Source organism: Salmo salar, chromosome ssa06 (genome assembly GCF_905237065.1).
Source record: "Salmo salar chromosome ssa06, Ssal_v3.1, whole genome shotgun sequence".
Classification (NCBI taxonomy): domain Eukaryota; kingdom Metazoa; phylum Chordata; class Actinopteri; order Salmoniformes; family Salmonidae; genus Salmo; species Salmo salar.
The window spans coordinates 30,120,752-30,181,699 of record NC_059447.1 but is presented as its reverse complement, the minus strand read 5'-3'; the positions used below and the strand labels follow the sequence as shown (position 1 = coordinate 30,181,699).

Below are 60,948 nucleotides of genomic sequence, written 5' to 3'. Positions count from 1 at the left end.
ATATGCCCCACCTGTCAGGTGGATGGATTATCTTGGCAAAGAAGAAACACCCACTAACAGGGATGTAAACAAATTTGTAAAAATAAAAATGTAGAACATTTTGAACTTTTCTGGGATCTTTTATTTCAACTCATGAAACATGGGACCAACACTTTATATGTTGTGTATATATTTTTGTTCAGTATATATCTAAGATATTTATGATAATAATAATAAGAAGAAGAAGGTGCTGTATTACATTTGTAAAGCGCATTTCATTATACAGAATAAATATAAAATGGACAGGGAAACTGACACAAAGAACACAGCTGACGCTACAAGGGACAATGAAACCAATGAGCACCGCTAACAACATAAAGCCTTCCTGAAGAGAAAGGTCTTCAGTCCCGCTTTTTAGGCCCGTTTGATGTAATTATAATCTGCTACTATCTGTCATCTGTTCTGAAAGAACTACACACATATTTAGAATAAAATATATATGCATTATTTATTATTTATTCAACATTATTAAGGCATGTATACAGACATGTGTATTATCACTGGCTGTGCTTTAAAGGCAATGTGCAAAATAACTTTCTATTATAATACAGTATTTACAAAATACGTATGTTATGAGCTGAAAAATAAATCCATACATATTTCAAAAAAGATTTATACAATGCCTCTAAGATAATGAAAGAACATCACAACACTGAATCAGTGTTGAAGATTTGTGTACACGTAACAGGAATTCTATAGGCTTGGGAGAGGAAAAAGGCTAGTAGTACAGAGGCTTATTAGGAACTGAAATCACTGAGTCTGGTGCAAGGTGAAAAGGTGGTGCATTTCCGTAATGTTTACCTGATATTTCCTTTGTTCTATGCTTATGGTACAGAATCAACTATAACTATATACAACTACATTTGTGTAACTTTGCATTGTACATTACATGTTCAAATCTGTCCTTATAGAATGATGCATTATTCTTACAGTGCTACACACTTATTTTGGTTTGCAACTCTCTCACGTACTTTTAAATTCTTATTTCTAAGAAATATTGACAGAAATCACTTTCTATTAGTAATTGAACAGACGGAGCGACTGTAACTTCAACCATAAAATTAGACCTACAGTATGAGGTATGGGAGTTTCTGGTTTGACAGCTTTAAACCACACACAGTCCACAATTATCTTCTTTCATTCTGAGCTCCGGTATTGCACTAATGCTGTACTGTACAGCGTTGTAACGTTAAGCACCATGTCTATTTACTTGGACCAGTCCATCATTTCCAAGCATTTCAAAACACTGGCTGTTACGGAGCGGGACCTCTACAGATCATTACCGGGCTCAATTCCCATGATGCTTTATATCATGTCTGATGTCTCAGTCCTGTGAAGCATTGTTGTTGTTGATGACCTTCCTCTTGCGCAATGACACCAGGTCGTAGAAGGGATCCTTGGTGATACTTGCTCTGAGGGAAAGACCGAGAGAAAAATAAGCCACGTGTCCAAATGATCATCATCATCAAGTTCACTTTATCCTATTGATTGCCAGTTGTGTCCTGGTGCCAGGACACAACTGTCATTTGGGATGTCATTTGTGAAGTGTATGGCGTGTAGTACAGGTATGTGTTAAGCCTGGGTTGAGGTGTCTGACCTGATGGAGCCTATCCAGTCATCTCTCTCATCTGCAGTGGCGGCACTCATCCTGTAGGACTGGTGTTTCCCCTCCACCACCCTGCCTCTGTTCTCTGTCTTGCACGCCTTGATCTTCTGCCCTCTGGGGTTGTAGATCTCTAGACAATACTGCTCACAAAGAAGCACACACATGCATACAAATGTTCACAAAACACATACCCAAGCCAAATTATCCCATGGTATATTGGTCTAATTACTCCTAATCTTCCAGTTAAACCCTTCCTTTCTCATACGGAGGCTATGAGTCATACAGTGCCGTGACAGCTAAGAGGGTAGCTTCTGTAAATGTGACTTCTGCACAGACTATGAGACTGAAACACCATAGAACAGGTGGCACTGCCATCAACCTTAGAAAGAAGTATGCAGTCAGTGGAATACACTGTACCTGTTTGATAGAGTCTTCTATCTCTCTTACACAGAGATTCTCAAGGGGAATGATCCCTATGGGGTCTTTATCCTGAGGGAGGAGGGGAGAGAGATGCTTTGGTCAAGAAATATAATTTAGCAGTAACTACTACCATCTTTTATCCTAAATTCCATTACTGGCAAACCCTATGACAAAGTTGTGGGTATAGCATACTCACTGTGGTATACTCAAAGTAGTACAGACAGCTGTCTGTCAAAATAAACCACCGCCTCTTCCATGTTTTCACCCTTCCTCCTGCAGAGAGGAAAAGTTAACATTTCATTACACAAATAAAATGTTTAAACATAAAATTCTCCATCCAACACGCTCCATAAAGGAAATCAGATCATTCTGTGGTAAGCTTATTTTTAATGCTTGGTAATGGCACAATTATAAGACAATTCTCTCAGCTAATGATATTGCTAATCATCTCACCCATTTTGAGCAGCCAACCCTCTCTGTCCGGGTTGAAGAAGGTGTGTGTGAGGTCGTTCCCATCATCCTCTGGAATTTTGAACGGCTCGTTCCGAATGCTCTCATAGAGTTTCTGGATTTAATGAGGTAGTAGATGAGAGTTAACTACAGCTACAGACAACAACAACCAAATAGGGGTCACATTCTGAGAGTGGAGTTAACTCCTGACCTCTCACCCCTGAGGCCTCACCATGAGCAGGTCGTTGGGCAGGTCACCCCCGTTGTTGATGCCTCTGTTCATACTGAAGAAGCGCTCCAGAGTGGGCTTGTCCTTCACGTTGGGGTTATGGAGACTGGTGTTCAGCATGATGACGGCAAAGGACAGGATGTAGCAGGTGTCTGTTTGAAACACCCACACATTTCATTACTGTTGGGTCAATGATACAGTGAGGAAAAAAAGTATTTGATCCCCTGCTGATTTTGTACGTTTGCACACTGACAAGGAAATGATCAGTCTATAATTTTAATGGTAGGTTTATTTGAACAGTGAGAGACAGAATAACAACAAAAAAATCCAGAAAGACGCATGTCAAAAATGTTATAAATTGATTAGCATTTTAATGAGGAAAATAATTATTTAACCGCTCTGCAAAACATGACTTAGTACTTGGTGGCAAAACTCCTGTTGGCAATCACAGAGGTCAGACGTTTCTTGTAGTTGGCCACCAGGTTTGCACACATCTCAGGAGGGATTTTGTCCCACTCCTCTTTGCAGTTCTCCAAGTCATTATGGTTTCGAGGCTGACGTTTGGCAACTCAAACCTTCAGCTCTCTCCACAGATCTTCTATGGGATTAAGGTCTGGAGACTGGCTAGGCCACTCCAGGACCTTAATGTGCTTCTTTTTGAGCCACTCCTTTTTTGCCTTGGCTGTGTGTTTTGGGTCATTGTCATGCTGGAATACCCATCCACGACCCATTTTCAATGCCCTGGCTGAGGGAAGGAGGTTCTCACCCAAGATTTGACGGTACATGGCCCCGTGCATCGTCCCTTTGATGCGGTGAAGTTGTCCTGTCCCCTTAGCAGAAAAACACCCCCAAAGCATAATGTTTTCACCTCCAAGTTTGACGGTGGGGATGGTGTTCTTGGGGTCATAGGCAGCATTCCTCCTCCTCCAAACACGGCGAGTTGAGTTGATTCCAAAGAGCTCCATTTTGGTCTCATCTGACCACAACACTTCCACCCAGTTGTCCTCTGAATCATTCAGATGTTCATTGGCAAACTTCAGACGGGCATGTATATGTGCTTTCTTGAGCAGGGGGACCTTGCGGGCGCTGTAGGATTTCAGTCCTTCACGGCGTAGTGTGTTACCAATTGTTTTCTTGGTGACTATGGTCCCAGCTGACTTGAGATCATTGACAAGATCCCCCCGTGTAGTTCTGGGCTGATTCCTCACCGTTCTCATGATCATTGCAACTCCACGAGGTGAGATCTTGCATGGAGCCCCAGGCCGAGGGAAATTGACAGTTCTTTTGTGTTTCTTCCATTTGCGAATAATCACACCAACTGTTGTCACCTTCTCACCAAGCTGCTTGGCGATGGTCTTGTAGCCCATTCCAGCCTTGTGTAGGTCTACAATCTTGTCCCTGACATCCTTGGAGAGCTCTTTGGTCTTGGCCATGGTGGAGAGTTTGGAATCTGATTGATTGATTGATTGCTTCTGTGGACAGGTGTTTTTTTATAAGAGTGTGCTTTTTTAAGAGTGTGCTCCTAATCTCAGCTCATTACCTGTATAAAAGACACCTGGGAGCCAGAAATCTTTCTGATTGAGAGGGGGTCAAATACTTATTTCCTTCATTAAAATGCAAATCAATTTATAACATTTTTGACATGCGTTTTTCTGGATTTTTTTTGTTGTTATTCTGTCTCTCACTGTTCAAATAAACCTACCATTAAAATGATAGACTGATCATTTCTTTGTCAGTGGGCAAACATACAAAATCAGCAGGGGATCAAATACTTTTTTCCCTTACTGTTTGTATTTGCATCCTTAATCAGCATCACCTTTGTGAAATGTTTTGAATATGCCTCAAAATGTACTCCTCAACCCCCTCCCCATCTGTCTTGCTGATCTGTCAGTGTAGGGAGTCAGCAGCATGGTTGAGGAGGCTGGTTCCTGTGCACTACAGTACCTGTTGACTGGAAGACCCCTGCATTACAGTCACAGTAGCGTTTAGCGAATGCCTCCATCATCCTGTCAATCTTCTGGGCTTCTCCAGGGAGACGGAAACTCCACAGGAACTGCCTACAGGGATGAGCCAGGGAACAGACAGGGATCAGACAGGATTTACTGTGGAAATTAATATAATAATGAGAATATATTCATGTATGAGTGTAAGAGATACACCATTGTAGTGCAGCACTAACCTCAGTGCCTGCACCAGATTCAGGTCGGAGAACTCGTGTAGTTCTACAAAGGCTTTCAGAGTTTGAAGGTGCATTTCCTCCCTGCATGAACACAAACAAGAGTCAAATCAGTGATATGGAGATTATTGAGATAATGAGTCGTTATGACAGTCATCGTTATCCCCATAAACAAAGCCATCATTATCCTGGTCATGTTCAGAAGCATTGTGTACCTCTCTCCTAAAAAGTTCCCAATGGCTGTCTTGTTCAGTCCTTCCTCTTTGTATAGGAACTCAGCCACTGCCTCTGCTGTCCACTCCAACAGGTCATTGTCAACCAGGTACTGAATACCCTGGGGGAAGAGGCCATGACAAGTCAATGAACATGTATGAACTTGGAAGATATGAATGCATTAAGGCATACTTGTATGTGGAATAAAAAAAAATCTGAAATCATAATGAGGTCCAAAGTACTGTGATGTGCAGTAGTGGTCATGCACATATGAAATATTCTGTATGCATTGTCTGCCATTCTGAGAGAGCCACTGGAAGCAATATATCTTCACATATCTAAACAATGCAGAGCTTCCAGCTAAAAAAAACAATGATCTGCTTGACTAGCCTCTGCACACACCCAAACACAAGCTTTTCTCCAGGGTGGTCATACAGGCCAGGCTTTTCTCCAGGGTGGTCATACAGGCCAGGCTTTTCTCCAGGGTGGTCATACATGCCAGGCTTTTCTCCAGGGTGGTCATACAGGCCAGGCTTTTCTCCAGGGTGGTCATACATGCCAGGCTTTTCTCCAGGGTGGTCATACAGGCCAGGCTTTTCTCCAGGGTGGTCATACAGGCCAGGCTTTTCTCCAGGGTGGTCATACAGGCCAGGCTTTTCTCCAGGGTGGTCATACAGGCCAGGCTTTTCTCCAGGGTGGTAATACAGGCCAGGCTTTTCTCCAGGGTAGTCATACAGGCCAGGCTTTTCTCCAGGGTGGTCATACAGGCCAGGCTTTTCTCCAGGGTGGTCATACAGGCTAGGCTTTTCTCCAGGGTGGTCATACAGGCCAGACTTTTCTCCAGGGTGGTCATACAGGCTAGGCTTTTCTCCAGGGTGGTCATACAGGCTAGGCTTTTCTTCAGGGTGGTAATACAGGCCAGGCTTTTCTCCAGGGTGGTCATACAGGCCAGGCTTTTCTCCAGGGTGGTCATACAGGCTAGGCTTTTCTCCAGGGTGGTCATACAGGCCAGGCTTTTCTCCAGGGTGGTCATACAGGCTTTTCTCCAGGGTGGTCATACAGGCTAGGCTTTTCTCCAGGGTGGTAATACAGGCCAGGCTTTTCTCCAGGGTGGTCATACAGGCCAGGCTTTTCTCCAGGGTGGTAATACAGGCCAGGCTTTTCTCCAGAGTGGTCATACAGGCCAGGCTTTTCTCCAGGGTGGTAATACAGGCCAGGCTTTTCTCCAGGGTGGTCATACAGGCCAGGCTTTTCTCCAGGGTGGTCATACAGGCTAGGCTTTTCTCCAGGGTGGTCATACAGGCCAGGCTTTTCTCCAGGGTGGTCATACAGGCTAGGCTTTTCTTCAGGGTGGTAATACAGGCCAGGCTTTTCTCCAGAGTGGTCATACAGGCCAGGCTTTTCTCCAGGGTGGACATACAGGCCAGGCTTTTCTCCAGGGTGGTCATACAGGCCAGGCATGTCTCCAGGGTGATCATACAGGCCAGGCTTTTCTCCAGGGTGGTCATACAGGCCAGCCTTGTCTCCAGGGTGGTCATACAGGCCAGCCTTTTCTCCAGGGTGATCATACAGGCCAGGCTTTTCTCCAGGGTGGTCATACAGGCCAGCCTTGTCTCCAGGGTGGTCATACAGGCCAGGGGGACTTTATATTATGGCTTTGACCTCTCTTCAGTGGAGAGGAAAGGAGGGGTGTTTGTGGTTTGAGCAGGAGCGTGTGCCTCCGCTCCTCTTCACGGAACAGGATGTGGTTCTCTCTCATTTTCTCTCCCCCTCTCTCTGCCTCCGCACAGTTGCACTTCTGTACATAATTCACGTCCCTAGCTCAGCATTCATTCGTTTGTGTCAGATTATTTGTTCTGTCATCTTGCAGTTAACTATTTAAGCTTCTAGCTGTGGCAAGCCTCTGTCAGTAGAGATGTGATAACTATACAGATCTTTACTACTTAAATTCTATAATTGAAGCACTTCACATTTCGGTACATATCTGATCTGTATGTATTTGTGTTTAGTGTATTACATATTAATTAATGTTATGACTTTGTCTTACCAGAGAACCTCACCAGGAAAAACTAAGGGCTCTAATTGCAGTGTGTGACATGAGCTCACCTTTTTTGGGTCCATGTTGAATTTTTTTTTCCCAGATAAGAACCTCTTGTTTCTCACAACATTTTTGCTGAAGAGAGACAAAGACAAAACAGAATAAATATTGACAAAGGTTAATTACACCACTTTTACCCATGAGCGTTATACTAGCTACAGTATGTGTCCGCTGTATAAGAGATGACACACAGTGAGAGTGAGACAATTAAAGGAAGCTGGGGTTGTCCTGCCTGGAACATGTCTCAGTGTTTCATGCTGCTGACATATAAGAGTTTTACCACATTCCTGTAGCTGCTAGTGAAGAAACAGGAAACACACATATACAGAGGGGCCTTACAGATGGGGGGCAGAATCTGTTTTTGCTCTTGAAGACAACAGAGCCCACTTATGAGGACGAAGAGGTGACCACAGTGGGGGGGGGGGGGTTCAGGGGGTGCTGCAGCACCCTTTGCACCTCTACTTCCCGCGGCTATGCCTCCATACCTTTCTTAGTCTGAGTTAGGGAGGGATAGGACGTCAGAGATGTGAGAGGAGCCTCTTTGTCAAGATGGATGTCAGGGAGTATTGTTGATCTGGTGTTTGGGCTGTCATAGATTTAAAAGAAGCTACCACACACTGCAAAGTGTTACTGTAGCTAACTCTCCCTCAGAGGAAGAGGCCTACTGGTCAATGGTAACCTATCCGAATCAGCCATTGTGCAAGCTCTAACTTACTTCTCCTCGTCCGCCTCAATGTTGTGGATTTCCGTCATGACGCTGTCAATCTCCAACCTCAGCTTCTACACAAGGGGAAATTATGTCAAAGGGATGAGATGATAATATGTGGTATTTTAGCCATAGCTGACTCAAGCCCTTGGCACATACAGAGTTACAGAGTCAGTCTACTCATAAAACTGGATGTTTCTGAGATATAACTTTTGAAGGAGGCTTTTGTGAATGTAATAACTGCTGTAGGTAATGTCACAATACAGTTAGTTTTATTCTGGCAAAATGCAGTTTCATAAAGCATTTTGACTGTACAAAAAGAGCCCTGGTTGAGAGCATGATTTACTATACCTGAATGTCATCTAATAGGTCACTCTTATGAAACTTCCTGGTGTCTATCTCCTGCCTCTCCATTGAGCTAAGCATTGTGGAAGCTGTACAATTGATTATACACACAAACACAAACATACAGATGAAACCATCATTATCATCCAATGCATAAATGAAGCAGTCGGACAAAACCCCTGAGACCTAATTGAGACATCTTCCTGTATTCACTGAAAATATCAAAGGTGTCAGAAATGTGCCTTGACAACCCCCCTCACACCAACCCTAGCATACAGTAACTCAACATACTGCACTTCTCAGCACTAGCTAAATATAACTGCTGAACTTCAGCTTTTTATAGAATGAGCCCCAGTAATGTCCATTAGTAAGTGATCTGCTCTAGTCTTGTCCTCATAACAGCTTCTCACGGTTTTTAGATGAGGGTTATTCATTACTACAACATAGTAATACAACATTATAACTAGACAAAACAACACTATATATACACAATAAAACAATATAATTAGACAATACAACATTATAACTAGACAATACAACATTATAACTAGCCAATACAACATTATAATTACACAATACAACATTATAACTAGACAATACAACATTAACTAGACAGTACAACATTATAACTAGACAATACAACAATATATCTAGACAACACAACACTATATATACACAATAAAACAATATAATTAGACAATACAACATTATAACTAGACAATACAACATTATAATTACACAGTACAACATTATAACTAGACAATACAACATTAACTAGACAATACAACATTAACTAGACAGTACAACATTAACTAAATAATACAACATTAACTAGACAATACAACATTAACTAGACAGTACAACATTAACTAAATAATACAACATTAACTAGACAATACAACATTAACTAGACAGTACAACATTAACTAGACAGTACAACATTAACCAGACAGTACAACATTAACCAGACAGTACAACATTAACTAGATAATACAACATTAACTAGACAGTACAACATTAACTAGATAATACAACATTAACTAGACAGTACAACATGAACTAGATAATACAACATCACCAAACTCCATCTATCTTGGCAATTAGATTGTTGAACACTATACAGTGAGCAACAGCTCTGAATGTTACTTGATAGTCAGTAATGAGGTATATAAAGGCTATATGACAACAATATGTCTCTATAAAGTCAGGTGATGCTATAATAAAGTGAATAACATTCATCACTGTGGTAAAAGTGAACAAAACAAACCGTTGAACACTGCTGGCTTTATACCACAGTGTATATAGGTCAAGGTAAAGAGACTGAAAGCACAATAGTCACTGTAGACGGTACTGAATATCTATTGTGAAGACAGGTACTACATCAGTACACTTTCTTATTAGTGTATTTCATTTTCATTTCTCAAGTAAAATATTCATAGCAACAGCTCAAACCCCCATTGTCTACTGACACTTCAACACTTAATTATCTTACATAAAGACACTCATGTATTGTTCATGGTGTTAATCCCCAGATACTATAGCCTAATTAGAGATGTTAAATTGCAAAATGGAGTGTAAAACGTAAAAACCTTACCTTTTCCCCAGAGGAAGCTGTCTTTTCTTTGGCTGCCCATGTTGGAGATGTTGGAGAGAGAATGTGGCTGTACAGGAAACGTGTCAGTGTTGAAGTAATGTAGCCTACTGCAAGAAGGGCATAAGCTACAGTGTCAATAGCATCCTCAAAACATAATGAACTGACCACCTAAAGTCAGTGCTGTTACTGATATACTGTACAATATATATATACTGTACAAGTAAAGAAGATGTGTGTGTGTGTGTGTGTGTGTGTGTGTGTGTGTGTGTGTGTGTGTGTGTGTGTGTGTGTGTGTGTGTGTGTGTGTGTGTGTATTGACTGGTGATACCAATTCGAGATAGATCTAATGCACAATATCCATAATTATTCAGCAGTCAGTGTAAATATGTAGCCAACATAAGTGAGCTTAAGTCATTTGAAAATCACTTGTGCTGAACTCAAACAAACACAGATTGAAACTCTGGGGAGACTAATAGATCAACCAATTGCTTACCTTCATAAATAGATGTATGAGGTCATGAGAGCGTAATTACGTTCTGACAATACTCATGTAGACATGTACAGTAGATGGGAAGAGTGCTTCAGGCAGGGGTGGAAGCCACTTGTGACGCCTCAAGTCAAGTACCATGCCCAGACTTGCGCAACTCAAACTGAGTGTGTTTGTAAATTCACTCTGGAGTGCCAGAGTGCGCTCAGAGTGTGCTCTGAGCGTTCGTAAATTCAAAGTGTTTCGCTCTTGGGGGGGACGTGCAAAGCGCACACTGGACGCTCTGGCCAAGGAGTAGGGTTGATCCGAGTGTTTTGACCTCACAATGGCAGTCAAGCACCAGAGCTAATAGGCTAAAGTTGGCTAGCTTGCTAGCTACTTCCAGACATGAACGAGAGAACACCTCAATCTGTCCATTTTACTCGCCCTAGCAGAGCTGGTTAGGCTGTTTTCATGTTTTCTAGAGCGTTCGTGACTGTAACTGTGCTGATGGCAACAATTTAATTACGTTTTTTTTGCCGACACCGGTCATATTCAACGGGTGTTGCATGTTTGTAAATTCATCAGTTATTCTGCACTACTGCACACTCAGACGAGAGTGATCTGAAATCGGAATAGAGAGCAAGAGCACGTTTTACGAACGCACCCCTAGGCATCAAAAGTGGGGTTTTTTTATAAATCCACTACTTTTTGAAATGATATTATTCACTGACTACTTCTTAGCTAGGCCTAAAAGCAGCCTTTTCAGATTTTTCATGTTCATTTACAGATTTCTGCAACAATAAACATAGAACTTCTGTGAGTAAAGGCTAGTTGTCAGCCCAGTTTATATAACTTGTGTGAGTATAAGCTTCTTGTCAAACGCTGCGCCCAGTTTCTTGATATAGGGCACCATCTAGTGAAAATAAAACAGAAGTGCATAACAATGTCATAGCCTAGGTGAAAAAAGTGTGTTCGCGCTGGGACAATAAAGTCATAGCCTAGATATGCTTAAATGTCAGTTTGACTCATAATATCAGCTTCTGAAAGCTTCACTGAGCATTTTGTTAATCAAATTTGAAGGACATTAATATCACAGTTTCACATAGGCCAACTTCCTGCTATGAGAGATGTGCTTCAGTAGACCCAATGATAAACTTCGCCGCATTAAACTGCGCTGCGCAAGAGTGAACGCGAGAGTCGAGGCGGTGGGCAAGTTAAGATAGGCAAACGTATTTCCTGTACTGTGCCTGATTCTACATTGTTGTCTTGCCTACTAAGTGTAAACTCACAAGTTGTTAAATCAGCCCCTGGAAAATGCAAGCCATCAAGTGTGTGGTGGTTGGAGATGGGTAAGTTCTTTAAGTTATGTATGCGCGCAGTTCAACACCTGGTAGGCTACTTGGATATGGGTGTGTTAAAAAGTGGAACTTTAGAAAAACTCTATTTAGCCTTCTTTCAATTGTCTATTAATTGGGAGATGAATTTTTCTCTGTGTATTGTAATACACATTCTTGTGTCAAGAGCAGTGGCGGTTCTAGACCATTTCAACTGGGGGGGGGGCAAGCTGGGGCCAGTTGTACTGTTAGAGGGGCCAGTTACATTAGACGTTATTGTTGTCATATCGTTTTAGCAGGCAAAATACCATGTTCATAATCTTTAGTGTTCTGCGTTGCCACTGTCTAATAATGGATGTAAAAAAAGAACGATAGCAAAAATTTGTTATGTAAAAATTATTTCATACTCCACATTTAGGGGGGCCACAAGAGGGTCCAAAATTGTTGTCACAGGGGTACTGAACCCCCCCCCCCACAACCTCTACTGGTCAAGAGACAATTTTAGTTTTTTCTGAATTAATTTGTTTCATATTGCATATGGGAGCTGCAGTAACGTGGAATGTATGTACTTTTTATTTCAATTTGGTTGTCGTACTCTTTATGAGGTTATTGTATGCAGTTTGCACTTTTCATACCTTCCTCATAGCTGTGTTCTGTCAGCTTGATAGACATGAGGGCGGCAAAAATTGTAAAAGGTGCCACAGAACAGTCTAACCTTGTTCTAATCTGTATTAGCTAGATAAAGAAATAATACTTTTAAGTAACAGTCCTTTTGTGTACAGTATTAACCTTGATGTCCAGAAGCTCAATAGGTCTTTATCACATAGTCAATACAACAACATAATGACACCCTCAAGGCAGGAACTTCCCAGTAGAACAAACCTCTAACTGTAAAACAGGCCACACAATTAACACTTTAAATTCCTAATTTGCATGTGCAGTTTTAACATCAGGTTGAGGAATGTATGATGTCTTGATAATGACATTGTTCAACAGCCCTTAAATCAATAAGGAAGAGACAGTGTAGCAATACACACTGCATTCAGAAGACAGGAAGGAAGTGCCTACACTCTTAGAAAAAAGGTGCTATCAAGAACCTAAAACGGTTATACGCGTGTCCCCATAGGAGAACCCTTTGAATAACCCTTTTGGTTACTGATAGAACCCTTTTGGGTTCCATGTAAAAACCCTTTCCACAGAGGGTTCTACGTGGAACCCAAAAGCGTTCTCCTATGGGGACAGCCGAAGAACCCTTTTGGAGTGTATGCAAGATTGGTGACAAGTTGAATAAGACAAAATGGATGCTGAGATGCTAGCTGGAGATTGGGATCCGTGGGTGTAATGTCTGTAGGAGAGAGGAGATGGAGAGTAGTTGGTGATAATGAGGGCCTCAATTAAAGAGAACATTTACAAAGACACAGACAGACAGCAGTCAGTGAGGTCAATGCAGTCTTTTCCTGTTCTCCGTTCGTTAAACCTCTTCTCTTTTTGTAAAAGAGAAGTTCTGTTATGCTGCTTTTATCCTCCAGTTTTAGTTTTTAAGTTCCTCTTTAGTCTGTGGTGCACTCTGTCTGCACAGTCTCATGGTTAATAAGGAACAAAAGCACAGCTGCCACCTATAACACAGTCACCTTTAACACCCACAACACTATTCTCATACACGGTCGATGCAAAGACCAAAGACACATTTTTGCTTGTTCTTTGTATTTCGACAAAGTGCAGTTATACAGCAAATGGCCTGTATTCAACAGGAAACATCAACAGGAAGCTTTAGAAAAGTAAGTGAAGTGGATTTACACCCAGTAGCAGAATGGAATTTCATCATGGGTCCCTGATCTGTACTACACAGAAATGCATAATTATGGTTATGAATGTCATTTTCTTCATGGTGATGTATCCTAAACAGGTACACAAGTAGAAATATGCATATTTGGGTATTATTCTACACACTGGCTATTTTTTTAATGAGCTCCACCACCAAACAAAACAAAATGTTGTTGGTCTGGACTGGACCAAATCTGAACCAATTATAGAATTCTATGTTTCACAAGTTTGGGCATTAAAGTACAGCACAGTAGTTGTGATGGGGGGAAATCAATACAGTTACATATCGGGATATTATTTTTGGGTGTAGTCGTTTTGACAATATCGCAATATTATTTTTGGGCTAGTTGGCTGTATCACGATCTCTTTCAATAATGGCAGGAATGGAGGAGGTCTTTATTCTAGTGAGATTGCTAAGGCGAACACCGCCATGTTTAGTTTTGCCCAACCTAGGTTGAGGCACAGACATGGTCTCAATGGGGATAGCTGAGCTGACTACACTGACTGTGCTAGTGGCAGACTCCACTAAGCTGGCAGGCTGGCTAACAGCCTGCTGCCTGGCCTGCACCCTATTTCTTTGTGGAGTTAAGGGAGTTAGAGCCCTGTCTATGTTCGTAGATAAGATGAGAGCACCCCTCCAGCTAGGATGGAGTCCGTCACTCCTCAACAGGCCAGGCTTGGTCCTGTTTGTGGGTGAGTCCCAGAAGGAGGGCCAATTATCTACAAATTCTATCTTTTGGATGCGGCAGAAAACAATTTTCAACCAACGATTGAGTTGTGAGACTCTGCTGTAGAGCTCATCACTCCCCCTAACTGGGAGGGGGCCAGAGACAATTACTCGATGCCGACACATCTTTCTAGCTGATTTACACGCTGAAACTATGTTGCGCTTGGTGACCTCTGACTGTTTGATCCTAACATCGTTGGTGCCGACGTGGATAACAATATCCCTATACTCACTATACTCGCCAGTTTTAGCTTTAGCCAGCACCATCTTCAGATTAGCCTTAACGTCGGTAGCCCTGCCCCCTGGTAAACAGTGTATGATCGCTGGATGATTCATTTTAAGTCTAATACCACGGGTAATGGAGTCGCCAATGACTAGGGTTTTCAATTTGTCAGAGCTAATGGTGGGAGCCTTCGGCATCTCAGACCCCGTAACGGGAGGAGTAGAGACCAGAGAAGGCTCGGCCTCAGACTCCGACTCGCTGCTTAATGGGGAGAACCGGTTGAAAGTTTCTGTCGGCTGAATGAGCGACACCGGTTGAGCATTCCTACAGCATTTCCCTCCAAAAGCCATGAGAAAGTTGTCCGGCTGCGGGGACCGTGTGAGGGGATTTATACTACTATCTGTACTTACTGGTGGCACAGACGGTGTTTCATCCTTTCCTACACTGAAATTACCATTGCCTAACGATTGCGTCTGAAGCTGGGCTTGCAGCACTCGTTCTCGTTGCAGGGCTCGTTCTCCTGTGTATTATGAGTACAGCGACTGCAACTAGAAGGCATCATGTTAATGTTACTACTTAGCTTCGGCTGTTGGAGGTCATGATGTGTACTGAACTGTACTGAACTGTACTGAACTATACGCAACTATTATTTACTGTATTGTACTGTACTGACCTATACTCAACTATTATTTACTGTACTGTACTGAACTATACTGAACTATTATTTACTGTACTGTACTGAAATATACTGAACTATTCTTTACTGTAGTGTACTGAACTATACTCAACTATTATTTACTGTATTGTACTGTACTGACCTATACTCAACTATTATTTACTGTACTGTACTGAACTATACTGAACTATTATTTACTGTACTGTACTGAAATATACTGAACTATTCTTTACTGTAGTGTACTGAACTATACTCAACTATTATTTACTGTACTGTACTGTACTGACCTATACTCAACTATTATTTACTGTACTGTACTGTACTGTACTGAACTATACTCAACTATTATTTACTGTACTGTACTGTACTGACCTATACTCAACTATTATTTACTGTACTGTACTGAATTATACTGAACTATTCTTTATTGTACTGTACTGAACTATACTCAACTATTATTTACTGTACTGTACTGTACTGACCTATACTCAACTATTATTTACTGTACTGTACTGTACTGTACTGACCTATACTCAACTATTATTTACTGTAGTGTACTGACCTATACTCAACTATTATTTACTGTACTCTGCTGAACTATACTGAACTATTCTTTACCTCACTGTACTGTACTGTACTGTACTGTACTGTACTGTACTGTACTGTCCAAACTTTTGAACCAGTCATGGATGTCTATGTTTGGGCCAAATGAAGGCTAGTCCAGACGTCTGTGGAAGTTAAAATTAAGGCCAGGTCGGACAAACAAAATTAAGCAACTTTTCAACGTCCATCGACGTCCAGTGTCAGTCAGTGCTCAGTGGGTGAGGATGCTGGTTACAGTAAATGGAAAGAGAGGGGGCCCATGGGTAGGTGTCAGTAAGAGCTGGTAGAGGTGACATTAACTGGAGAGAAAGAGAAGAGAAAGAGAGATAGAAGAGAAAAGAGAGGGAGTGGTTGTCCAGACTTTTCACAGAGAGAGAGAGAGAGAATGACAGAAAAAGATAAATACTTTACAAAGGTACACTTCATGAGAGGTTCTATGCCCCTATCGTCCTGACTGTCACTCAGTGTCACCGCCCTGCCTCCTGCCTACTCTGACACCCCGGTCCCCCTATGTGGAGAACCCCTGTAGATCAGGAGACTTGAATAGCTTTGAAACTGTGACGGCTTACTTGTTTGAATGCAGTCATACAGTATGTATATGTGGGGAACATAGATATGTTTATTCCTGTTGGATACATCAAGGCAGAGGTGACAGAAACAAAATAGGACACAAATAGGCCAACAACTTCATTCTGGAGTGTGGCATTTAGGTGGAAGTGTGAGTTTGACATCTATATCCTCCTCGGTTGTTTTTTGTTTTAGGCCTTCTGACTGAGTGAGAAGTGAGAGCATTAAAAATAAACTCTGCCCAGCCGGTGGTAATTAGGCTGGTCTTTGAAGTCAGATGCTGTATATGTTGGATTCCCACCATGAAGTATCATTGAAAAGCATTCATGTGCTGTAACTTTTATCTACTCTAGCATGATTGGCACTTTTTAGTCTTTTGTTCCGTTGTAGAACTTTGAGTTGAAAAGTAATTGCCCTGTTAAAAGGAGTACCTTTCAGATGCACCATAGAATATAGCATTTCACATGGTTCCCATCAGGTGCATGTAGTAAGTTATCACAATGCCATCATTGGATTTAGGGGTTCATCCGCCCCTGTCCCTTGTCCATCTGTGTGTGGGGGTAAGAAGAGAGAGCGAGCCTCATGCAGGAGGAGCAGGTGGAGAGTAGGAAGCACGAGGCCCCTACACTTAGACCACAGTCAACAGCATGTGTGTGTGAGTCAGAGGGTAGCAGAGATAGAGACTGCTCAATGACACACTAACTCACCACTGAGAGAGGGAAACAGACACTATCACACTACCCTGTATCTCACTCTCATATCACCTCTCTCTCTCTCTCTCTCTCTCTCTCTCTCATGTCACCTCTCTTTCTCTCTCTCTCTCTCAATTCAATTCAATTTGCTTTATTGGCATGACGTAACAATGTACATATTGCCAAAGCTTATTTTGGATATTTACAATATAAAAATAAATAAAATGAGAATCAAAATTGTCAACGGGACAACAGTAACAACAATAACCAAGGGTCAAAATAACCATACATTCAACAATAACAATAAGCATACAGTAGAGGACATGTGCAGGTTGATTGGTCTGTCAGACACTGTCCCTCATCTTATAGCAGGCAGCAATGTAGTGCGCTGCCAACCCACATTTCTCTGCGTTCTCCCCCAACAGGACAGGTAGCCTATCCTCATCAGAGAGCTCTTTGAAACCTTGAATAAGGGTTTCAAATTTGGGAAAATGACACTCTCTAATTGTTTTATATTTTTGCCATTTTGTCAGGAAATGTAGCTCCGTCTCAGGTTCTGCTGTTGTGCAGTGGTTGCACAGCCTTTCCTCTCTCTCGACTTCAGTTAGTGTGGACAGAACTGCTTCTTGCCACCTAATATAATATATAGGAAGTTATTACTAATTATGTCGTCCACAAGGGGATAAACTATGAATGTTTCTCCAGTTCTTTTCAATGGCATCTATCAGGTTTCTTCTACCCAACCTTGAATGCTAACCTAATGATGTTCAAGGTGGAGCCAATCTGTAGAAGAAGCTGATGGTAGCCTGCCTACGTATAGCCCGGGGTGTCACTTTCTAACCTTGCCCTAAAAATGTAACTCTGGGAGCACTCCTCAGACTAGCATTCCTTCCCTCCTGTCTGTACATGCAGGTGCGTGCTTCTTATTGGAATTTTACTGCCAAAACCTTGACTGTGTTTTAAGCTGCTGCCTGTCAGAGGTGTTTTAGAACACTGACAAGAAGCTAGAGAAAGCGGATTACTGCTTCTCATAATGTAGGCAAGTTTGAAAGAAGCCAGGCCCCATCATGCTGTTCATTCAGCACATTGTACATAGTTAGAATGTCTATGGCCATTCATCATACTGTAGCAAGCAATAAGGACAGTATATTGGCATCTTCTTTGCACAGCGAAAATCCCCCAAATTAGTTGGTGTGCTGTTGTTGTACCATTTTATCATGAGTGGGAGTGGACCATGATAGACACCAAGCTGAATTTAATGATGGTATTCTGGCGAAAATATGGTGGAAGCTTTCCAAACAAGAAACATTTTAAGAATTTACTTAATCTGCAATTTTATGTTTCTTACCATAATATCCTCTTACATCTAGATGTTCCGCTAGCGGAACGCCTCACCAATATCCAATGATAGAGCGTGGCGCGAATTACAAACACCTCAAAAATCCCAAAACTTCAATTTTTCAAACATATGACTATTTTACACCATTTTAAAGACAAGACTCTCCTTTATCGAACCACATTGTCCGATTTCAAAAAGGCTTTACAACGAAAGCAAAACATTAGATTATGTCAGGAGAGTACCCAGCCAGAAATAATCACACAGCCATTTTTCAAGCTAGCATATAATCTCACAAAAACCAAAACCACAGCTAAATGCAGCACTAACCTTTGATGATCTTCATCAGATGACACTCCTAGGACATTATGTTATACAATACATGCATGTTTTGTTCAATCAAGTTCATATTTATATCAAAAACCAGCTTTTTACATTAGCATGTTTTGTTCAGCACTAGCATACCCACCGAAAACTTCCGGTGAATTTACTAAATTACTCATGATAAACGTTCACCAAAAACATAACAATTATTTTAAGAATTATAGATACAAAACTCCTTTATGCAATCGCTATGTCCGATTTTAAAATAGCTTTTCGGTGAAAGCACATTTTGCAATATTCTGAGTAGATAGCCTGGCCTTCATGGCTAGCTATTTTGACACCCACCAAGTTTGGCACTCACCAAACTCAGATTTACTATAAGAAAAATTTGATTACCTTTGCTGTTCTTCGTCAGAATGCACTCCCAGGACTTCTACTTCAACACCCAATGTTGTTTTGGTTCCAAATAATCCATAGTTATATCCAAATAGCTGCGTTTTGTTCTTGCGTTCAAGACCCTATCCGAAGGGTGACGAGCCGGCGCGTATCGTGACAAAAAAATTCAAAATATTCCATTATCATACTTCGAAGCATGTCAAACGCTGTTTAAAACCAATTTTTATGCGATTTTTCTCGTAAAATAGCGATAATATTCCAACCGGGAGATCTTGTTTTCGTTCAAACACTGAAAATAGAAAATGGAGTCTGTTATATCTAGCCTAGCTGTAGAAGAACGCACATCTGCACGATTTCACATTGTACATCACTCTGTCGTTTAATGACATGCGCCACTCATCCTGACAACCCATTCATCCGTAAAGCAGCACACTGTCGTAAACCATAACAACGTATAGTATGACGTACAGCACGTCGTACCATACATAACATTTCCCCCCCCCTTTCCAAAACCAGGGACTGGTACCATATATAAAATGTCCATAGGGCAAGAACCTAGAGTGATACCTGTAAGAAATAAAACATTAACCCTTAACCTCTTAGGGCTAGGGGGCAGTATTTACACGGCCGGATAAAAAACGTACCCGATTTAATCTGGTTACTACTCCTACCCAGTAACTAGAATATGCATATACTTATTACATATGGATAGAAAACACCCTACATTTTCTAAAACTGTTTGAATGGTGTCTGTGAGTATAACAGAACTCATATGTCAGGCAAAAACCTGAGAAATTCCTTTACGGGAAGTGGCCTGTCTGACCATTTATTGGCTTTCTTTGACATCTCTTTCCAAAACAAAGGATCTCTGCGGTAACGTGACACTTCCCACGGCTCCCATAGGCTCTCAGAGCCCGGGAAAAAGCTGAATGTCGTCATTCCAGCCCCAGGCTGAAACACATTATCGCCTTTGTCAAGTGGCCGATCAGGGGACAGTGGGCTTAGGCGCGTGCACAGGTCGCCCCCGTCTTTCTTTTTTTCCCTCTATTTACCGAAACGCAGATTCCCGGTCGGAATATTATCGCTTTTTTACGAGATAAATTGCATAAAAATTGATTTTAAACAGCGGTTGACATGCTTCGAAGTACGGTAATGGAATATTTAGACATTTTTTGTCACGAAATGCGCCATGCTCGTAACCCTGATTTACCATTTCGGATAGTGTCTAGAACGCACGAACAAAACGCCGCTGTTTGGATATAACGATGGATTATTTGGGACCAAACCAACATTTGTTATTGAAGTAGAAGTCCTGGGAGTGCATTCTGACGAAGAACAGCAAAGGTAATAACATTTTTATTATAGTAAATCTGATTTTGGTGAAGGCTAAACTTGCTGGGTGTCTAAATAGCTAGCCTGTGATGGCTGGGCTATGTACTTAGAATGTTGCAAAATGTGCTTTCACCGAAAAGCTATTTTAAAATCGGACATATCGAGTGCATAGAGGAGTTCTGTATCTATAATTCTTAAAATAATTGTTATGCTTTTTGTGAACGTTTATCCTCTCTGGGCTAGGCGGGACGAATTCGTCCCACCTACGCAACAGCCAGTTGAATCCCGTGGCGCGATTTTCAAATACCTTAGAAATGCTATTACTTCAATTTCTCAAACATATTACTATTTTACAGCATTTTAAAGACAAGACTCTCGTTAATCTAACCACACTGTCCGATTTCAAAAAGGCTTTACAATGAAAGCAAAACATTAGATTATGTCAGCAGAGTACCCAGCCAGAAATAATCAGACACCCATTTTTCAAGCTAGCATATAATGTCACATAAACCTAGAAGACAGCTAAATGCAGCACTAACATTTGATGATCTTCATCAGATGACACACCTAGGACATTATGTTATACAATACATGCATGTTTTGTTCAATCAAGTTCATATTTATATCAAAAACCAGCTTTTTACATTAGCATGTGACATTCAGAACTAGCATACCCCCCGCAAACTTCCGGGGAATTTACTAACAATTTACTAAATTACTCACGATAAACGTTCACAAAAAACATAACAATTATTTTAAGAATTATAGATACAGAACTCCTTTGTGCAATCGAGGTGTCCGATTTTAAAATAGCTTTTCGGTGAAAGCACATTTTGCAATATTCTCAGTAGATAGCCCAGCCATCACGGCTAGCCATTTAGACACCCACCAAGTTTAGCCCTGACCAAAGTCAGATTTACTATTACAAAAGTTTGATTACCTTTGTTGTCTTCGTCAGAATGCACTCCCAGGACTTCTACTTCAATAACAAATGTTGGTTTGGTCCAAAATAATCCATCGTTATATCCAAATAGCGGTGTTTTGTTCGTGCGTTCCAGACACTAATGGTAAATCAGGGTTACGAGTATGGCGCAATTCGTGACAAAAAAATTCTAAATATTCCATTACCGTACTTCGAAGCATGTCAACTGCTGTTTAAAATCCATTTTTATGCCATTTTTCTCGTAAAAAAGCGATAATATTCCGACCGGGAATCTCCGTTTAGGTAAACAGAGGAAAGAAAACAAAGCATTCGGTCGACGCAGGCACGCGCGTGAGTCTCACAGTACTGTAACCAGCCACTACCCAAACGCGCTACTTTTTTTCAGCCAGAGCCTGCAAAGCCACGATTCAGCTTTTTGCCGCCTTCTGAGAGCCCATGTGAGCCGTAGGAAGTGTCACGTAACAGCAGAGATCCTTTGTAATGGATAGAGATGGCAAAGAAGGCCAAGAAATGGTCAGACAGGGTACTTCCTGTACAGAATCTTCTCAGGTTTTGACCTGCCATTTCAGTTCTGTTATACTCACAGACACCATTCAAACAGTTTTAGAAACTTTGGAGTGTTTTCTATCCAAAGCCAATAATTATATGCATATTCTAGTTACTGGGCAGGAGTAGTAACCAGATTAAATCGGGTACGTTTTTTATCCAGCCGTGTCAATACTGCCCCCTAGCCCTAACAGGTTATCGTGAGTAATTTACTAAATTGTTGTAAATTCCCCGGAAGTTTGCGGGGGGTATGCTAGTAAAAAGCAGTTTTTTGATATAAAAATGAACTTGATTGAACAAAACATGCATGTATTGTATAACATAATGTCCTAGGGTTGTCATCTGATGAAGATCATCAAAGGTTAGTGCTGCATTTAGCTGTGGTTTGGGTTTATGTGACATTATATGCTAGCTTGAAAAATGGGTGTCTGATTATTTCTGGCTGGGTACTCTGCTGACATAATCTAATGTTTTGCTTTCGTTGTAAAGCCTTTTTGAAATCGGACAGTGTGGTTAGATAAAGGAGAGTCTTGTCTTTAAAATGGTGTAAAATAGTTATATGTTTGAGAAATTGAAGTAATAGCATTTTTAAGGTATTTGAATATCGCGCCACGGGATTAGACTGGCTGTTGCGTAGGTGGGACGATTTGGTGCCACCTACCCACAGAGGTTAAACGGAAGGACTCTCCAAACTAGCCAGTTCAGTCCATTAACCTGGAGGTTGACTAAGACACCTACCGGAGCCTAAGAATGAAAAGAGGTTAAGTAGTCCCCCAGATGAGCAGGGCGAGTTCGTGCCCTCATAGGCCTTTATTCAACCGCCACCGCTTGTGGCTCTGGCCCTTGGGGAGCCCACAGAGGCTGGGGCTCGGGTGGTAGTGGTGGGGGAGGTCCATCCGGTGGCGTCTCTGGCCTGCATGTCTGTTCTGTGTGCATTCGTATTCCTTGAGGGGCAGGGACTTTTCTGAGGCGGCTGGCGTGACAGCGTGATCCATTGCTCAACATGAATGTGGCGGGCCCCAGTTGTCGACTGACCTGCAGGGGGTCCGACCAGAATGAGGCCATTTTGTTGCACCGCTGAGGCCGTCGGGTTCGGACCCAGTCAGACACTTGGATGATCGACTTCTTCACCCTGTGTGCCTTGTCAAAACGCTGTTTCATTTCTCTTTGGTGCCTGGTCACTGCCTGCTGTTCTTGGGTGCACCTAGTCGCCGGTTCTGCAACTCTCTGTGTTCTGAGTCTGTCCAGTGGCAGTTCCATCTCACGACCTAGCATGAGGGATGCCGGGGAGGCCTGTGTTGTTGTGTGTTTGCTTGCTCTGTAGTACATTAGCGTTTGATTCAAAGCAGTTTGGAACGTGCACCCCTGGACCAGGTGCGCTCTGATGCCGTTCTTTAGCGTTTGGTTGAAGCGTTCCACCCCTCTGTTAGCTTGTGGGTTGTAGTAGGCCGTGCGGATGTGTTTGATTCCCTTGTTGCTGAGATATGAGGAGAACTTGGCAGAGATTAGCTGGGGCCCATTGTCCGTGGTAAGGGTGAGGGGCAGGCCCCACCTTGTGAACAGGCCGTCTAGGATGTCCACGATGGCCTGTGCTGTGACAGTTCCGACAGGAACCACTTCTGTCCACTTAGAGTGGAGGTCATACACCACCACCAGGAAGCGCTGATGGTGAGGGACTGCGTGACCATGGATCTCGCCACAGATGTCCAGTTGGATGTGCTCCCAGGGGCGGGACGGCCATGCGAGAGGCTGCAGGGGGGGTGGGGCGGACTGTGCTGTTTTCCCACTGAGGAGGCATGCAGCACAATCCCTGACCAGGGCTTCAATGTCGTGGTCGATGCCTGGCCACCACACAAGGTCTCGACATCGCTGTTTGACCTTCACTATGCCCAAGTGCTCCTCGTGCGCCATGGATAGAACACGCGCACGCAGACCACTTGGGACCACAGTGCAAAACCCTCGAGAGACACAGACTTCTTCCCAGCAAGACAGTTTGTGCTTCACCCTGGCAAAAGTCGCCAGCTCTTCCGGCACGTGTGCTGGCCATCCAGTGCGTATGTAGGTGCGCAGGGTAGACAGTGTGGGATCCTGTTCCGATGCTTGCTTCAGCTCCTCCAGTGAGACGACTGACTGAAGAGGAGCGTAAAGCATTTGTACGAGCTCTGTTTCGTTGTCGTCTGGCAAGACGGTCGGAGTAGGAGCGTCAAAGGAGCGTGAGAGGAGGTCTGCCACCACGTTATCCCTCCCTGGAGTGAACTTCAGCTGATAGTCGTACTGTCTGATGCGGTCGGCCCATCTGTGCAGCCGAAGTGGCTTGTGGCCAGTTCCTGATGCCGACAGTAGCGTTGTGAGGGACTGGTGGTCGGTTCGGAGCGTGAACAGACGGCCATAGAGGTAGAGGTGCCACCTTTCGCACGCCCAGACACAGGCCAGTGCTTCTCGTTCGCCCACAGAGTACCGTTGTTCTGTGGGGCTCAGGGCCCCTTGAGGCGAAGGCGACGGGCCTCTCAATGCCATTCTGCAGCTGTGAGAGGACAGCTCCTAGTGCTCCAGCTGAGGCGTCACATGTGACAATGGTGGGGCAGACGGGGTCAAAGTGAGCCAAGACTGGGGCTGTGGTGAGCTGGCTCTTCAGTGAGCGGACCGCGTCTGAGCAGGCTGCCGTCCAGGCCCATGGCTCATCCTTCTTGAGGAGCTGGCGAAGGGGCGCTGTGGTCTGGGAGTAGTGGGGCAGAAACCGGAGGTAGTAGGCTGTCATGCCCAAGAATGATGCCACCTGAGAGGCTGAGGTCGGTTCCGGGATCCTGTGGACGGCTTCAATGTTCGACATGAGTGGGGCATTGCCTTTGGCCGACAGGCGGAACCCCACAAACTCGACGGCTGGAGCTGCAAAGGTGCACTTTCCAACGTTAAGGGTCAGGTTGTTCTGCAGTAGAGCGCTGAATACTCTGTGGAGTCGATAATCATGGATGTGGAGGTCAGGACCGTGGACCACGATGTCATCCAGATAGACCGACACCCCAGGTATTCCAGCGAGGATGGTGCTCATCACCTTCTGGAAGCAGCTGGGGGCGGAGCTAAGTCCAAAAGGCATGCGTGTATATCTGAACACGCCAGCATGTGTGACAAAGGTAGTGAGATCTCTGCTAGCTGCATGGAGGGGTACCTGAAGATAACCCTGACGAAGGTCAAGCTTCGTGAAGATCGTGGAGCCATGGAATTGTGCGGTCAGCTCCTCAGCTGTAGGCAAGGGGTACTTATCCGGGACAACGGCCTTGTTCACAGCACGAAGATCCACGCAGGTCCGGATTCCACCTGACTTTTTGGTTGCAATGACCAAGTTTGAAATCCAGGGGGCAGCGTTGACTGGCTCAATGATGCCTGCATCCAACTGTGCCTGGAGATCTTTTGTGACGTCATCACGCAGTGCAAAGGGAATGCACCGCAGGGGCTGCATGCCTGGGGTCACTTCCGGATTCACTAGGGGCCTGTGAGTAAAGGCTGTGAGGCAGCCCAGTCCATCAAACAGAGTTGGCCAGTTCTGTTGCCATGTGCAGGTAACCTGGTGGATAGCTGACCCACTGTCATCTCTCAGCGTGAATCCCAAGCCTGTGAAGAGGTCGAGGCCCAAGAGGTTGGCACCCCGCTTTGCAACATGAAATGTGAATGATGGCAGATGCTTGGTGCCGTAGTGTACTGGGACCTGGAGGGTACCTACAATGTCTAGCTTGGATCTACCGTACCCACACAGGGCAGTGGAGGGCTGTTGGAGTGGTAGGTGACTGAAAAACTTGTAGTAAGTGGCAAGGTTGAGCAATGACACCGCAGCGCCAGTATCCAGCAGCAAAGGCAAACCCACCTCACCCAGCTGCACAGTGCATGTCCTGAATGACACATGGTTGGTGGAGACAGTTCGGATTTCCGTGCGTTCATGTTGAGAGTGAGATGAAACTAAGGGCCTGTGCTGGGTGGAGCTAGTAGCTGGGACAGAACGACACACTTTCGCAAAGTGATTGAATTTTGAACAGTTCTTGCATATTTTCCCACGGGCTGGGCAGTTTGAAGCCCTTGAATTGTGAGAGCTAGCTGTGTGCCTGCTGCACGGGCATGCCGGTGTCTGTGTCCATGCAGCTATCAACGTGGGAGGCCATGCGCAGCGCGTGATCGTTGTAGTGCGCCTGCTCGGGCTGAAGCTGCTGTGTGAGAATGGCTGGGGGCCGAGTGTATGCTGCAGATATGTCTGTTAGCATAGTAGAGCATTCCAATGCCGCTTCAACCTGGAGTGCTATTTTAATAGCTCCATCTAGTTGTAAATTATCCGATTCCAAAAGCAGTTTCTCCCTTGTCTTTCCACATAACGTCCCCTCTATCAACTGATCCCTGATGATCTCGTCCTGAAGTGTCCCATAGTTACAAGAGCTAGCCAAATCCCTCAGATTAGCCACGTAGCTTTGAATGGACTCACCCGGCCGTTGGTGTCTCTTCCGTAGCCGGTAGCGTCGGAGGAGCACTCGCTCTTTCCCGGCGAAGTGGTTCCGTAGGAGGCTGACTGCAGCAGTGAATGTAGGAGCCGATCCAAGCGCTCTGAAAATCCTCTGTCCCTCTGTACCGAGGCAGTGACGGAGCAGTGCTGTCCTCCGCTTGTCGGAGATTGTAGAAAAGTCCATAGCTTCGATATAAGTGTTAAAGCTATCAAGCCAGTTATTCCACGGGACTGGAGGTTCGCCAGGCACGGCGAGGAATGGTGCCGACGGTGGTAAACTGAATTCAGCCGTCTTCGTCGCCAATGTTATATCTAGCCTAGCTGTAGAAGAACGCACATCTGCACGGTTTCACATTGTACATCACTCTGTCGTTTAATGACATGTGCCACTCATCCTGACAACCCATTCATCCGTAAAGCAGCACACTGTCATAAACCATAACAACGTATAGTATGACGTACAGCACGTCGTACCATACATAACAGAGTCTTCACATGCATGCACGCGCCAGTGTCATTGTTCTCAGAACGACCGCATTCCAAAAACCCTACTGTTTTTCGCCCAGGGACTGCAGAGTTATCATTCCCCGTTCTGGCGCCTTCTGAGAGCCTATGGGAGCCTTAGAAAATGTCACGTTACAGCAGAGATCCTCTATTTTCGATAAAGAGGCTACAGAAGGCCAAGAAATGGTCAGACAGGGCACTTCCCATATAGAATCTTCTCAGGTTTTGGCCTGCCATATGAGTTCTGTTATACTCACAGACACCATTCAAACAGTTTTAGAAACTTTAGGGTGTTTTCTATCCAAATCAAATAATTATATGCATATTCTAGTTTCTGGGCAGGAGTAATAACCAGATTAAATCAGGTACGTTTTTTATCCGGCCGTGAAAATACTGCCCCCTATCCTAAACATGTTTTAAGGCAGCTAACACTTACAAAAAAAGTATAAAACATTTTTCACCACTTCCATCTGTGTCTGGTCTCCCATCCATGGACTGACCAGGACCGACCCTGCTTAGCAAACCAACAGTGGGAAGAAGGGTGCTATCCTGCTGGAATGATGTGCCAAAACTTGCAACTGGAAAAAGCAGTGGCATAAAGTACTTAAGTAAAAATACTTTAAAGTACTACTTAAGTAGTGTTTTGGGGTATCTGTGCTTTACTTTACTATTTATATTTTTGACAACTTTTACTTTTACTTCACTACATTCCTAAAGAAGATTATGTACTTTTTACTCCATACATTTTCCCTGACACCCAAAAGTACTTTTACTTTTGATACTTAAGTATATTTTAGCAACTACATTTACTTTTGATACTTAAGTATATTTAAAACCAAATACTTTTAGACTTTTACTCAAGTAGTATTTTACTGGGTGACTTTCACCTTTACTTGAGTAATTTTCTATTCAGGTATCTTTACTTTTACTCAAGTATGAGAATTTAGTACTTTTTCCACCACTGGAAAAAGGCAGCGAAAGCAAAGGCCAGGGTAACATAACCAAAAATAGGTAGAATTGTTTAATGTAATTGTTTTATTTAATTGCGTCCATTTACAATTCATTTGCCCTCACTTTGATTTTTTCCCCTTGCAATATTTTGTTTTGCTATCAATACTTTTGGATTTATGTTTTGCTTTCAATATCATTATTTTTGTTGGCAATACTAAGAATTTTGTTCTTGACTTCAGAAGTTTTGCTTGATATTAATGGGACAAAAATAACTCACTCACTAGAGAATGGCACCATGTAGCAACACTATTAATCTAAACTAAGGAGTTTAAAACGGCAATCCTTAATTGAAACATTAACACGTGTCCTCCCCACCACAGTTTGGGTAAAACGCTGAGGGATGGGGCTGGAGAAACGCAACCACTTTCAAATCCATACACTACACTATGGATGCAAGGACTGACCATCCATGATATCAAAATTATAGTTTTAACCATATTTTTAGGCTATACAGTGTTTGTTTACATGAACTTTGTTAACAAACATTGGAGTACAATTTTTATTTTTATTTTTTTCACATATGAAACTGCACATTACATTTAGTTTTTCAAATGTGAACTTGCATTCCACATGTGAAAGTGACATTTTCACATGTGGAGTTTTTTTTACATATGAAACTCCAAATGTGATTTTCTCATGTGAATGTTTTTCACATGTGAAAATGCAATTCTACTTAATAGAAAATGAATATGGTTTCACTTGTGAAATGTTACCTCAATATGAAAACAGCTAGAGTATTTCACATTTGAAACTGCGAATTTGACATGTTTTTTTTGTAAGAGAAGGGAGTTACTCTGACAGCTGGCAGCTACCCTGTAATGACTATAGGTTCTCTCAGTGTGTGCTAGAGTAAAGGTGTGTGTGTGTGTGTGTGTGTGTGTGTGTGTGTGTGTGTGTGTGTGTGTGTGTGTGTGTGTGTGTGTGTGTGTGTGTGTGTGTGTGTGTGTGTGTGTGTGTGTGTGTGTGTGTGTGTGTGCTCGTGCGCACGAGAGTGTGTCAATGTGCTATTGCAGCAAGAAAATGTGTGTGTGTGTGTTGGCACACAACTGATTGCCCAATGTCTGTTTCAGTGCTGTGGGAAAGACATGCCTGCTCATCAGCTACACAACCAACGCCTTCCCTGGAGAGTACATCCCCACAGTGTAAGTACTGGACCACAGACAGACACAGTGGACATGATATGGCTGGTACAGTGACAAATGTGTGGGCTGAATGGACAAACATCATACATAATGCAACCAAAGGCCTACATAATACAACCAATAACCAGAAATAGGAAATAATGTTATATTCACAATAATTCTAGGGATTGATATGCTAGATATTGACTTTACTTTCACAAACACCTATGGTATGCAGTTTCTATACACTAATACACAGTGGCCAGTTTATCAGGTACACTATCTAGTACCGGGTCGGACCCCCTTTACCTTCAGAATAGACTGAATTCTTTGGGGCATGGCGTTGAATTGTTGCTCAATTGATGTCAAGGGACCTAACGTGTGCCAGGAAAACATTCCTCACACCATTACACCACCGCCACCAGCCTGTACCGTTGACACCAGGCAGGATGGGTCCATGGATTCATGCTGCTTACGCCAAATCCTGACTCTGCCATCAGCATGATGCAACAGGAATTTGCCTGTTAGCTTGCACACTTCTTGCCATTCTCCTTTGACCTCTCTCATCAACGAGTTGTCTTGATGCCTGTCTGCCTGCTTTATATAGCAAGCCACGGCCATGTGACTCACTGTCTGTAGGAGCGATCCATTTTTGTGAACGGGGTGGTGTACCTAATAAACTGTATACTGTATATTCTGTGTAAGGTTTTTCACTGTGATATGTTCTAGATGTAATGGACTCATTTGTCTTGCAGGTTTGATAACTACTCAGCCAATGTGATGGTGGACAGTAAGCCAGTGAACCTGGGACTGTGGGATACAGCAGGACAGGAGGACTATGACAGACTCAGACCTCTGTCCTATCCTCAGACGGTAACACACACACACATACAGAATCTCTATTACAAATGATATACAGTGGGGTCCGGAATTATTGACACCCTTGATAAAGATGAGCAGAAATGACTGAATACTGTCCAATTAATAATGTATGCTGCCATGATTACGAATAATCCTGAATGAATCGTGAATAATGATGAATGAGAAAGTTACAGAGGGTCAGAAATCATAGCCCCAAAACATGCTAACCTCCCCTGTTATTGGTAATGGTGAGAGGTTAGCATGTCTTGGGGGTATGATCTTTGACCCCCTGTAACTTTCTCATTCATCATTATTCACGATTCATTCAGGATGTAAACTGTTGACTACTTTATTTATAAGAATCTTTAGGGGTGTCAATAAATTTAACCACTACTTTTCTGAGAAAAACATAATATTACTTGTTAAACTTTTGTATTAGCATAATTGTATTAGCATAAAATAATATAATTTCCACATTGTTTGGAGCACACAATATAGTTCAGTTTTTGCATACTACATTTTATACAGTCATTGTCGCTCATCTTTATCGAGAGTGTCAATAATTTCGGACCCCACGTCTTCTACTACTCTGATACACCTTTCTACCCTTCAGTACAACCACATGTATTACTCCCTACACCTTCCCTGACCAATGACCATATACACAATATGAATCACTAGATCTAATCTGTTTACAACATCAACATCTCCCTACACCTTTAATACTACCATTGATCAGACACTATGTTTGTCCCCTAGGATGTGTTCCTAATCTGTTTCTCTCTGGTGAGCCCAGCATCGTTTGAGAACGTCAGAGCCAAGGTGAGTGGATGCTGTGTGATCTTCATGGCTGTTGTTCTACAATGTACAGTATAGGTACATATAGTATGCAGTACACACTTACATATTCTATTTGATCCGCCTCCGGTGTTTTCCTCTGTACCTAATGCAGGGATAGCAGATGACATTGTTCTCATAATGTAGGTGTTGATTGGCGTTGATTGACACAGTGTCATTATAAAGGCTGCAGCATCCCCAAGAGCTGCAGTATATAGCATACATTATAGATGAATATACGGAGAGATTAACGTGTCAATACTGTTGATCTCTCCTAATGCACAGGGGTATTTAGATGTGCTTACCTTTCTGTAAATATAGATGGGTCATCATCTGTCAGTAATACAGATAACAGTAGTATGCCAGTTAATCTATAAAATGCCCGTCAAGATTAAGATAATGAAGTGAGTCTAAACACATAGAGAAATCAATCAATTTACAAAGGATAGGCTACTCTGGTTTACCTGCTTTCAATAGAAAATCGAAGTGTACCGTATAATAAAACAAAGATATTACAGATTCTGGCATTTATAGTGCAGTAATAGGATATAGTCCAATGGACAATTAATATTTTTCTATTTTAACTATATCCGAGTAATGCTATTATCAATAGTTGTTTCATTCAGGTTGCTCCTTTCAACTCTACCTATTGTCGCAGAGGCCATGGTTTAGTCGCTTCAGTCAGACAGTCATAAATAAAATATTTCAAATCCAAGGACTAGAACAGCACATTTATTCAGGTAGCACGTTGCATCTCACAGGATTGCAATGAACCTCACTCCATTTGGATAGGATATAGAAATCTGTTCATCAATAGAAATCATATTCAATCATGTTCATTCAGGTTTATGTCAGAGAGAGGTAATCATCTCTTCTTTAACGGAGTCAAACATGGATGTCCCATGTGAACTTAACTCCCATAATGCACGATGAGACCTCTACCTACTCCCCCAGGTAACTGTCAGGGTCTGTGTCTTTTCACTGCACGGGGCACACAGTTCACATGTCACCTTGGCAGCTCTCAGCTACTGCTGAACGAAGCGGTCCTTGAGCCCTCTATCGCTCTACTGTCGTTCTGATGAAAAGGAGAAAATAGTAATTGTCCCATCCTGTCTCTCCATCTCTCCAGAAGTCATGGGTTTTGAACTGACACACTAATATAGAAGTTGAATTCACATCAAAGAGCTATAATATCACAAAAAAAAGCCTGCCAAACATTACCCTTTTCAAACACTTTTATTGTTGCTTCTCATACCATTGCCTCAGCCATAGGCTTTGTCAAGAAGTTCTAGAAAACGGTTAAAGACCTGGAGAATTGTCACGGTTGTCGTAGGGTAGAGACCAAGACGCAGCGGGAAAATGTATACTCATCTTCTTTTTATTGGGAAAAACACATATAACGTATACAAAAACACAAACGAACTGGACAGTCTTGTCAGGCAAACAGCTAAACAAGAACAATCTCCCACAAAAACCCATGAAAAACAAACTCCTAATTATAGGACCCTCAATCAGAGGCAACAATAACCAGCTGCCTCCAATTGAAGGTCCAACCCCAATTAACTAAACATAGAAATACAAAAAACTAGATAGAACATAGAAAATATACTAACATAGAACAATGACTAACAAACCCCGGACTAATAAATCAAATACCTCTCTACCTAAACACATACATAAAACACACCCTGAACCACATAAAACAAACACCCCCTGCCACGTCCTGACCAAACTATAATAACAAATAACCCCTATTACTGGTCAGGACGTGACAAGAATAAACCCTCCTCCTCACAGATGCCCATGTCCCTTAATGTTGATGATGTGGTTGTTACTGACAAGAAGCACATGGCTGAGCTCTTTAATCACCACTTCATTAAGTCAGGATTCCTATTTGACTCAGACATGCCTCCTTGCCCGTCCAACATTTCCTCATCTCCCACCCTTTCTAATGCGACCCCGACGCTTCTCCCTATTTTTCCCCTGCCCCGCTACAAAGTTTCTCCCTGCAGGCGGTCACTGAGTCTGAGGTGCTAAAGGAGCTCCTTAAACTTGACAGAGTCAGATGGTTTAGACCGTTTCTTCTTTAGGTTGCTGCCCCTATCATCGCCAAGCCTATCTCCAACCTTTTTAAACTGTCTCTCCTTTCTGGGGAGGTTCCCATTGCTTGGAAGGCAGCCATGGTTCATCCTTTATTTAAAGGGGAAGATCAAGCTGATCCTAACTGCTATAGGCCTATTTCTATTTTGCCCTGTTTATCAACAGTGTTGGAAAAACTTGTCAATAATCAACTGACTGGCGTTCTTGATGTCTATAGTATTCTCTCGGGTATGCAATCTGGTTTCCGCTCAGGTTAGGGATGTGTCATTGCAACCTTAAAGGTCATCAATGATTTCACCGTTGCCCTTGATTCTAAGCAATATTGTGCTGCTATGTTTATTGACGTGGCCAAAGCTTTTGATACGGTAGACCATTCCATTCATGTAGGTCGGCTAAGGAGTATTGGGTATTGGTGTCTCTGAGGGGTCTTTGGGCTGGTTTGCTAACTACCTCTCTCAAATAGTGCAGTGTATAAAGTCAGAAAATTTAGCTATCTCAGCCACTGCCTGTCACTAAGAGAGTCCCTCAAGGCTTGATCCTAGGCCCCACACTCTTCTCAATTTACATCAAAAACATAGCTCAGGCAGTAGAAAGCTCTGTCATCCATTTATATGCAGACGATACAGTCTTATACTCAGCTGGCCCCTCCCCGATGTTGTGTTAAATGCTCTACAACAAAGCTTTCTTAGTGTCCAACAAACTTTCTCTACCCTTAACCTTATTCTGAACACCTCCAAAACAAAGGCCATATGATTTGGTAAGAAAAATGCCCCTCCTCCCACAGGTGTTATTACTACCCCTGAGGGTTTAGAGCTTGAGGTAATCACCTCATACAAGTACTTGGGAGCATGGCTAGACGGTGCGCTGTTCTTCTCTCAGCACATATCAAAGCTGCAGGCTAAAGTTAAATCTAGACTTGGTTTCCTCTATTGTAATCGCTCCTCTTTCACCCCAGCTTCCAAACTAACCCTGATTCAGATGACCATCCTACCCATGCTAGATTACGGAGACACAATTTATAGATTGGCAGGTAAGGGTGCTCTCGAGCGGCTAGATGTTCTTTACCATTTGGCCATCAGATTTGCCACCAATGCTCCTTATAGGACACATCACTGCACTCTATACTCCTCTGTAACTGGTCATCTCTGTATACCCGTCGCAAGACCCATTGGTTGATGCTTATTTATAAAACCCTCTTAGGCCTCACTCCCCCCTATCTGAGATATCTACTGCAGCCCTCATCCTCCACATACAGCACCCGTTCTGCCATTCACATTCTGTTAAAGGTCCCCAAAGCACACACATCCCTGGGTCGCTCCTATTTTTAGTTTGCTGCAGCTAGCGACTGGAACGAGCTGCAACAAACACTCAAACTGGACAGTGTTATCTCAATCTCTTCATTCAAAGACTCAATCATGGACACTCTTATTGTCAGTTGTGGCTGCTTTGTGTGATGTATTGTTGTCTCTACCTTCTTGCCCTTTGTGCTGTTGTCTGTACCCAATAATGTTTGTACCATGTTTTGTGCTGCTACCATGTTATGTTGCTACCATGTTGTTGTTATGTTGTGTTGCTACCATGCTGTGTTGTCATGTGTTGCTACCTTGCTATGTTGTTGTCTTAGGTCTCTCTTTATGTAGTGTTGTGTTGTCTCTCTTGTTGTGATGTGTGTTTTGTCCTATATTTATATTGTATTTATTTGTATTTTTAATCCCAGGCCCCCGTCCCCGCAGGAGGCCTTTTGCCTTTTGGTAGGCCGTCATTGTAAATAAGAATTTGTTCTTAACTGACTTGCTTAGTTAAATAAAGGTTAAATAAAATAAATACAATTTAAAAAATGACAGCAAAGGTTCTGACTCCTCTAACTTCAATGTCAACCGTTTGAATTGAGCTGATTCGTTTGGGAACTGTCAGTGTTGGAGAGGACAGCATTATATCAAGAGCAGTGGAGGTCAAAAGACAATGACATTTGATAAATCTGCTTTACTTGATATGACATTGTCAAAACAACCCTAATATGGTCCAGAGTGGTCTGAAGGCAGGTCTGGTAGGTTGCTGGAAAGTATTAATGTGTAATTTATTCTACTACATAGATTTAAAGTGCTCAAACTAAGATGGAGGGAGAGAAGTGTTCTTGATATTGGCAATTATTGAAAAGACCAGTGTTAATCCATTCCAATTTGTGGCGTTTCGATTCGCACCGCTTTCCCAAATGACTTTACTCAGCCCTTTAATTTATGATTAGCTTCAAACAATAGCAATCTCGCTTCTCCAGCCCTTATGCAAATGTTTGCCACTTTTCACATTTCAAGAACAAAACTCTTTAGTCGTTTTTTCCTCCTCTCTCCACCTTTCTCAGTTTGTTTTTGCATGGCATGTTCCCAATGAGTCTCCATGGTAACATTGCCCATGTATGCAAATGGAGCCTTAGTAGATTACCAGGTTTTCAGGTGACATTAGGATCTATTTAACATGGAAGGTAGGCTACAGACTGTGTGGGGGAAGAGTCACAGCCAGAGTCACAGCCATGTAGAATGTTGCTCACACTAACCCACCCATGTCACTCTGGTATTTGCCTGTCAAAAGGAGATTCAATTGACCCGTGTTATCTCTGATTATTGCCACGGTACACCTCCTACTGCTATCACCATTTTGGATCAGCGGGAGATCAAGAATCAATTAGCCAGCGCTGGGTAAATGGTTGGAGCTTGAATTTCTCTCCAAGCTTCTCAAGACAAGTGTTCTGGTTTATGTCTTCCATTATCATAACACTGTATTTATTGGCCAACTCATATCTTAACCTAGCAGAACCTAATTCCCTCACTCAGTTTCAGAGAGATACTAGTAAACTAAAGGTGCCATTTTCAAAAACACAGAATTGCTACACCACTAAATTAATGTGTTTCCATTTAATCCAGTCAGCCTCGATGGCAGTTAGGGATGATTTAACTCATGGCACCATCACCTTTCTTAGTAGGAAGCTGGGAAGTTTTATTTGTTAAAGTGACATCCCTTACCTGTCCTGGTATATAGAGAAGCATCCTTTCATCTTTCTTCCACAGAGTCTGTAGGGTCAGGGCAGAGGTAACCCCTTAGTTTCTGAATATTGAAAGCCTTTTATTGTAAAGCTGCTCTTCTCCAATGAGTCCTCCTAAGCAGCTAAGACTCTGTGAGATCTACCCCAGTCCTTTGTGTGGCATTCCAGGTTTGATGGCAGGAAGGCCAAAGAGTGCAGAAGAATGGATGCTTTGTCCCCATAGATGATGACTAAATAATGGCTACCCTGCAATGAAAGAGAGACAGACACGAGAGGCAGAAAAACCTTGGTGCAATGGTACCGAGAATTCTTGATGCATTTTTCACAGAATGTAGTGTGTGTGTGTGTGTGTGTGTGTGTGTGTGTGTGTGTGTGTGTGTGTGTGTGTGTGTGTGTGTGTGTGTGTGTGTGTGTGTGTGTGTGTGTGTGTGTGTGTTGTGTGTTTCTCAGTAGACTCAGTGAAATACTTGAAATGTGTGTGTGTATACAGTGTGTGTGTGCTTCACTGTCACTGTTCTCATTACTATACATCCATGCTCTATAAAAAGGAATCTTTTTCAACCTTGACATTCCCTCCACTCTGCTGTAACAGCTAATGATGGCTTGCAGGATGGGTCCTATATTGTATTAGAGACTCCAATAATTACTGATGTATAAACATACGTAGAGCTGTGTGAGGTGTTAAGCAGAGAAGCTGATGAAAGACCTCCAAATGAACAGAGGCACACTAAAATAAGCGAAGGTGACTCACTAACGTCATTCATAAGCATTCATTAATAATTTCCTATTCTGCAAAAGCATACACTGCTCTCTTGTTTCTATCAGTCACTCAATGCGGAAGAAGGAACTTCCTTTTTCATTGAGTGACTGATAGAAACAAGAGACCAGCCATTTTATTTGAATAGTGTGTAATATTAATGACGGTAACGACAGTTGTAATAATAATAATAGTAATAGACAGAGTGTCCTAGATTTTATGTGTGAGAGCTATACCAGGAATCAACCTCTGCATTAACTGGCTACTCCATAATACAGTAGTAGAACCAGAGGGGAAGAGACGAAGCAAGAGGCTTGACTCTGCCCCAAAATTTGTCCACAAAATCTGTCCACAAGTAGGGATTTTTATAATGAGTGTCGAATTTCGTCAATTAAAAAATGTAATTCAATTTGCAACTTTGAGAAAAATAATTGTATTTTGGCGTTATGCCTGTTGTTCACACGTGTATGTGCCCTCTCATTGGTCAGAATGTTCCTGCCTAACCCCGCCTCCTCCTGTCTGCAGTCCGCTTTGCGGACATTTATTCTCATTATTAAAGCGGTCAGTCCAGTATCTTGTCAGTATATAGATCATCTTTGGTAGAATTAACGATGAGCTGTATCACAGAAAAGGAAGTGAAAAGTAATTCAGTATCTTTTGCTGCGGCCATGTTCACCTACTCTGTGTGTGTGTGCTTGCTCCCACTAGTGGTACCCTGAGGTACGACACCACTGCCCCTCCACGCCCATCATCCTCGTGGGCACCAAGCTGGATCTGAGGGACGAGAAGGAAACCATTGAGAAGCTGAAGGACAAGAAGCTAGCGCCCATCACCTACCCACAAGGCTTAGCACTAGCCAAAGAGATAGGTATGTAGGTCTCTGGGATCCTGAATTTGTGATCGTGCATCAGAGATCTACCATGATTGGTATACAGTGGTCACATATACAGTGGTCACTCTGGGTTTGTAATGGGATATGACTGAATCAGCGATTGATTGATTATCTGTCATTTTAATGATTGTTGTTCACAGAGCTGTACTGTATCATGGAACACTTTGTATTCTGCTCTTAATCCTTATACTGCATAGTTGTTGAGATTTCATGTCACTCAAGCTTCACATTCTTGGAATCATCGCCCGCCAGCCGTGCATTATGCCAGATAAACAGTCTATCCTCTCCATGTCCCTCATACATCTTTTGTGTGTTTTCTGGGTAGACTCGGTGAAGTACCTGGAATGCTCTGCCCTGACCCAGCGGGGGCTGAAGACGGTCTTTGACGAGGCCATCCGAGCAGTGCTGTGCCCCCAGCCCACCAAGGTGAAGAAACGACCCTGTCTACTCATCTGATCTCAGACCTGTGGATACACCAAGAGGGAAGGGCTCAGGAATCACACAACAGCAAATGTTGATTTTAGTTAAATACAAAGTTTGTCAGTTTTACAAAGTGGTCTAATGTTCAGATGAGTCAACATATGTAGTGTTGAGTCTTGCCATCTGTAGTGTATATCCAGCTATAATTACAGTATATAGTGTATGCCTCAATCCCAAATGAATGGAAGATAGTTGGACCGTCGAATTGTACCATTACAGATGGTGCCGACCTTTCCCACTGATTAGGGATTCAGGCATATAGCTGGATCTACGATTCTTCTCAATGTTAGACCACTGTTCAGGTCTGAAAACAACCATCAGACTTTCTGGAGCATCAATATAAATGTCCTTCATATTTTCAAGACAAATCCTGGATATGTACACATGGATAAGTGTTTTAGATTCATATATTGGTATTTGGTTTTGGTTTCTTACTCATTTTCTCATACATTTCTTCTATATGGTTTGTTTATGCAGTGACTGGTCCTTACTGTACAAGAAAGACACTGAAAAATACATAGACCAAACATTACAGTGTGTATAGTCAGAAATGTATTGGACCATCCTAATGTAAGAAACTTTCTAAAATGATCATGTTGTTTACTCTATAAGATTTATTTTTCATATTTTGACATGATACAGCATTCTACTATATTTCTAAGGTACCGTATTACTTTTCTCTCTATTACAATTTAATTTAACACCAACAAAAACATATGAGTGTGTGTGTGTGTGTGTGTGTATGTGTATGTGTATGTGTATGTGTGTGTGTGTGTGTGTGTGTGTGTGTGTGTGTGTGTGTGTGTGTGTGTGTGTGTGTGTGTGTGTGTGTGTGTGTGTGTGTCCTTTCCCATAGAACAGCCTCAATTCGTTAGGGCATGGACTCTACAAGGTGTCGGAAGCGTTCCACAGGGATGCTGGCCCATGTTGACTCCAATGCTTCCCACAGTTTTGTTAAGTTGGCTGGATATCCTTTGGGTGGTGGACCATTCTTGATACACACGAGAAACTGTTGAGCGTGAGAAACCCAGCAGCGTTGCAGTTCTTGACACAAACTGGTGCGCCTGGCACCTGCTACCATACCCTGTTCAAAGGCGCTTACATTTTTTGTCTTGCTCATTCACCCTCTGAATGGCACACATGTACAATCCATGTCTCAATTGTCTCAAGACTTAAAAATCCTTATTTAACCTGTCTCCTCTCCTTCATCTACACTGATTTAAGTGGATTTAACAAGTGATATTAATAAGGGATCATAGCTTCCACCTGGATCCACATGGTCAGTCTATGTCAAAAAATGTTTTGTATACTCAGTGATAAGTACAGCATGCCAGCTTTTATTTGAGGGTATTTTCATACATACATGACCTGTTTTGCCATTTGGAAATGAAAGCACTTTATGTTTCTCGTACCCCCATTTGAAGAAATCCTAAGTATTTAGGACTTAAGTCAAAAGTTTAGCATTTGGTACCATTTTCCTTGCACACAATGACTACATCAAGCTTGTGACTTTTCAAATGTGTTTGGTGCTGGCCTCCTGAGTGGCACTGCACTCCAAGGCACTGCATCACAGTGCTTGAGGCATCACTACAGACCCGGGTTTGATCCCGGGCTGTGTGGCAGCCAGCTGTGACCGGGAGACCCATGAGGTGGCGCACAATTGGCCCAGCGTCGTCTGGGTTAGGGCAGGGTTTGGCCGGCCGGGATGTCCTTGTCCCATTGTGCTCTAGCGACTTCTGTGGCGGGCCGGGCGCATGCATGCTGACACGGTCGCCAGTTGTACGGTGTTTCCTCTGACACATTGGTGCGGCTGGCTTCCAGGTTAAGCGAGCAGTGTGTCAAGAAGCAGTGCAGCTTGGCAGGGTTGTGTTTCGGAGGACGCATGGCTCCGTACATGAGTTGCGGTGATGGGACAAGACTGTAACTAACAATTGGATATGAAATTGGGGAGAAAAAGGGGTAAAAATAAAAAAAATGTAATAAATTGTTGGGTGCTTTTGTGGTTAGTTTTGGTTGTGTTTCTGATTATGTTTTGGAACTGAATGGTGAATAATTTGCTGTGCCAATATGTTTCATGTGGATGCTACCATGATTATTGCTAATCATGAATTAATCGTAAATAATAATATGTGGCACAAAGATCATACCGCCCCCCCAAAAAATGCTTATTTAGTTGAATGGCATTATTTATGATTCATTCATGATTTGTCTTAATCATGGAATTTTCAGGATTCATTTAGAAGTGTTCAGAAACATCTAATCAAGGAATACTGTATGGGACCAAATCAAGGAATATGGGACCAAATACTAAACTTTTGACTATTTTTGACACTATAAGTGAATTTGTCCAAATAATACTGCCTTATTCTCAGGGGGGGGACGACACGACTATCTACATATAGTGTTTTCATTTATAAACGGTAGAACAGATAGGCCTATGTATGAGAATACTCTCAAATAAAAGGTGACATGCTGTTCTTTCGCCTCATATAAAATATTTAATCTCAAATCCAAAATTCTGGTGTATAGAGCCAAATAAAAAAAATTAACTGTCCAAATACATATGGAAGGGTGTGTGTATACCAGTATACAAGTTCTACTAGGGCCTATTTTTACAACAGCTACCTAGACATCATCTCCCCTCCAGGGCTACAGCATAGTACTGTGATGTGTCAGAAACTGACATGTACTACCACAGAAGTCCACTCTGTCTTAAAATAAACTTGTATTTTCTCTAGTAGTCTCGTGTATTGATTCCAACCACAGGCATCACTCTCTCATGCTGCCTATACAAAATAGGAAATGGCTTTGGCAATTCATAATTTTCACACATACAGTTAAGGGTTTATTCAAACACCCATGTTATGTACGGGTGCTTTGGCTGTTCTCTCCTCCTCAGGTACAGCACAGTAGGTTACAATACAGTGTGTGACTGGATGCTGCTGGAACAGTTGTTTCAGTAATCAAACATGAGCTCTGTGTGGAATCCTAATGATAAACGCTGTCATTGAATCACTATTTGAAAGCCTGCTGTGACTGTGTTGCTTTTAGCCAAAGATGTAGACCAGGGCTCTCCAACCCTGTTCCCGGAGCGCTACCGTCCTGTAGGTTTTCACTACAGTCCTGTTCCTGGAGTGCTACCGTCCTGTAGGTTTTCACTCCAACCCTGTTCCCGGAGTGCTACCGTCCTGTAGGTTTTCACTCCAACCCTGTTCCTGGAGAGCTACCGTCCTGTAGGTTTTCACTCCAACCCTGTTCCTGGAGAGCTACCGTCCTGTAGGTTTTCACTCCAACCCTAATCTAGCGCACCTGATTCTAATAATTAGCTGGTTGATAAACTGAATCAAGTTAGTTACAACTGGGGTTGGAGGGAAAACCTACAGGACGGTAGCTCTCCAGGAACAGGACTGTAGTGAAAACCTACAGGACGGTAGCTCTCCAGGAACAGGGCTGTAGTGAAAACCTACAGGACGGTAGCTCTCCAGGAACAGGACTGTAGTGAAAACCTACAGGACGGTAGCTCTCCAGGAACAGGACTGTAGTGAAAACCTACAGGACGGTAGCTCTCCAGGAACAGGGTTGGAGTGAAAACCTACAGGACGGTATCTCTCCAGGAACAGGACTGTAGTGAAAACCTACAGGACGGTAGCTCTCCAGGAACAGGGTTGGAGTGAAAACCTACAGGACGGTAGCTCTCCAGGAACAGGACTGTAGTGAAAACCTACAGGACGGTAGCTCTCCAGGAACAGGACTGTAGTGAAAACCTACAGGACGGTAGCTCTCCAGGAACAGGACTGTAGTGAAAACCTACAGGACGGTAGCTCTCCAGGAACAGGGCTGTAGTGAAAACCTACAGGACGGTAGCTCTCCAGGAACAGGACTGTAGTGAAAACCTACAGGACGGTAGCTCTCCAGGAACAGGACTGTAGTGAAAACCTACAGGACGGTAGGCAAACACACACACATAGATCTAAGTTTCATTAAAGCTTTGAGAAAAATTAAGTAAATCATTAAGACTAGCTTTTTGTCTGAGACTTTAGTGTGCCTTCGCTCAACAACAACAGATGATTGAGAACGGGGAACCTGGAGCAGGCTCCTTATCCACTGTAGAACCACTGGTCCACAACCGCTCCAGGCACTGTCTGATAAGCTGATTTGGATGGTGATTAAGTTTCAAATGAAATGTTTTTATTGTAACTGTGAACACACAGCTCAGCTCAGCCTCTAGGTCCTTGTGAGACCAGCTCTGATCTGCCACATGTGTGTCTCTGTGTGACTGCCTGGTAAAGAAACTTCAATCAGACACCCTCCCATGGACATCAAAGGGTGTTAAGCCAAAGTACAAACGCTGCTGTCACTAAGTTCACAGCTCCAGCTCTCAGCCACATCAGGACGTGTTTGATTGAGCCCTGGAGTTAGACGAAGATACATTGAAGCCGATGTTATTGTGGGTGTAGCGAAATACTTGTGTTCCTAGCTCCAACAGTGCAGTAGTATCAACAATTCACAACAATACACACAAATCTAAAAGTAACAATATATAAATATTAGGACGAGCAATGTCGGAGTGGCACTGACTAAAATACCATAGAATAGAATACAGTATATACATATGAGATGAGTAAAGCAGTATGTAAACATTATTAATGTGACTAGTGTTCCATTATTATAGTGACCAGTGATTCTATGTCTATGTACAGTATATAGGGCAGCAGCCTCTAAGGTGCAGGGTTGAGTAACCGGCTAGGGATGGCTATTTAACAGTCTGATGGCCTTGAGATAGAAGCTGTTTTTCAGTCTCTCGGTCCCAGCTTTGACGCACCTGTACTGACCTCGCATTCTGGATGGTAACGGGGTGAACAGGACGTGGCTTGGGTGGTCGGTGTCCTTGATGATCTTTTTGGCCTTCCTGTGACATTGGGTGCTGTAGGTATCCTGGAGGGCAGGAAGTGTGCCCCCGGTGATGCGTTGGGCAGACCGCACCACCCTCTGGAGAGCCCTGCGGTTGCGGGAAGTGCAGTTGCCGTACCAGGCTGCAATTGTGCATCTGTATAAGTTTGTGAGGGTCTTAGGGGCCAAGCCAAATTTCTTCAGCCTCCTGAGGTTGAAGAGGCGCTGTTGCGCCTTCTTCACCAAACTGTCTGTGTGGGTGGACCATTTCAGATTGTCAATTAGGTGTACGCCGAGGAACTTGGAAGATTTTCACCTTCTCCTGTAATGAAGAGACATTACAGGTTATAGTGGAGTTAGATGAAGAGACATTACAGGTTATAGTGGAGTTAAGTAAAGAGACATTACAGGTTATAGTGGAGTTAGGTGAAGAGACATTACAGGTTATAGTGGAGTTAGGTGAAGAGACATTACAGGTTATATTGGAGTTAGATGAAGAGACATTACAGGTTATAGTGGAGTTAGGTGAAGAGACATTACAGGTTATAGTGGAGTTAGGTGAAGAGACATTACAGGTTATAGTGGAGTTAGATGAAGAGACATTACAGGTTATAGTGGAGTTAAGTGAAGAGACATTACAGGTTATAGTGGAGATAGGTGAAGAGACATTACAGGTTATAGTGGAGATAGATGAAGAGACATTACAGGTTATAGTGGAGTTAGGTGAAGAGACATTACAGGTTATAGTGGAGTTAGATGAAGAGACATTGCAGGTTATAGTGGAGTTAGATGAAAAGACATTATAGGTTATAGTTTAGTTAGATGAAGAGACATTACAGGTTATAGTGGAGTTAGGTGAAGAGACATTACAGGTTATAGTGGAGTTAGAGGAAGAGACATTACAGGTTATAGTGGAGTTAGGTGAAGAGACATTACAGGTTATAGTGGAGTTAGGTGAAGAGACATTACAGGTTATAGTGGAGTTAGGTGAAGAGACATTACAGGTTATAGTGGAGATAGGTGAAGAGACATTACAGGTTATAGTGGAGTTAGGTGAAGAGACATTACAGGTTATAGCGGAGTTAGGTGAAGAGACATTATAGGTTATAGTGGAGTTAGGTGAAGAGACATTACAGGTTATAGTGGAGTTAGGTGAAGAGACATTACAGGTTATAGTGGAGTTAGGTGAAGAGACATTACAGGTTATAGTGGAGTTAGGTGAAGAGACATTACAGGTTATAGTGGAGTTAGGTGAAGAGACATTACAGGTTATAGTTTAGTTAGATTAAGAGACATTACAGGTTATAGTGGAGTTAGGTGAAGAGACATTACAGGTTATAGTGGAGTTAGATGAAGAGACATTACAGGTTATAGTGGAGTTAGGTGAAGAGACATTACAGGTTATAGTGGAGTTAGATGAAGAGACATTACAGGTTATAGTGGAGTTAGGTGAAGAGACATTACAGGTTATAGTGGAGTTAGGTGAAGAGACATTACAGGTTATAGTGGAGTTAGATGAAGAGACATTACAGATTATAGTGGAGTTAGATGAAGAGACATTACAGGTTATAGTGGAGTTAGGTGAAGAGACATTACAGGTTATAGTGGAGTTAGGTGAAGAGACATTACAGGTTATAGTGGAGTTAGATGAAGAGACATTACAGGTTATAGTGGAGTTAGGTGAAGAGACATTACAGGTTATAGTGGAGTTAGGTGAAGAGACATTACAGGTTATAGTGGAGTTAGGTGAAGAGACATTACAGGTTATAGTGGAGTTAGGTGAAGAGACATTACAGGTTATAGTGGAGTTAGATGAAGAGACATTACAGGTTATAGTGGAGTTAGATGAAAAGACATTATAGGTTATAGTTTAGTTAGATGAAGAGACATTACAGGTTATAGTGGAGTTAGGTGAAGAGACATTACAGGTTATAGTGGAGTTAGAGGAAGAGACATTACAGGTTATAGTGGAGTTAGGTGAAGAGACATTACAGGTTATAGTGGAGTTAGGTGAAGAGACATTACAGGTTATAGTGGAGTTAGGTGAAGAGACATTACAGGTTATAGTGGAGTTAGGTGAAGAGACATTACAGGTTATAGTGGAGTTAGATGAAGAGACATTACAGGTTATAGTGGAGTTAGGTGAAGAGACATTACAGGTTATAGTGGAGTTAGGTGAAGAGACATTACAGGTTATAGTGGAGTTAGATGAAGAGACATTACAGGTTATAGTGGAGTTAGATGAAGAGACATTACAGATTATAGTGGAGTTAGATGAGGAGACATTACAGGTTATAGTGGAGTTAGGTGAAGAGACATTACAGGTTATAGTGGAGTTAGGTGAAGAGACATTACAGGTTATAGTGGAGTTAGATGAAGAGACATTACAGGTTATAGTGGAGTTAGATGAAGAGACATTACAGGTTATAGTGGAGTTAGGTGAAGAGACATTACAGGTTATAGTGGAGTTAGATGAAGAGACATTATAGGTTATAGTGGAGTTAAGTGAAGAGACATTACAGGTTATAGTGGAGTTAGGTGAAGAGACATTACAGGTTATAGTGGAGATAGATGAAGAGACATTACAGGTTATAGTGGAGTTAGGTGAAGAGACATTACAGGTTATAGTGGAGTTAGATGAAGAGACATTACAGGTTATAGTGGAGTTAGATGAAAAGACATTATAGGTTATAGTTTAGTTAGATGAAGAGACATTACAGGTTATAGTGGAGTTAGGTGAAGAGACATTACAGGTTATAGTGGAGTTAGAGGAAGAGACATTACAGGTTATAGTGGAGTTAGGTGAAGAGACATTCCAGGTTATAGTGGAGTTAGGTGAAGAGACATTACAGGTTATAGTGGAGTTAGGTGAAGAGACATTACAGGTTATAGTGGAGTTAGATGAAAATACATTATAGGTTATAGTGGATTTAGATGAAGAGACATTACAGGTTATAGTGGATTTAGGTGAAGAGACATTATAGGTTATAGTTTAGTTAGATGAAGAGACATTACAGGTTATAGTTTAGTTAGATGAAGAGACATTACAGGTTATAGTGGAGTTAGGTGAAGAGACATTACAGGTTATAGTGGAGTTAGAGGAAGAGACATTACAGGTTATAGTGGAGTTAGGTGAAGAGACATTACAGGTTATAGTGGAGTTAGGTGAAGAGACATTACAGGTTATAGTGGAGTTAGGTGAAGAGACATTACAGGTTATAGTGGAGTTAGGTGAAGAGACATTACAGGTTATAGTGGAGTTAGATGAAGAGACATTACAGGTTATAGTGGAGTTAGGTGAAGAGACATTACAGGTTATAGTGGAGTTAGGTGAAGAGACATTAGAGGTTATAGTGGAGTTAGGTGAAGAGACATTACAGGTTATAGTTTAGTTAGATGAAGAGACATTACAGGTTATAGTGGAGTTAGATGAAGAGACATTACAGGTTATAGTGGAGTTAGGTGAAGAGACATTACAGGTTATAGTGGAGTTAGGTGAAGAGACATTACAGGTTATAGTGGAGTTAGGTGAAGAGACATTACAGGTTATAGTGGAGTTAGGTGAAGAGACATTACAGGTTAAAGTGGAGGGAAATCAGGCCACAGACAGTACATTCCTGTTGACTTGGGCCTAGTGACTATAGCTAGAGCCTAGAGTTACAACACATGGTAAGGAAAAGCTCAGTCCTATTAAGATACCAGACATATAAACATGTGGCTTTCAGAGAATAAGAAGGGCAGTACGTGCAAAGTCAGGGCGGTCCCATGGCACCATGTTCAACGCTGCTGCCAGTGAGGAGGATCAAGGAGGCAGTTGCCACCGTCGCCTCGTATCACAGAGCATCACTGAGCTGAAGACAGAAAGGCAATCAGCTGGAGTCAAAGCTGATTCTGCACACAGACACTCTGTGGGCGCAATTGATGCACAATGCCCCAAACAGCTTCTTAGATTAAAGGGGAGGGGTCAGCTGAGGTTAGCTCCCAGATTCAGGACTCCGCCACCGGCTGCAAATGAGAAAGCCTGGCCCCATCCGAGGTGAAGCATTTAAGGAATTTCAATGAGCAGATCTCATTGCGATGCAGAGGGAAAACAGAGCATGTTGATGCTGTATTAGGTGGTATGTGCTGCCCATAGTACTGTGGCCAAAGGAGTTTTGGATAAGATCCAAAACTGTCCGATATGCTGTACCTTTCCTCCTGAACAGAATTCAGATTAGCCTATCAGAGGACTCATAATGTTGAAGACTGCTGGTTATGTAAAACACCTTGGTGAAACAGAACATAATATTCACCCATACAAAATGGTTGAATGTACTGTACTGTAGCTTCATTGACTGTAATTTCGTTGTTGTGTTTCCAATTGTCTGAGGGGACAATGTTTGAAGGTCATCTCACACATTCAACATAATAGCATACTGATTTCCCACATGACAGCTTTTGAATCTTTGCTATGCCAACATTTGACAGACACTCTTCCACAAAAACTGTACATGATGCCTCCTGGCCTGGTCTCGCAACATGGGGGTCTCAATGCTACCTGTCCCTGTCTCCCTGCAGTTTCCTCTGGCACATATCCTGTACTGAATACTGAAATAACATGCTCTATTCAAAATACAATAGGCAGAATCAAAAATAGTGTTAGTCCATATCTCTTAACAGCATAGACACTATGTTTCATACTGAATAATTAATATAATATATTATCTCATCATTACACTATTGGTATAATACACAATCAAATCATTATTTCAATCTCTATTTGAGATATGGTTTGAGATTCACTCATCAACTGTGGCACTCTCTCGGCACGACAGTACCCAAATCTTCTTCTTTCATCCTTGTTCCATTGAAGCCTCCAAACTCTAGTGTGTGGAATCTCTCTCTTTCCTAACAGGCTGAGGGGGAGAGAATGAGGATATTCATTAATTAATTTCCCCTCCTTCTATTCCTGACCCAGGATGACCTTGTACAACCTTTCCTCGGAGACGTCATTATTACATAACCACAACAGAAACCTAGTATGTAGGCAACTCTTCACTCCAATACGGCTCAATCTCTGACTAAAATATGTGTGTGTGGTATTAACATAGGGGCATGCGTCTAAGCAGATTATGTGTGTTTCCAGCATTAGTTAAACCAGAAGAGGCTTATTAAATGACGGGCTCCATACTGTAACGTTCGTCTGTGGAAGAAGGAGTAGACCAAAGCGCAGCATGGTACGTGTTCATGATGTTTATTATGACTTGAACACTGAAAAAAAAAAACAAAGTGGAACAAAACGCAACAGCTCTGTCAGGTGAACACACCAAACAGAAAACAACTACCCACACCAACCCTGTGGGAAAAGGCTACCTAAGTATGGTTCCCAATCAGAGACAACGATAGACAGCTGTCCCTGATTGAGAACCATACCCGGCCAAAACAAAGAAATACCAAAACATAGAAAAAGGAACATAGAATGCCCACCCTAGTCACACCCTGGCCTAACCAAAATAGAGAATAAAAACCTCTCTATGGCCAGGGCGTGACAGTACCCTCCCCCCAAAGGTGCGGACTACGGCCGCAAAACCTGAACCTATAGGGGAGGGTCTGGGTGGGCTTTTCTCCGTGGTGGTGGCTCCAGTGAGGGACACAGACCCCGCTCCACCTCTGGCACTGCCCACTTAGTTGGCGCCTCTGGAGCGGGGACCCTCGCCGCCGACCCCAGACTGGGCACCGACTCTGGCAGCTCCGGACTGGGCACCGACTCTGGCAGCTCCGGACTGGCGGGCGACTCTGGCAGCTCCGGACAGGCGGGCGACTCTGGCAGCTCCGGACAGGCGGGCGACTCTGGCAGCTCCGGACAGGCGGGCGACTCTGGCAGCTCCGGACTGGGGTCAGGCACAGGACTCACCAGGCTGGGGAGACATGCAGGAGGCCTGGCTCTGGGAGCAGGCACAGGACTTGCCAGGCTGGGGAGACATGCAGGAGGCCTGGCTCTGGGAGCAGGCACAGGACTCACCAGGCTGGGGAGACATGCAGGAGGCCTGGCTCTGGGAGCAGGCACAGGACTCACCAGGCTGGGGAGACATGCAGGAGGCCTGGCTCTGGGAGCAGGCACAGGACTCCCCAGGCTGGGGAGACATGCAGGAGGCCTGGCTCTGGGAGCAGGCACAGGATAGACCGGGCTGTAGGGGAGCACTGGAGACCTGGTGTGTAGGCTTGACACCCCTCTTCCAGGCTGAATGCCCACTTTCGCCCAGCATGGGCGGAGCGCAGGCACAGGATGAACTGAGCCCTCCCAGTGCCCCGGAGACACAGTATGCAGAGCTGGCGCAGGATACCCTGGGCAGAAACGGCGCACTGGAGACCAGACGCGCTGAGCAGGCACAATCCGCCCTGGCTCGATGCCCACTCTCGCATGGCACTTGCGGGGGGCTGGTATATAGCGCACCAGGCTATGAGCGCATACTGGAGACACCGTGCGCTTTACCGCATAACACGGTGCCTGACCAGTACCACGCTGCTTCCGGTAAGCACGGGGAGTTGGCTCAGGACTATCGCCTGGCTCCGCCAATCTCCCCGTGTGCCCCCCCCAAAAAAAAATGGGGCTGCCTCTCAGCCTCCTCTTGCCGTGCCAGCCGATCCTCCCAGAAACGCCGTTCCGCCTTCACTGCCTCTATCTCCTCGAGCGGGCGGCGGTATTCTCCCGGCCTTGTCCATGGTCCTGCCCCATCCAGGATTTCCTCCCAGGTCCATGACTCCTTTCTATCACGCTGCTTGGTCCGTTGGTGGTGGGTAGTTCTGTAACGTCCGTCTGTGGAAGAAGGAGTAGACCAAAGCGCAGCGTGGTACGTGTTCATGATGTTTATTTTGACTTGAACACTGAATCAAAAAAACAAAGTGGAACAAAACGCAACAGCTCTGTCAGGTGAACACACCAAACAGAAAACAACTACCCACACCAACCCTGTGGGAAAAGGCTACCTAAGTACGGTTCCCAATCAGAGACAACGATAGACAGCTGTCCCTGACTGAGAACCATACCCGGCCAAAACAAAGAAATACCAAAACATAGAAAAAGGAACATAGAATGCCCACCCTAGTCACACCCTGGCCTAACCAAAATAGAGAATAAAACCTCTCTATGGCTTGGGCGTGACACATACTTCGAGCCCTCAATCTCCCTTTCTGTCCCTCTGTTGCTGGGCTCTTGTACTGACTCTGGGGCCAGCTGGTGCAAGGCCACATGATCCTCTCTGGCACTCCACTGAAGATGCTGCTATGTCATATTGGAAATAGTAATTGCTTGAATAGCAGAAGTAGTTGAGAGAATGAGAGGAGGCTAGTCTCTCTCATTAAGAGGAGTGTGGGCACCTGCATCTCACTCTCATTTGAAGGATGAAAGAGAGCACTGCCGAGCATTCAGAACAACCCACCACCAAACATGAATACACACATAGATACAAACTGTCTGTAGTCTTTTCTTTATAGATTTAGATGAGTCTTGGATAAAAGACTAAGCAAGGCTGTTTGAGGATGAGATAACAAGAGGTACATTTCATTTCAATGATAAGAGCGTGGCATTGCCTTCAGGCTAACTTGAAGCTGAACTCGCTGGTCACCACTGGACAGTTTAGATACATTTTGAGGGAGATATGTGATTGTTGTGCTTGTTTTGATTAATCTTGTTGTACTGTATGTATTGTATTGTGTTGATGTTATTTTGCTTTATGTTGTATTGAATCGTGTGTTCGTGTTCACAGGGCTCCCTTGAGAATGGACCCTGGTCTCAATGGGGACCAACCCCTAAAAGTTCAATAAAACTAATTATAAAAACAAATGAGGTGAGAGCACTTAACTAGAAATCTTCTTGGAAATAGTACCACACACATACAGTATGTTTCATGTTTTTTTAGTAGCACAGCAAATACTAAATCTCTCATCAAAGCAATGTATTTGAATTGATTTCCCCCCATCTATCTTCAGAGTTCGTTCTGTTAGGTGACCTAAACTGGGATATGCTTAACAACCCGGCAGTCCTACAATCTAAGATCAATCTCACACAAATGATCAATGAACCCACCAGGTACAACCCTAAATTCATAAACATGGGCACCCTCATAGATATTATCCTGACCAACTTGCCCTCCAAACACACCTCCGCTGTTTTCAATCAGGATCTCAGCGATCACTGCCTCATTGCCTGCATCTGCTATGGGTCTGCGGTCAAACGACCACGCCTCATCACGGTCAAACGCTCCCTAAAACACTTCTGCGAGCAGGCCTTTCTAATCAACCTGGCCTGGGTATCCTGGAAGGATATTGACCTCATCCCGTCAGAAGAGGATGCCTGGTCATTCTTTAAAAGTGCTTCCCTCACCACCTTAAATAAGCATACCCCTTTCAACAAATGTAGAACTTAGAACAGATATAGCCCTTGGTTCACTCCAGACCTTACTGCCCTCGACCAGCACAAAAACATCCTGTGGCGGACTGCACTTGCATCGAATAGTCCCCGCGATATGCAACTTTTCAGGGAAGTTAGGAACCAATATACACAGTCAGTCAGGAAAGCAAAGACTAGCATTTCAAACAGAAATTGGCATCCTGTAGCTCTAACTCCAAAAAGTTTGGGACACTGTAAAGTCCATGGAGAATAAGAGCACCTCCTCCCAGCTGCCCACTGCACTGGGCAGCTGGCCTAGAAACACTGTCACCACCGATAAATCCACGAAAATCGAGAATTTCAATAAGCATTTCTCTATGGGTGGCCATGCTTTCCTCCTGCCTACCCCAATCCCGGCCAACAGCTCCGCACCCCCCGCAGCTACTTGCCCAAGCCTCCCCAGCGTCTGCTTCACCCAAATCCAGATAGCAGATGTTCTGAAAGAGCTGCAAAACCTGTACCCGTACAAATCAGCTGGGCTAGACAATCTGGACCCTCTCTTTCTAAAATTATCTGCCGCCATTGTTGCAACTCCTATTACCAGTCTGTTCAACCTCTCTTTCATATAGTACGAGATCCCTAAAGATTGGAAAGCTTCCGCGGTCATCCCCCTCTTCAAAGTGGGTGACACTCTAGACCCAAACTGTTATAGACCTATATCCATCCAGCCCTGCCTTTCTAAAGTCTTCGAAAGCCAAGTTAATAAACAGATCACTGACCATTTCGAATCGCACCGTACCGTCTTCGCTGTGCAATCTGGTTTCCAAGCTGGTCATGGGTGCACCTCAGCCACGCTCAAGGCATTAAACAATATCATAACCTCCATCGATATCCTAACCTCCACCTCCACAGTACTGCGCAGCCGTCTTCATCGACCTGGCCAAGGCTTTCGACTCTGTCAATCACCGTATTCTTATCGGCAGACTCAACAGCCTTGGTTTGTCAAATGACTGCCTCGCCTGGTTCACCAACTACTTCTCAGATAGAGTTCAGTGTGTCAAATCGGTTGTCCGGACCTCTGGCAGTCTCTATGGGGGTACCACAGGGTTCAATTCTGGGGCCGACTCTTTTCTCTGTATATATCAATGATGTCGCTCTTGCTGCGGGTGACTCTCTGATCCACCTCTACGCAGACGACACCATTCTGTATACATCTGGCCCTTCTTTGGACACTGTGTTAACAAACCTCCAAACGAGCTTCAATGCCATACAACACTCCTTCCGTGGCCTCCAACTACTCTTAAACGCTAGTTAAACTAAATGCATGCTTTTCAACCGATCGCTGCCCGCACCCGTCCGCCCGACTAGCATTACTACCCTGGACAGTTCTGACTATAGAATATGTGGACAACTACAAATACCTAGGTGTCTGGCTAGACTGTAAACTCTCCTTCCAGACTCATATTAAACGTCTCCAATCCTAAATTAAATCTAGAATCGGCTTCCTATTTTGCAACAAAACATCCTTCACTCACACCGCCAAACATACCCTCATAAAACTGACTATCCTACAAATCCTCGACTTCGGCGATGTCGTTTACAAAATAGCCTCCAACACTCTACTCAGCAAACTGGATGCAGTCTATCACAGTGCCATCCGTTTTGCCACCAAAGCCTCATATACCACCCACCACTGCAACCTGTATGCTCTTGTCGGCTGGCCCTTGCTACATATTCGTCACCAGACCCACTGACTCCAGGTCATCTATAAGTCTTTGCTAGGTAAAGCTTCATCTTATCTCAGCTCACTGGTCACAATAACAACACCCACCCGTAGCACGCGTTCCAGCAGGTATATCTTTCTCGTCAACAACCAAAGCCAACACCTCCCTTGGCCGCCTTTCCTTCCAGTTCTCTGCTGCCAATGACTGGACCGAATTGCAAATATCGCTGAAGTTGGAGACTTATATCTCCCTCTCTAACTTTAAACATCAGCTATCTGAGCAGCTTACCGATCGCTGCATCTGTACACAGCCCATCTGTAAATAGTCCATCCAATCTACCTACCTCATCCCCATATTGTTTTTATTTACTTTTTTGCTCTTCTGCACACCAGTACTTCTACTTGCACATGATCATCTGCACATCTATCACTCCAGTGTTAATTTGCTAAATTGTAATTACTTCGCCACTATGGCCTATTTATTGCCTTACCTCCTCACGCCATTTGCACACACTGTATATAGACTTTTTTTCTATTGTGTTATTGACTGTACGTTTGTTTATTCCATGTGTAACTCTATGTTGTTGTTTGTGTCGCACTGCTTTGCTTTATCTTGGCCAGGTCACAGTTGTAAGTGAGAACTTGTTCTCAACTGGCCTACCTGGTTAAATAAAGGTGAAATAAAAATAAATAAATAAAATAAACGTAGGCTTCCAACTAAAGGGGAGAGCATTGACATTGTTCTGAGACAAATTGAAAAAATGCTGCTGCATTACTCAGCAAGCTTTTTGCACAATGTTATGATTGCCTCGAGAAAATGAGGTAGAGCGTGATAGTGTGTGCGTATGTGTGTGCATATGTTTGTGTCCGTGTGCGTCTGTGTGTGTCATTCAAGGCTGCCTAATGTTTTGAGATGAGCCAGCGATTGCGTCTCTTCAGCTGAAAGGAAGAGGAAAAAGATAGAAAACGGAAAAGAAGTCCTCCTGGGTCTAGAATTCTGTTTCTATAAAGTACACACTCCAACACACAGCTCACCACTCCATTTCATACCTTATGTGTCAATGCCATCGCAGGCAGAGTAACAATTGAGCCATTTCTTGCACAACACCTCCCACTCAACCACAACTTCCATGGTCCTGAGAACACTGAGCAGCTTGCTTTGGATCATCTCCTCATGCACAGAATGTCATTCACCCTTTTGAGTGAAAAAAATCTAATTAGGACACATGATGTGTAACTGACGATGCAGTGTCCTCAGCAGACATTTGGGTTCTGGCAGAAGAGATGGGGAACACAGGAAGGGGTGACGTGTGCAGTAACTTTGGTTTGGTTGCTTCGGTTTTTAATTCACCTGCTTAGCTACTCTAATGGGCTAGAGGGGACTGCTGGTTTATCATTTACAACCAGAATTTTTTCTAATGATGGAGGCAGGAGAGAGATGGGTGACCTTTCAGGCATTGTGGGGGAGGTCTCTCCCTGTCGCAATATCTCTGTAATGTACAGAGGTCTGCTGCCACTGGGGATATGCATCAGAGAGGGAATCCCCCAATTAGCTGACTGACCACTCTTTATAGCCGATGGACAGGGACAGAAAGGGAACAGAAATTGTCCCAGACATTATTAACACATTGGCTTGTTTTGTTCTTTGAGGCCCCCACACCAGCCCATTTTTTTCCCTTGAGGCCCCCATTATAAACCAAGTAATGACCATTTTGTGCAAAAAACACAATTTAGACAGGCCCACTGGGCTCTCTGCCGATGGAGCTATTCTTAAGCCTGCAGTCTCTGCCAAATGTTTCTGGTTTCTGACTTCCATTATAGTGGGTCTTCACAGAAATGTACAGCAGCTGAGTGGATTCCTGGTGAGGATAGATTGATTTGCCTGAGAGAGAGCACTGGAATTGTCCGTACGACAGCAAACTAACAGGAGAAAAGCAAGATAGATTTGTTTCTAACTGCCAGCATTAGTGCCTCTGTTTTAACTGGTGGTCTTGTCAAACATATTCTTTGTATAGGAGGAAGATATTTGTGGTCCAATAGGTTCTATTGTGTAATTATAAACCAGTACTTATTAGATGTTCTCATGCTATAAACGTATGTGATTGATTAATGTGCTGGAAGATTTATCCTGAACTCCCTTGGGAAAAAGATCACCACACCACATGTTAACAATAGCATACTTCGGTTATTATCAAGAGGGCAGACACCATGCTACAGATTAAGTGGGCAGTGACTGGTGGAGTGCAATGTCCAAGTGACTTAGATGTAATTCAAAGAGTAGAATCCCCAAAGCCCCCCCTCTCTCTCTCTCTCTCTCTCTCTCTCTCACACACAAACACACAGTCATTTATCTCAACGCCTCCTACTTTTCTCTCTGGGGCGCCTGCGAGCAGAAGACCCGTTACCTAGTTACAAGCGAGTGATGGTGCAACCAGTAGCCTAATGTAATGTTGGTGGCTTTCAGTGCAGGCTACCTCTCGGACTGTGAACAGTCAGGTGGAAGTGCGCATAAAAGAAAGTTAATTCCGTTTTTATTTATTTATTTTATATCGGACACACTAAAGAAAGAACAACTGTGTACCCTATTATTTGCATGTAACATTTTTGAGGGTAATTTCTCAAGAGAAAGCACAACTTCACCATTATTTAATCACCCAGCTGTGGATACTTACCGAAAAAACGTGTTTGCAAAAGTGAAAGGTAAGATTTTTTTTAAATGGTTTTTGTTTAGTCTATTACTAGAGCAATATACACTGAGTGTACAAAACATTAAGAACACCCGCACTTTCCATGACATAGAATGACCAGGTGAGTCCAGGTGAAAGCTATGATCCCTTATTAATGTCACTTATTAAATCCACTTCAATCAGTGTAGTTGAAGGGTAGGAGACAGGTTAAAGAAGGATTTTTAATCCTTGCGACAATGGAGACATGGATTGTGTATGTCTGCCATTCCAAGGGTGAATGGGCAAGACGAAAGATTTAAGTGCCTTTGAACGCAACCTGGTCTCAGAGCATTTCGTATTATTCTGTTTGTAAACCCAAGACACATCATTTAGTATGATATGTTACGTTTTGTATAGTATGTGTTAATTTGTGGATTTCCATCACCCATTTCGTATGATATGTTATGAAATATGATTTATATTATATGTTACAAATTTGCAAACGTACCATAAGTTACGAATTTGCCAAACGTACAATATGTTATGAATTTGCATAACATATGATCTGTTACAAATTCTAGCTAGGTGGCTAACAATAGCTAGCATGCTAACATTAGCTAGTTTAGGGGTTATGGTTAAGGTTAGGGTTAAGTTTAGGAGTTAGGTTAAAGGGTTAAGGTTCGATTTAAGGGAAGGGTTAGTTAAAATGGTTAAGCTTAGGGTTAGGTCGAAGGGTTAGCTAAAGGGGTTAAGGTTAGGGTAAGGGTTAGCTAACATGCTAAGTAGTTGCAAAGTAGATAAAAAGTAGTAAGTAGTTGAAAAGTTGCAAATTAGCTAAAATGCTGAAGTTGTCCGTGATGAGATTCGAACTCGCACCCTTTTGGTTGCTAGACGCGTGCTGTTCATCACAGTGTCTCGCCAACATTCCCTAGGTGTAAAATACAGAGAGGCAAGGTGTTCTTGCAGACCATGCCCACTCCAAACACCCCTCACCCCCCTGCTCACCTCCTCCCACCAGCCAAAAAAGACCAAAAAATATATTTATTTTTTACTACTTTAGTTTTGATAAGAAAGAAGCTGGGGGATGATGTCTGCTGGAGATTGATGGACGAGCAAATGGACAGAGCGCAGAGTTGAGGCAATCTGAGGATGTTTTTAGCACTCAGTCTGGGCGATTGGTGGAAAATCTGGGACAGAGGGCCCGGGGGCAATCAAAAGAAAAAAAACTAGAGCTCAGTTAAAGTTAAAGATCATAGGAGAGCAGACTCACCAATGAGCATGATGAGTTCCATCTGTCTGTCCGTAGCTCTGGAGGGACCGTATGTGAGTCAGCAAGCCCTGAAGAGCTATACCCCGTAGAACAACACCCACAGGATTAGGTTAAAAATAATAACATTAATAAATCATCCAAAATTAATTTATAGACATGCTGGATCATCACTCTTTAATTTATTCAAGGCTTTTTGGCAGATTTGAATATGTGGGTAGGACCTCGCTCAGATGGAAAATCTGGGATCCCAGCAGCTTTCCCACACACACACACACACACACACACACACACACACACACACACACACACACACACTTCCCCACCCATTGAATCTGGCACCTCCCACACACATGCACACTCAGTATGTGTGGTCATTTGGCATTTACAGTCCCTACAGTACAAACACACAATGTTAGGAACTTCTGTAGATGGTCCAATGATGTTTGTTGTAATTAGAAAACAATGAATGGCTTTTATTAAGACATCATCTTGAGACTACACTGTTAGAAAAAATGGTTCCAAAGTGGTTCCTTGGCTGTCCCCATAGGAGAACCATTTTCAGTTCCAGGTAGAACTGTTTTTTGTTCAAGGTAGAACTCTTTTGGTTTCCATGGAAAGTGTTCTACATGTAACCCAAAAGGGTTGTACCTGGAACCAAAAAGGGTTTGTCAAAGGATTTTCCTATGGGGACAGCCGAAGAACCCTTTTAGGTTCTAGATAGCATATTTTATTCTAAGAGTGTATATTATGAGTTGTCAGTAGAGCAGTGCCTTAGTTCTGTGACTGTTGGGATGGGATTTTTAGATGAAGGCAGAAATATGGAAGCAGATAAGGTATGTAAACATCTTTGCATGGCAATGACATTGACCTTGGTTCTCACGTGGTCCTGTTTGTATTCAACACTGAAGGAGACTGATTCGAATGGTGTGTCCAAGCCATACATGGTGGTTATGTACAGATGTAGGATCCAGGGGCGGAAATCCCGGGGGGGGGAAATATTATTTGTCCCCCCAATATATCACTGAAACATAACTATGTAATTTAAATAATATTAATAATACGCAATGAAAGCAATTGTGCTGATTATAGACACTTAATAGCGCGTTTTTAAGTTTCAAAAGATTGCAACCCCCCCACCCTTTGTCTCACAATGGTTTGATCCACTGCCAGTTCCTTAGCTTGCTAGGTAACAGAGAGGTCGTATCTACTGTCTGAAAGGCACTCAATGCACGTAACTGACGTGAGGTTAATCCAGTCAATCGCGCACACACACACTAGCTGAATATGCAGAGCTAGCGTGCAAATATTAACTATTAAGCTAGCTAGTACCTATTCCATTTATGTGGCGTCGTCAAAGATGGAATCAACATGCAGATGATGTAAGTTAGTGCTTCAAAGTCCCTGTGATAAGGTTAGCGATAAACTGAAATCCAAACTGAACAGAACTACACTCTCTTCTACCATTGTCTTAAATATATTTAATGGTCTCGATGCAAAAGCTAAATTGTCGCAAGTGAACTTTTATTTATTTATTTATTTTATTTTACCTTTATTTAACCCGGGTAGCAAAGATTATAGCAAACACCACTGAAACTGAATTGGTGCTCGCTAGCTTTGCAAATTCAGCTATTGTTGGAAGCCAGGCAATATGAAACAAACTATTAAAATTACAAAAGGTTGCAGCATATGTTGTGTAAATGGTGAATTCATACAGCTGTCAACTCTTGTAATTTTAATCGGTTTCACATTTGTTAGCTACATTTTAGATCGAAGCCCAAATAGAATGATTGAAGATGATAGAAGCCCATCTCCTACTGTAAATAACCTACACACTGTGTGTGTAGCCAGCCAGCCAGCCAGGTAGAAAAATGGCAGAAAAATAAAAGACGGACATCAGAGTATTTTTCAATACACCAAAACGCATAGTAAGAACCCTAGTAGCCTAATATCTCAAAGACTAGTTGATAAAATGTTCATAAGAAATAAATGAAATTCTAATGGAAATGTTTCACAATGATGTCATTAGGCAGAGCAGGCAACAGATGGCACACAGACAGCAGAGTTGGGGATAGATATGCAGGGACAGACTGGCAGAGACAGGGAGTCTCAGGTAAGTTTGTTGAATCTTTGTTTGGCAACATTATGAAAGGTTCTCAATTTTTTGGACTTGTAAAATAGGAACATAATTGGAAAATGCCATGGATACCCCCACTCTCAACTTAAACTGGTGACTGAACTAAGATTTGTTAAAGGCAATGGTATTGCTGTTGTGATTAGTTGTGTAGTTTTGGGTACCGGTAGTTAGGAGTACGGCAAACACCTTATTTCTTTGGTTCCTCAATATACATTTACCATATTACAATGTAGGCTATGTGTTACAGCACTACTTTTGGTGTCCCCCTCAGGAATTGCTCTTGAGAAAATGTCATGTAATTGTCCCCTCCAAAGTTGATATCAGATTTTCGCCCCTGGTAGGATCTTCATTTGAGCCAGTTTGCTACAGCAGGAAAGTAATCCTGCAGCAAAAAGAAATGTGGATTATCATGTTGATTATAGTTAGTGGACGTTTTTATATGGGTTGATTGATACATTTGTCATAGGGAAAATCAAGTTTGAAGTTTAAAAGTGGAAATTAGAAAATGCAAAAGTATTTTTAAACCTCAAATACACTACAAGTAAAACATTTCCTGCATTGCAGTTCTCCTGCAACAGGGTGATCAAATTAAGATCCTACAACTGTATGATGATACTTGACTTTGACCCATACCTTTGGCTGCATATTATTCAGTTACTAACATGGCACTGAATCTGTAGGACACATGCCAACTGATTTGAGGGCTCCATGAATGTTTCGTTTAGATTTTTGTTAGGTTGCTTTAGTTTTGCATGTTGTTTAGCATATCTGATCATTATTTCATAAGAATGTGTGAGGTAGCCTGGTCCCATGCTCTTTGTGCTGTAGCCACCTAACGTTTGGCATGACAACAAGAGAGGAGTTGGCTCAAGCACAAACAGACTGGAAAACCAGGCTATGTAAGGGGTGTTGTGGGCGGAGTTGACCCTGTCTGAAGGAATGGATTTATTGGCTATCTAAGTAGTGTTTCCCATACCAACTAATTAACTGATTGGCCCATACAGGTAAAACAAGGCTTTTATCAAGAGGCCTGTCTGCTAGGGCTGTGTTTGGTTTACAGGTTATCTTTGCCAACAACTATCTAGACAACTTGTCACAACAGCTATGCTTTACCTCACAAGTGTGATAATTTATTTATTCGTCTTTTATGTAATATACTTTACAGTAAAAAAGATTAAGTGCCAAAACGTCAACCTAGTACTATATGTTAGGAGTGATGCAAGTGCTAGTTGGATTAGTTAGTGTGCTGTGATCACCTATCTATCAGGAGAATCTTTTGGCCAATTTGTGCTTGAATGCTTTCTGATTGGTAAAAATGGTTAGCTGTATGCTAAATTTCAGGGACACTGAAGTCTTTCTGTACTGATAGATACATTATTGTGTTCAGTTCCCTTATTTCCTCAAACAATTTGGCCTCTAAATCATCAGCTTTTATTGACTCTGACAGTGGCACGACATGGAAAAACAAGATTGATATTTATGAGGCAAGAATCTTTGAGATTGCTTTCTGTTTGAAGGGCAAGATTAGATTGGGTAAAAAAAAATGGGACTGATACTTAATTAAAAACTGAATGGCCCTTCTCTTTTTCAGAGATTTTTTGTGTTCCCTAGAGGTTCACAGCTTGCAAAAAGTGTTATCTGCAAATGCCAGCAGGCAAAAAGAACAGAAAAGAACAGTTCAAGGAAGCAGTGATTTTACCTCCCAGGTAGCAAAGGAGGGTGTTCTACATCTAGTCATTTAGTTAGTGGGACCAAATAACAGCTGAGAGTCTTCATTCCCATGGAAAGCTATTTTCACCAATTTATCTGAGATTCTTAGAAATAGACCGGCTAGTCTAGTGTTCAGCAGTCATATAACACTGTGCGTATGCTTCTGGTTCAACTGCAAGTTACCCAAGTTGATGATCACTTGTGATTGATCAGGCCTTTGTTAATGACTGCAGTTA

General features: G+C 42.8%; 2 protein-coding genes across 5 annotated transcripts; one reads left to right on the top strand and one right to left on the bottom strand.

The window, feature by feature from the left end:
* Positions 1-468: 468 nt before the first annotated feature.
* Positions 469-10,577, bottom strand: LOC106606929 (cytohesin-4). Of its 4 annotated transcripts, none has more exons than XM_045720240.1 (14): positions 10,370-10,577; positions 9,877-9,983; positions 8,289-8,371; positions 7,947-8,011; positions 7,240-7,306; positions 5,136-5,254; positions 4,924-5,004; positions 4,689-4,801; positions 2,748-2,896; positions 2,519-2,630; positions 2,262-2,338; positions 2,063-2,134; positions 1,637-1,785; positions 469-1,451 (listed from the first exon to the last, which is right to left on the bottom strand). In XM_045720240.1, the coding sequence occupies exons 2-14, from the start codon at positions 9,914-9,916 to the stop codon at positions 1,364-1,366; spliced, it is 1,215 nt and encodes a 404-aa protein (XP_045576196.1). In that variant the 5' UTR covers positions 9,917-9,983; positions 10,370-10,577; the 3' UTR covers positions 469-1,363. The 4 variants fall into 4 exon arrangements, with proteins under 4 accessions (XP_045576196.1, XP_045576195.1, XP_045576197.1 ...); XM_045720239.1 differs by having other exon boundaries at positions 9,877-9,943; positions 10,370-10,507; XM_045720241.1 differs by lacking the exon at positions 9,877-9,983 and having other exon boundaries at positions 10,370-10,507.
* An 855-nt stretch (positions 10,578-11,432) lies between these two features.
* Positions 11,433-38,655, top strand: LOC106601466 (ras-related C3 botulinum toxin substrate 2). Its single transcript, XM_014193686.2, has 6 exons — positions 11,433-11,694; positions 28,937-29,008; positions 29,743-29,860; positions 30,608-30,670; positions 37,288-37,447; positions 37,797-38,655. Exons 1-6 carry the CDS (start codon positions 11,660-11,662, stop codon positions 37,925-37,927), a joined length of 579 nt encoding a protein of 192 aa, XP_014049161.1. The 5' UTR covers positions 11,433-11,659; the 3' UTR covers positions 37,928-38,655.
* The last annotated feature ends 22,293 nt before the right edge of the window (positions 38,656-60,948 follow it).

Bases quoted from the DNA above. Each gene is read 5' to 3' on its own strand.
- LOC106606929 (XM_045720239.1), bottom strand. The intron at 5,005-5,135 runs GTACACAATGCT...GTGTTCATGCAG, and splicing joins GGGAACTTTTTAGGAGAGAG to GGAGGAAATGCACCTTCAAA. The intron at 4,802-4,923 runs GTTAGTGCTGCA...TCATCCCTGTAG, and splicing joins AATCTGGTGCAGGCACTGAG to GCAGTTCCTGTGGAGTTTCC.
- LOC106601466 (XM_014193686.2), top strand. From the start codon at position 11,660: ATGCAAGCCATCAAGTGTGTGGTGGTTGGAGATGG. The intron at 11,695-28,936 runs GTAAGTTCTTTA...TGTCTGTTTCAG, and splicing joins TGTGTGGTGGTTGGAGATGG to TGCTGTGGGAAAGACATGCC. The intron at 29,009-29,742 runs GTAAGTACTGGA...TTTGTCTTGCAG, and splicing joins GGAGAGTACATCCCCACAGT to GTTTGATAACTACTCAGCCA.